The sequence below is a fragment of the Chelonia mydas genome, chromosome 10 (assembly GCF_015237465.2).
Source record: "Chelonia mydas isolate rCheMyd1 chromosome 10, rCheMyd1.pri.v2, whole genome shotgun sequence".
In the NCBI taxonomy this organism is placed as follows: Eukaryota; Metazoa; Chordata; order Testudines; family Cheloniidae; genus Chelonia; species Chelonia mydas.
Window position 1 is genome coordinate 80756985 of NC_051250.2, and position 72089 is coordinate 80829073.

Consider the following 72089-nt stretch of genomic DNA (forward strand, 5'->3'; position numbering starts at 1 on the left):
TCCCCGCACTGCACTGTTCTAATGTGTAGTGCAGCTTGCACTCCCTGGAGGGATTTTAGATTTGGGGCAGAAGCTAACCTCTTACACAGTGTGCATGCAGCCTACCTGGCTATCAGGGTTTTCACTATTCAAATGCAATGAGGAAGGAAATTCTATCTTGTGGTTAAAGCACAGGCCTAGAGCTCAGGAAACCTGAGCTGTGTTCCTGACTCTGCCACAAACTCCTTATGTGACCTTAGGCAAGTGATTTAATCTCCCTGTGCCTCAGTTCCCCATCTGAATGGAAGTAATAAATCCTTTGTCTATTTAGATTGTAAGCTCCTTGGGGCAGAGACTGGGTCTTCATGTCAGTACAATGCCTGGCACAATGGGGCCCGGGTCGTCTCTGGAACTTCTAGGTGCTATTAGAAGAGAAATAATTACTAATAAATGTAATGTGACACCCTGTGGGGATCAAACCTGGGACCTCTGGTCTAAATTTTTGTCTCTACAGCCTAGGCTGAAAGTCTTAGGTCTATCAGCTCCAGGCTGGATCAGACTAATAAACCTCTTTGCAGCCCAACCACTAGAGGGGGACAGAGAGTTATATTGAGTAAGTATGGTTACGTAAAATAATCCCCAGATGCACACTGATAAAGCCTTTACACTGCACCATGATGTACTGTCTCTCTCATCGGATCATCACAGTGTACATCAGCCTTTAGAAAACACTGCTTCCCCGAGATTGCTATCGTCTGAGAGCACAGTACTGAGAGAGATATAAATGTATAATGTAACTCTGATGCATTATTAACTGGCTACATTTTTTTAATGGAATGTTTCTTGACAAACAAACGCTTCTCTTGGTGACCTTCATCCGCTAGCGTGGAGAAAGTACAAATTCCTAATGCTACCCAACACTGGTAATAATGCCAGCTGACAAAGTGCTGGAAGGGCCCACTCAGGCATTTCCAACCACTGACAGGCAGTTCCGGCTGCTTGGATGCAGAGCTGCTAGGATCGTAACAGAGGACACCGTTTTTGTGTGCCTGAGGTCTGAGTTTTTCCTCACTCAGAAATGTAAATGCGGAAAATTGTGGCTGCACTTCTACAGGCTGGGTTGAGGCTAGCCAGGGGGTTGGCCAGGGTGTCTGTCCTGGACCCTGTTTATCTGGTCACCTGGCCTCCCAGGGTAACCCGTTGAGGCTGTCAGCTCTTCAAGAGCTTTGCTGTCCATGGATGTACCCATTAGCCAGCTCACAAAATGCAGGCAGAGGCATCCACGGGTCTGATCCAAAGAAGTCAATGGGAAGGCTCTCATTGACATCAGCAGACTTTGGATCAGACCCCATATATCTATGATGCTATCATCTTCTTATCCAAGTGCTGTATATTATCTTCTCCCCTGTCAGCTCTGCATATTCCTCATGCTCTTTTAGCAAGCTGTAGGATGGCTTACTGTGACCTTTCCTTTCTGTTCTTAGGGATGAGACCATGTGAAACTTTTTGCCGCAGTTGCAAGAATTTCTTTGGCCTGTCTCTTACCTGACACAGGCTGGGTTCCTGCTTTGCTTTTCAAATATATTTTTAAACCTCTGATTTTCCTTTATTGTGTTTGTGCACGTTTTTGTCTTAGCTTAGGATGCACAAAGCTTGAATATTTTGTTCTCAGAGTCAGCTGCATGATCAAGGTTTTTACAGACTACTAAATTATTAAAGGGAACTCAGTTACTCACTAAATATTATTGCTTCTGTGCTGTCAGGGAGAAGATCACAGTAATATTTTGTTAATTCAAACATCTTTCTCTTTCTCTAAGGCTGTTGATGACAGGCAAAAATCTTGCATAATCTACTGAGGTGCTCGGCATAGAGGGGGAGGTAATTAATTTTAGCAGTAGCAGAAAGTACATGTGGTGGCTGAAGACGCATCAGGAAAGAGAACCTGACTAAGTGTCTCTGATTGCCACTTCGTTGACATGTTTGAAGAATCATTGGGTAATCAGTTTTGGAGGTCACAGGTGAGATTTCTAAACGCTAAGGATGCCAGGATAGCTGCTGAGGTGTTCACTGCTGAAGATGCTCCTTGAGCAGCTGAAGTTCACAACTGCCATCTCTTGGAAAGTATAAATCGCTCAGATTCTAACCATCATGTTCTTAAAACAACAACAAAAACCCTCCCTATGTGTTAAACCTATCTAACTACTGTGCTTGTTCCATGGAGATTTTGTTGAAAGCTCCACTACAAACCAGCTTCTGATTCAGAAAATCCAAGGGCAGGTCTTGTAACAGACCTAGTTTAAACTCCTCATTTCTCGACCTTTCAGAAAGCATTATCTTTGCCAGCTTACCTCATCCCACTCTCACAAAGCATTATCATCTGCAGTAGTAGAGAAAGTCAGCCCTGAGCAGTAAGTTTGCTGAGAAACAAAGTCCTCCTGCTTTTCAAAGATTTGATACCTAAACCTGAACTCAATTTGAAATTCCCCCTCCCCCTCCCCCCCGTGTCCAAGAGCGCTCAAGGTTGGCCCTAACGATCAAATAAGGACACGTTTTTAACAAGGCTGCAACCATGCAAGGTAAGGCATCGTGACAGAGAGATACTAGAATGGCTTGTCTCTGCAGTGATTCAGTGTGTTCTAATGTACCTGCTTGGTGTCAGAGCTATTGTGGGCTTAAGTAGCAGAGAAACCTAGGGCCAGATCTTCACCCAGCAGAGGCCAAGTAACTGGGCTGCGCACTGGGGCCCTCCTGGAAAGCAAGGAAGCATGCCATGGAGCATGTTCAGAGCCTCTCTGCAGCCACTGCTCAGCCTTGTGGATGGGCCGGAGTAGGCTCCATGGTCTCTGTGGCGATGTGGAAGAAGGGATTAGGGTAGCTGGACCAGTCCCTAGCCACCCTGCTCTGCATACCTGCACACATGGGGACGCCAGGGAGCGGGGTGCTGTGCCTGGGGATTGCACCGTCTATGAAAATAAAACCCTTCTCTGGAAAGGGCAAGCACATGCCCCCTCCCAGCCCCACAGGAGCACAGTGCTTGTGCTGATCCAGAATTGCAGCAAGATCTGCTTCTCACCAGGATTGTAGCAGCTGAAAATAGATCAAATCAAAATCGTTCTCACTAGAGGGTTTAAAGTAACACTGATATACGCTTGCTGGCATGGCTTCCCAAGGTCAGCCCATGCTGCTATTCATTAGGAGAGGTTTCTATATCATCCACCAGGCAGCTCTTGAAAACAGTATCGTTTTATGTGAGATTCCATATAAACGTTGGATTTACAACGGTGTCCAGCCGCTTAACCGGCCAGTGACAAGATTGCTTGTGGTCTCAGGCAAATAGAGGTGTTGTTTTTGGGTGTTCCTCTGTGTGTGTGTGTGTGACTCATGACACTCCCACAGCAGTGCTGCAAAACAGGAACAGGTAGCTAGCAAGTTCAGCCTCAGCAATCACAATGTATTGGGGTGAGCAGCATTTAAAGATGTTCTGTTTGCACTGCGGGCATTGCGTCACTGCTTGTAAGGCAGGCGTTTTTGCATGAATGTAGCTGAAGTATGCCCTTGGAATTCCTGGTCCTGCCTTTGAAATGTGGGTGAAATTCAATCCAGCACAGGGCCAGCACAATGTGCTTCACTGCAATCTCACGCACCCCAGGCTCTTTCCAGCCTTGCAAAACCACCAGCAGAATTTACCAGCGCAGGCACCAAATCTACTTTACTGACCTGTCAAAAACCTTTACGCACCCCGTGATGCTCCCTGGAGTACCCAGGCTGTGAGGCACCTTGCTATCACCTGCCCTTAGCGAGCTGGAGCTTATCTGTCCCTGCCAGGGATCACCATTGCTGACCTTCCCAGCCACAGGTAACTCAAGCACCCCCCTTACAGCCCATGTGGGTTCTGCTATCCCTCTGCAGGTTAGTGATAGATGCACTGCAGCCCCAGAGCCCTCCGAGCATCCTCCTGCAGTGTCCAGCCCCCTGTCCACTGGACGCTCACAGAATGGCCAGCCCCACTTATTAGTGACACCTCCGAACGCAGCCCCGCTTAGCTCACAGCACTTAGATTTGAATATTGAGAAAGCAAGTATAAGTTTATCTAATGAAGGACAGAGATTCAAATGACAGTGAACAGAAATGTTGGGAACAAAGGGTTACCTATAAAATGAAATTGTAACACGAATTCTAGAGCTTGAACATAATCAGCAAGATGCCCTCATGTCTGGTAAGGTCCTGCTTAACCAAAGTCCTTCTGACCATGTTTTTCAGCCGGGAGGCTGAGACCCTTCTTTCATGAGATCACCCCAACTGGCAACTTGTCCTCCCAGATGTAGGATGCCATGGCGTCTCACTGCACCCCCAGCTATATCAGCTCAGACCTTTCAAATCTTCACCTGAAAACATGGTTGTCATCCCCGTCCCCACCCACCGCTGTTTATCTCTTCTGGTTCATTTTCTTTCTACAGTCCCCCACAAGCTCTTCCTTAGCATTCGACTCCATATGCTAAAGGACTTCTGTTGTAAGACACATGACACGCAATGGTCAGCGGGTGTCTCCCACCACCTGTCTAGAGAAGTCGGTCTCAAGGCACCTATCTCTGAGTGACCTGCTGTTAACTAAAAGGCCATAGGAACATAATTCCCCACAAATAGACATCGCTTCTTCCCTGGTCTCCACACATACAGTTCACTACGACTATGATGCCCAGTGTGACGCAGGCTTTCAGGAGACATCTTACATGGTGCCCCTTGGTGAACTAGAATGCAAACACCAGACCTGGGGATTCCTGTTGTTTGTATGCCCCCTGTGCCTGCTGCCATTTGGTGTCAAGAGGTCCTTGGGTCACAAGCCCCTCTTCTGCTCATGAGTGGGCAGCTAGAATTTTGCAAGGTTGGTTTATTCATTGGATGATGGAGTCTCACGTCTATGGTGACATATAAGGACTCAGCAAACTCTATAGGTGAGCACATACATGCGAGGTGAGACCAATGCAGGAACTGCAAACACAGTTATGTGTCAGACAGACGAGCTTGTTCACGACCATTGCAGACTCTTGTATCTTTGTTTTGCACTGGTCATGTTTTTCACATGAGGCATTCATGCGCCTTGCTTTAAAGTGGCTAACAGCACCATGACAAGACGGCCACCACCTTGCTCTGTCGTGGGCTGTTGCTGGGGTCAACCTGACATGCTTAGAAGTTTGACTGGAGTGTGTCTTTATGTCATTTGTACTGGCCACCGTGAGAACCGGTGTCTTGTTTTAGGTGACCATATGAACGAGATGCCCAGAACAATGCAACTGAGATTTTATGTGCTTGCTTTGAATGCCAGACATCGACCAACGATTAAGGTTTTCAGTGTTGGATTTTCCCCCATGAGCTGCGGATAAAAGTGTTACTAATAAGAATGTGCCAGTTGAAACAACGTTAGAGACACAAAGGTGTATGGTCAGCTCAAAGGGAAGACAGGGCCAACACTGGATTTCAGTTACACCCGTATAAATCTGCAGTAGCGCCACTGGGGCCAAGCTATCCCTGAGCTGGTGCAGGGAGAAAGTGGGAGTGGCTTTTCCTGGTCTTATTCATGGGCTGGGGCTGCCGGTTTGGCTTCTGGCATGGACAGCTAGAGCATTCCTCAGCCCTCGATTTGCATCCCTTATGAGCCATCACCAGGGTGCAGAATTGCCAGGGTGTAGGTCTTCTCTGATCACACCCCGCCTGGTCCCCAGCGTGCCCCTTCCCTCTTCCAGCTCTCTCCACAAACCCCTGGAATGCCCTCGTCCCCCAGGGCTGCCGTGGAGACTGCTCCGTGCCTGGCATACGGGGCCCTGCTCTGAGATATTCCCTAGGGGGGGACTTTAGGCTGCAGAACAGCCGCTTTGTGCTGGGCTCGCTGGCACAAGGGGGCCTAGGGCAGTGACGAATCTGGCCCGTTGCCTTTAGTGGCATTACTGCAGATTTACATGGCGCAGTGGAATCTGACCCGTTCGAGCTAAGGGTCTGTCTACACTGCAATCACCGTGCATTTAGTCGCACTAGCTCACGTACTAGAGCAGTGAAACCGGTAACATGAGCATGAGCTTTACAAGCCCACCCAGAACCCTGGGGAATGGCTTGGGGTAACTGCTCGGGTGGCCAGCCCAGGCTCGATCCTACGCTACTGTGGCTTTACCGCTCTCGTACCCAAACTAGCTTGTGGGGCTGCTCACCCCGCATGCCTGCAGTGTGGACAGACTCGAGTTGACCCCACAAAGACAAATAAATCGTGTAGTGAGATACTGCAGTGCCACTCGCACCGACTGGGATTGGCATGGCTGTGTGGCAAGCTGTATTATCACCCTAGTGGGTTTTTTCCCCAGTCATTACAAGCTAAACAGCTCAAAAAGTCTTCAAGGTGAAGCCTGATTTTCATGGCTCTGGGACTCAATGGAGTCCTCATTTTCATAAGTTACATTACCATATGCAGCCTTCTAGTCCTTTGCTCTGCTGCATATTGTCATCATTAAATAACCGCTTTTTGTGGTTACATCATAAAAATTCTTTAGATCTTGGAAGCAGACTGTGAATATTTGCATGTGTATATCTTTCATTTTCACCGAACAGGCTGGCTACCAGATGGGTGAACCAAATAAGCCTCCAACATTTCTATGAAAGTTAGACGTTTTCCTGTGTTGTTAACCGCAAAGGAAACTAGGTGGTTTTGAACCATACTGAGCCGCTGCCAGTTCCTAACCTTCGAATATTTTCATGGGGTTGGGGGGGGCAGAGAAGGGTTTTTTCCTCCTTCAAACCAGATGGTGGCATGGAATCAATCAAAGGCAGTTTCCAAAGTTTGTTTACTTAATGTTGAATATAATATGCTTTTATGGTCCCCTCACACAGCAGAAAGACAAGTGCTTCCAGCCAGGCTAATGAGTTCTAGGAACACTGTGCAATCAGAAGAGGAACACTGCTGTTGTTATTATTTATTTGTATCGGCGTAGCACTTAAGAGCCCAAGTCGTGGACCAGAACCAATTGTGCTAGGTGCTGTACAAACACACAGCAAAAAGCCAGTCTCTGCCCCGAAGAGCTTACTAGCTAAGTACAAGATGCAACATACATGATCAAGATTTAATTAAAATTGCCCCATCCCTTTTATAGGGCCTAACTTACTCTCACAAGCTACAAAGGACATTATTTCACAAAGAATGCTGTTGGCTTTTTTTAAGGCATTAATCTTACACCATAGTTATTTTTCTAAACATCCCAAATTATATCGGTAGTATAGCCAACAAATGGAGCCTGGTCTTTCAAACATGGGGGATCTCATTATAAAAATCTGTCCTCTATTAATTCATTAGAAGTTGATAAAAGAAACTTGGATCAAAACGGCTTTAAAATTTTCCTGATGACACCCAATAGTAAACGTCAGCCAGTGTGCCGGAAATGTAACCATAATTCTTTCTGCTAAATTCAACAACACAAGGCCTCCTCTCTGATATTAATTGACCTGTAAGTGGTTGCATGTGTTGTTTTCATGTGTTACTTGGGTCTGTTGTTTGAGCTTTACAGCTATTTGAAAAACAAGTCTTGTACTTGTTAACTGACAGTGAACTGGTATATTACATTGCTAAGGATCAAACATAATCGACAGATTTGCATATAGTCCTGCATGTCTCTGCACCAGTGTGACCAGTATGGGGCTGGATGTTATTAATAACCAGTATGACAAAAAAGTATAGTGACAGCAGTCGTGCTCGGTAGCAAGAAGAGGACAAAATAGTTTCCATTATAACTCCACATGTGCATCACTCTCTGAAACTTTCACTTGGGGGTTAATATAGGCATATTTGACTCTCCCCGAAGGTAATTTAATTTAAGTTTTGGGGGGAGGGAAGTTAAGGAAAATCCCCACAGTGACTTTTATGTTACTGGAAAGTTGAAACAAACCAAACCAAAATCGACTTTTCCTAGTCTAAAATAAATAATTAAATAAAAATCCAACCATTTTTTAAAAACTGCTTTACAGCCAAGATGCCTGATGCCTGGAGCTTGAAACTTGTCCAGGAGTTAATCCTCCATGAGCAACTGCCAGTGCCACTCCACTTGGTTTGAAAAATATTGGCTCTCTCTTACCAAAGAGATGGGAGGTTGAAGATTTCATTCTGAGCTGGTTCTGTAGAGGATTTTCCTAAGTGCACAGGTGCGCCTCCATACAGCAATCCATGGTGTGTGCTCCCACGGCTAGTGAAGTGCATGGGCCCGTTGCCTCAAGGAACTGACAAGCCTGGGCGAGATGCTGCGAGATACCGAGAATAATACTGAGCGTTTATGCAGCACCTTTCCGCCTTCGATTTCAAAGCACGTCTCAAAGGAAGCAAGCATTATCCCTGTTTTACAGCTGGGAAAAGGGAGGCACAGGGAGGTGAAGGGACTTGTCCACTGTCACACAGAAGGCCACTGGCAAAGCCAGGAATAGATCCCAGGTTTTCTGAGCCCCTGTCCACAAGGGTGCAATGGAGGGGAAAGAGGCAGGGGTCAGGTGGCCCAGCCCCCCTCCTTGGCCAGAGACAGAGAGGCAGCTGCTGGAAATGGTGACCCCAGGCACATGGCCCAACAGCATACAGGGCATGGGCTAGGGCCCCCAGGGCCCCAAGACCGGCTCCCCGAGGGCCCCAAGCCCGGCTGCAGCTGCTGTGGGACCTGCTAGTCCCAGCCCCACCTGGACAGCCAAGGCCCATGTTGCCCAGCTCCAGGAACAACAGCTCTGTAGCTTTGCCTCCACTGGGAGCTCCTCAGAGCCATGGGCAGGAGGAGATGATCTCACCCCCAGTTGGCCTCACCCAGGGGAGGGGAAGTCCCTGGGGCCATGATTCCTGGAGCTAGGTAGTTCAGGCCCAGGCTGCCCAGGCAGGGCACAGGCTGGCGGGTCCCACAGTGGCTGCAGCCAGGCTTGAGGCCCTGGGGAAGATCTTGGGTCCCACACCCCAGCACTTGGGCAAACTCCTTGCATGCTGCTGGGCGTGGATGTGCTCAGGAGCCATCACTTCCAGAGGGTGGCAGAACTGGAGTGGTGGTGTGGGGCTAGTTTCCCCCCACAATGGAAATATTTTGGGGGCCGATCTGTGTTTCCACCCCCACACATCGTTCCCTCCTAACTGCACACACACGCAGGAGTCAGAGAGAGCAGGACCTGGAACAGGCCAGGGAACATGTCGGAACACTCAACCTGGGCCCCTTCCTTAATCAAAGGCTAGTGAAGTGTAGCAGCTTGTGTTTTTTCGGGGAAGCAGCATGGGTACCAGGGCACATCCCAGCACCACGGACTGGAAGGAGGCCTCAGTGATGAATTGTCTAGGTTTTCTTTGAGGGTTCTGCAAAGGCTGATGCTTCAGCTCCATTTGGGTTCAAATGCCAGCTCCCAGGCTTCCTTGAACTTCCCATCCCCTCACAGGGCTCCTCCAAAGTCCACTGAATTCCTTGAAAAGACTCCCATTGAATTCATAGGTTTTGGATCATTTCCTTCATAGCTCTAGGTTCCCCAGAGCAGTCACAAGATCCAGGCCTTTGATGGGATCTCCTGCTTCTGGCTGGATTCTCACCTTGGCAATCCGAGGTCTGTCCCGTTTCCTGTTTGAACTCATGGAGGAGTCTGAGGGAGTTGTTTTGGTTTTTTCCCCACCCCAGAAGCAGCCTCATGGGTAATGATAATGGAAATTGGCCTCCGCTTGTGAGATAAGGGCCTCTGTGTTCTAGTTATCAAGGAACCATTCATGCAGTGATATCTGGGATTAAACCAAACTTTGTGCCTAAAGTCAGTTCTGCTTTCCACTGGAATCAGGGTCTTTCCTTCTCCACATTTTGTCCAAAACCTCAGCACTCCACTTGCTGGATCTCATGAGCATAATCAGCATCGCCTGGATAGAATGACAGCCTTCCCTACAGCCAGTGTTCTCATTACTCTCAACAGGTCAGTGCTTAATTTGTTCCAGGGCTGATCCTTGGCACCTCCGGGCTTGACAGCTCATACTCCCTGCAACTCTGGGCCTGGCAGTTCATAGCCCTGGCATCTCAGGGCCTGGCAGTTCATAGCCCTGGCATCTCGGGGCTTGCCACGTCAGTTATGCAAATAAAAAAAAAGTTGCTAGAGCCCCGGCACCTCTTTCGTTACAAATTAAGCCCTGCAACAGGTGCAACAAGATCTGTTAGCCTCTAAAACCAGCATGTCCTACTAGCACAGAATGCCTTTTTTCAGAAGCCTAAAGAAGTGAAGAAAAAATGATATGAATGCTCCTTCTACCAGATCAACAGCAGCGTCCTGTTGGCAAAGGAATGGTGTCCCTTGCGGGGATGTTGTGTCCCCCAGTACCTGATTTTCTGCCCACACTTTCACCAGACATGATAACATCTTTTCTGTGTTCATTCACAGGATACCACTGTGACACCCACAAGCTGTCCCTCTTACCCTTTTTCCTGCATGCTTTCAGCTTTCTGATGCGTAGGGTCCCAGATGGTGGATAGGGTATTGTATAAACCAGGATTGGGGTGCCTCTTGACCCCATAAGTAATAGATTTGTTTTCCTTTTATTTTAGCTTGAACTGTATAGATGCAAACGTTGTTGGCTGTATCTTATAACATTGATATTAGAAGAAAATAAGTGGGGAAAACACGTTTCGGTACAAGATTTTGTGATATTGGTTTTTTTCCCCTGTGACTTTTACCACAACTACGGAAGGCGCCATGTGATGTTGGGTTGGTTTGTCTACTTCTGTTCTTGCTGAACGATGGAGTCAGATTGTGTCATGTTGCGTGTTTCCAGTTACTTCTGATATGAATAGGAGGGGAGCTCATGTGATGATACGGCGTTACAGTCATTCTTTATTCTTCAATGGTGGAAGAACCACCCTCACAATTCACTGCGTAATTAGTCTATTGATATCTGAGACCGTGCATGGTGGAGCTCGACTTATGGAATCCTGTCTTTTGACCAACTTTTGTTGCTCTTTGGAGCTGGAGCCCACAAGTTTTTGGGAAGTGTGTTGTGTAGCCTTTGGAAATTTAACAGAGAGGCAATAATGTGCTTGCAGAGGAGGATAAACAGCTTCATGAGTTGCCAAAAAATGTCATTTGCTCTGTTAAAGTCTCCTCTGTACTTTGTCCAAGTAAAGTATATGACAATCCTGCTTAAATGATGTGTGATTTTCCTCCGAATTGGGCCCAAAGCTGGTAAATTGCTATGTTTAATTAAATACCTCGATTTACTAGCTTGTGGTGAAGCCAAGTATGGCTAACAGACCATTTCTATAAATTATGAGATGACGAGAACACCAACAATGAGTCATAAAATGCAATAGTACAAAAGGGCATTTTAATGTATTCATTGTAGTAGTGCAACAGAATCCAAATGTCCTGAAACATTGCATTCCACTTCCATGTGCAAACTCGAGAATTTTACAATGGATCAGTATAAAAGAAAAAGTCCCATGGTATAAAGGAAATTGTTGTTGTCTTTATTTTCCATGATGTTCCTGCATCTAAAGCCCAAGACAAATATATGCACAAACAGAAGAGTCATGCTATTTTGTATCCCTTTTGTTAACATTTGAAAAGCATTGCAGTCCGTTTGTGGTACTCTCTTTCCATTATTTAATCTCCCAATGTATCTTGCTGGAAGCTAATAGCTCTACAGTTTAAAATGCTCTTTACTTAGAGGAGGAAGCTGAAGAATAGTGTGTGTGAGTGTGGGGAAGCTTTAATGAAAAGCAAGATCCAGTCCCCAGAAATGGACAGAAAATGGAGGTGTGCAGACAGCAATAATGCAGCCGAGGCACGAAACATTTTGTAGGCAATAATTAACCTCTATGGAGACCCACTCTCAGGAGTAATTCGTTAACAAAGCAGAGCAGGGTGGCAGGAGCAGAACAGGAGACCCACAGAACATCTCGGGTGTCACTCACTGTTCTAGTACTCTAGCCTTTTAGGGGGGTTCTCTTCTGCAGCTGTTCAAGGCAGGAGGATGGGAGTCACCAATTGAAGCCAAAGAAAAGGCATGGGTTTAAAGTACCCCTCTTCTCTGATCTCTCCGCCCTGTATGACAGCCCTTTCCAAGATGATGATTTGATTCACAAGTCCTGGTGCCTTTTTCAAGCTGTTCGCTAAAAGAGAGAGAGAGAGACACACACACGGGTAAGTGCCCTGCAAGTTGTCTCTGAGCCCTCTGTCACCTTCAACAATAAAAGGCCATTTAAAGTCTAATCATTACATTGCTTGCATCCCTAACCTCAAAACACAGCCATTCTTGGACTAGCCATGTGCAACCCGCAGGGAGGGAAGGAGCTTCATGGAAGGACAGCCGCACTGTGTCGGGGGACTGCATCAAGAGGGAGGGGAGGGTTAAATGGAGCTGTTCTGAAGGTTTTTGTATCTTCTGGGGACCTTTTAGGAGCTCAGATTGCAGCTCTCTACAGACAGTGGGGCTGGACTGACTCTGGCTGGTGCAGAGATGCAAACTGAATGTGCCCCGTGGGGGTAGGGGAGTGCTGTTATACTCCAGGGCTTTCACCCCCAGAGGAGCAGCACTTCCACCACCTGGGGCTATCCTAGGAAGCGTTGTTCATTTCTGCCAGGGCTCTGCATGTGGCTTACCAGCAGAGGTAGCAGCGGGGAAGTATTTAATGGGTGCACCCCATCTGCACTGGCCATGCCTCCTCTATGAACAGTAGGTCAGTTCTGAGGCTCTGCTGGTGAGGAATTTACAGCGGCCCCCTAACAAACTTTCTGCTTTCAGCAGTCCTGTGTCCTTGTTTATCCCATCAAGAGCTGGCCTCATCCCAGAACAAAAAGGCTTTTTAAAAATAGAGTGGCTGAGCTTCGTGGTGTTAAAAATAGTAGCCACGTGCCATGGGGATAGTCTGTATTTGTATTGAGGTACCTTGGCAAGTACCAGTGCACCTCATGATTCACACAGCTGCATTAAGGCAGAGTTTAACCAAATGCAAATCAAATATCAGTCTGGAGAGAAACTCCCCTTTTCAGGTAGGCAGCATGAGCCCCGCCTCGGTGCAGAAACACAGCTCAGCATGTTGATTGGAGGACATTCAAAGCGAGTTTTGGAGTGGACTAAGTAGCAGTCTTTGGATATGGCTATTAACCAGGATGGGCAGGGATGGTGTCGCTAGCCTCTGCTTGCCAGAAGCTGGGAATGAGCGACAGGGGATGGATCACTTGATGATTACCTGCTCTGTTCATTCCCTTTGGGGCACCTGGCACTGGCCACGGTTGGAAGACAGGATACTGGGCTAGATGGACCTTTGGTCTGACCTGGTATGGTCATTCTTATGTCTACACTGCAATCAGGGTGTGTGATTGCAGCACACAGAGTCATAGAATGGTAGGACTGGAAGGGACCTGAAGAGGTCTTCTAGTCCAGTCCCCTGCACTCAAAGTAGGACTAAATATTATCTTGCACATATCGACATACCCAATCTACCTAGCTGCATCGGGTAGCCCATCTCACTAAGGACCCTTGTGTATATACACTCTGCCCTTGTTGCCTGGCTTCCCTGCTGTTGTTGTTCAAGATAGCTTTGATTTAGCTTGATCAAAGCAAGCTTGGGTATGTCTACATAAACTGCAATCTCACCTCCTGATTGCAGGAGAGCCTGTGTGATGTTGGGTTGGTACAGTGTACGTTTGTTCTTGCTAAACGATGGAGTAAGATTGTGTGGTATTGCATTTTTCCAATTGTTTCTGATAGGAGTAGGACAGGGGCTCATGTGATGATGGGCTGTAAAAGTAATTCTTTGTTCTTCTTCAATGGTGAAATAGCCACCCTCACAATTCACTGCAAAACTAGTCTATTTAACTGTAAGGGTAATTAACCAATGAATGACTTACCCAGGGTTGTGGTAGATTCTCCATCAAATGGTTGTATTTAAAGTCAAGACTGGACGTTTTTCTAGCAGATATGCTCGAGTTCAGTCACAGCAATTCGACATGAAGTAGTAATTAATTCAGGAAAGTCCAATAGCCTGTGTTATTCAGGAAGTCAGATCAGATCATCACAATGGTCCCTTCTGGCTTTAAAATCTGAATAATTGGGTCAGTTCAAATTAGCAGCTCTGGAAAAAACAAACTCTCACACATTGGATTTGGGACAGGAGGGAGAGAATACAGTAAGAAGGGACAGAAGTAACATTTCTACGAGAGAGCACAGTCTGGATCTCCCCTCTGTTAACAGTCTGCAGCAACTCTGAGAACAAAATGGCTGCTGTCATATGCAGACAAACCTAGTTCCTAGCATTTTAAAAGAGATGTACATAGAAAAGTTAGGCATCACGGTTTCAAGCTAAAGTTCCCCACACTAACAAAGTCAATTTGGGAAGTGGGAGTACATTCCTGCACCAGTATAATTGTTATTCTCAGTGGTTACTGCATTGCTGTGCTTGACGCAGGCAGATAATTCTTTTGTATGAAATGTGGAATATTTGCACTCTGTAGTGGCTTGAAATAGCACAGCAGAACAGAGAAATAATTATGATTCTTGGTTGGGTGGCTAGGATTTAATCTAAATCTGCACAAGTAGCTGCTCTTAAAGTCCCTCTTCTGACTTTATATTATAGCTTAGAGGAGACAAGTTTTTTTAGCAATATGTAATGACAAAGGTATAAATCTGTGGCAGCCTTGAAACATAAATAGGCATAACGTGGCTAACTCGGTAAGCTGGGTATGACCCACTAGAGGTCTTCAAAACTTTCTTCTCATCTGTAAAGTGGTTGCAGTCAGCTGTGACCAACTCTGGCAAAATAAAAAAACCCCCAATGCTTCTCCACATTACTCCCCATCAGCTGTGTCACGAAAACCCATTATCAGGGCTGCTGATGCCTGTGCCATTGTTACAGACGGGAGCATTTTGCTGAGTGTGGCTAGTGGTGAGCCTCGGACTTGTATAAATCTGAACGTATCCGTCTATCTAGACACTTGCATGGCTCTCATCCCCTAACATTTGATTGCCTTTGTCTTTGGAAAAGACAGGAGGTTATCCAGCCCATGAACTTTACAGGCAGCTATCAACAATGTACGTTTTTAATAGAACATAAGTTGTAGGAGATCTGAAATAGGATAGCCCCAAAGTTCCCCGAATACTTTGATTTACGTGCTGTAATAAATGGGAAAACTACTGCAACAAGATGTAGGATATGCAGTACACAAGTATTTAAGACGGAGCTGGCCAGGCTATAATTGATGGCTATGATTGCTAAGGCTAAGTGAGAAAAGTGTGATGGAATCCTTGACTATTATGATCGCGATAAGCAGAGCGTTTTTAATGTTGTAACAAACATCACCAATAAAGAGAACTGGGGGCTTTTGCGAAATAAGCAGATGGATGTTACAGGAATAAGAGCAGAAATAAATGTTGAGAATGTCTGAACAAACAATAAACAACTCTCCCAATATATTCCTGGTGGACAGAGGGTAAAAGAGAAAAAGGATCCACTGGGTAATGAAAGTGTCATTGAAGGGGACGCAGTAGCATATTTGTTAATCCGTTAAATTGCTTCTGTCTTTCCAAGCAGGGAAGAGGTGGCAGGACCACCGAAGCCAGGGATCCGATTTTGTTGGTATCCTGAAGGAGGAGTTTCATAGTTTGCAGATACCATGAAAACAGCTGTGAAAGGATTAAGTGGTGTCTTGTTTTTTTTAGAAGTGCTCTCAAGATTAGCCAGACCCTCAGAGACCAGACAATGGCCAGAAGATGAGACCAACAATCATATATTTTTTTAAAAGCCTTCGAGATATTTCAAATTATTTTATTACTTAGAGAAACATCTTCCTCAGACATTCCTGGCATTGAATCAGAAATAAAGAGACGGGGAGGGGGGAAGAAATGAACACTCTTTTTAGTTGTGGAGCTGAGCACTCATCAGTTGGGAAATGCCAGAATGTAGGTGGTTTGTGAAACCTTACTTTCTTTCCATAGGATCCATGCCAGGTTTGCGTAATGAGCGAGCTGTTTGCTTGATCTCTGTTTCCCTTGCACTCGTCATCAGAAGGTGTGTAGAGAACAAGGCAGGGGCTGCAGGCAGAGTAGGGATGAGCATGTGGTGAAGACCGAACAGGAAGGTTTAGCTCTCTCTCTGCATCTGCCACAGTCTTCTAGTGTGATGCTCTGGTGCTAAGTCACACATAAAATCAGTATAGTGAGGAGGAGAATTGGGCCCATTTGTTTGTTTCCATTCTGGTGGAAGACTAAATATGCAGCTTTGAAAAATCCTAATGAAACAAGTGTCATATAACCTAACTACATTATTAGGTCCTTGTTATCAGTCAGTAGCAATTTGACTGTGAATCGGGAATTAACACTGCATTATTAAATACAATCAATGATCATCCATGTAGCTGTTTATGTTAGCATCAAGCAGATGAAAACAAACAAGTCTGGGATTGAAGAGAGAGGGAAGGAAGGAATATAGAACACAGCTGGGGAGAACATGTGACCCAAACCTTAATCACACTGAAAATCAGCCCTACTTCAGGTTCAGTCAGTGTGCTTTAGCCGGCAGTGGGATATGTGAAGCATTTCCACATCAGCAGGCTTTTGATCCACCATGGAAGAGAAGAGACAGGAATTAGTTATTATAAGTATAAGGAGTAGACTTTTTTGAGGTTCCTGGATACAGAGACCCTGTAGTTCTCCTGGTTCTCTCACTCTTGTAGAAATATATATATCTATAAAATATAATAGACATGCACATACTGTAATATTGTGCCTTGGGAACAGTCCCCTCCAGCATTACAATGGGGAGAATCATGTTCAGCTGTTGTGCACAGGAAATTCGGTGCTGCTTGGAATGTGAAAGGAAATCTTTATAGCTTCAGCTCCACTAAGAGACAGGAACTGCCCTGCCTGTCAAAGTGGGAGGTATTGCCAGCCCCAAGAGCCAGAGTCCTTGGTAATTGGTGGGTGAGCGTTTTCTTTTGATCTATGGATCACTGACGTTTAGAGGGATGCAGATGTACTACACCCAATGCATGTGGCAACAGAAGGAGGTTTCATTAGCACTGTCCCAATGTATTCCTGTGATACCTTGACTGCAGTGGGGACATTCTAAGGAAATAGGCATAATAAAAATACACAGTAACTCTGTGACTTTGAAAGACCTACTTGATTGTAGTTTTATCATTTCAAAAGAGCACTCCTATTACTATTAGGTATTTAGGTAAACTTCATTGTCCCAGTTAAATTAAGGTCATCGCTTTGCAAGCTGATCCAAAAACTGTCCAGTGTCCAAGTCCACAAATTAGTTTGAAGTATGAAATTGGATTTGGACTGAAATGCGCACAGCTGGAAATGTTGGTATTTGCAAACAACAAGATGTTTGGGTGCTTGTGTGTCCGCTGGATATTTTGATACCTGTCCTGCGATTGGCCTGTAGTGGACATAAGCACTTTTTCTATTATTCCCAATATAAATGATGTTGACACCATCATTTAGCACATACCTAGTGTTTACATCTTCAGAACACTGTGGAACAACAAAGACCCTATTCATGAGAGAGCTGACCCTGTTATGGGTCCTTTCTTTCCTCATATCTTCTCTCTTCTTCAAATCTGAGATGTGTTTGAATTTTCAAAAGAACCCTGTTGGTGTCTAACCTAAGGCATTAGTGAACCTGGCACCTATGACTTTTATGGTTATGAATTCACTGATAATCAGCTTAAACCTCAGATTTCTTTAACTAAATTAGGGTGACCAGATCACAACAGTAAAATATTGGGACACATTGGGGTGCCATCAGCCCCGCCCCCACTCCACCCATGCTCCATCCCCACCTCAGGCCCCACCCCCTCTCCACCCTAGGTTCACCTCCACTCAGCCTCCCACCACTGCGTCCCTCCTCAAACCCCCCCTCCCCACACCCGTCTGCTGCTTGCCTCACTGCTTGCCTCCTCACCCCTCCACCCGCTCCTCACCGGACTATCAGGACAAATGGCATCCAGATCGTACATCAGTTGGGACGCAGGACAAAGGGACAAATATCGGGACAGTCCCGATTTTATTGGAACATCTGGTCACCCTAAACTAAATATGCCTTTTGTACTGGAGATTACGGTGTTCCCAGACATTGGCTGCAAAACTTTCCCAACAGGCTACAACACACATTGGGATGATTCAGCCTGGGTGAATATCATCAGTGCTAATTTCATACACTCTACCTCACCGTCAGAGTGAAGCAAGTAAAAACAAGAAACGCTAACAAGTTTGCTGCCTTTATATATAGTGTCCAGTTTAGACTAATGTTTATCTGCAAAAGGACATTACCAGTAAATAGTATTTTAACATGACTCTGTGTGTATACATGTGCTGCTAATTCTGGGGTGATATTCACCCCGGCAGAAGTTCATGCATCATTTGAATCTCAGTTAAGCCTTCTTTTCAATACCAAAGTGGGCCTTAAGTGGCACAAAAGCCTTTCATTAACCTGCTGCGAAGTGGTGAATTTCACTCTGTTTACTTGGTTTCATGCTCTTACTAGTTAATTTCATTACCAAGGTGTGCACTGTACAAAGCAAAAAGTAGTAACAGCTGATGAAAAATGCCCCAATAAGGAGAGCTGCATTGTGTGCTTACAAAAAATATACCACCCAGTTGGCTATTCACCTAAGCAATGCTCTACATAAATTCTTCTGTTTATAAATAATCTGTAAAATGCTGTGCAGTTATGGTAGGGATGACTTAATTGAATTATTTTTACATTGCTTTAAAAAGCCCATTATAAAGGCACATCCCTGACCCCAGACAGATGTTACCGCAGAACCCCAGCGCTGCTGGTAGGCTGCATGTGCTGTTACACGGGTGAAGCAGATAGCTGGAGCTTTACCAATTAAAGAGATAGAACCGCTCCTGGGTAGAGCTGGATGGTCAATGGAAAAGTCAATCCATCAATATTTGCTTGTATTTGATAATGAGTTCCCTTTGGCCTTTCTCGCGTCTCTTATTTCAAATATTTGAGGGATGGAGTTTAGTGATGAATCTGAGAGCTGAGTGTGTGAGTATTCAAGGTGGTGAATGTCAAACTAATCCAATCTGGTGTCCTCATCAGAAATGAACGGGATCTTGAACAGAGAGATGGGTTTGTGATGGGTTCCTCCTGGGGTGCCACCTGGAACTGGGGTACCACTGAGCCCCCAGACCCACCAGCCTGGGCTCCCACTCATACTGTACTGCTGTGACAAGCTACAAAGCTCTCCAGCATATATACAGGTAGGGACACATCCAGCTGCAGTTACAAGCAGGCTGTCTGACCAGCCCCTCAGGCACACACCCCCACTGCCCCCAAAATTATACCGTCTTGCTCTGCACACGGAACTATACAGAGTAAGCTCATAAAATTCGCCCCCTCCCTCAATGTGGAGCAGAATATGCAACAGCCTTATGCCCCTGCATTATGATTTACACACACTGGTTCAGATAAAGCAAAAACAAGTTTATTAACTACAAAAGATAGATTTTAAGTGATTATAAGTGTTAGCAAACAAATCAAAGCAGATTACCTTAGTAAATAAACAAAAAATGCAAACTAAGCTTAATATACTAAATAGATTGGATATGAATAGCAGATTCTCACCCTTAGAGATGATACAAGCAGGCTGCAGATTCTTAAGGGGCAACCTGCTCTTGCTTTACAGCTTGGAATCCCCAGGTGTTTCATTCACAGGCTAAAAATCCCTTTAGCCTGGGTGCAGCACTTCCCCCAGTTTAGTCTTTGTTCCTCAGGTGTTTTCAGGAGTCTTCTTGTGTGGGGAGCGAAGAACCCCAGATGATGTCACTCCCTGCCTTATATAGCTTTTGCCTATGCAGGAACCCTTTGTTCCCAAAGCTTCATTTCCAGATCGGTCTGTGGAAAAATACAGACATCCCAAAATGGAGTCTAGAGACATGTGGCCTCATCACATGTCATTGTAGAGTCACAGCAGCCATTACTCAGAGGCTGTCTGTAGCATTCTCAGGACAGCTCCCCTGGTGGGAGAGAAGCTTCTCCTAAGGCCTGTTGTTTTTTCCTAATGGCCCATTGCCCTGAATAGGTCCTTCCCAACCCACTATCTAGACTGAAAGCATCTTGTCCAGTGGGTGTTACCCAGGTGTAACACCATTTGAAATACAGGTACATAGTCAATATTCATAACTTCAGATACAAAAATGATACATGCATACAAATAGGATAATCATATTTGGCAAATCATAACCTTTCCGAAGACATCTCACATGACCTATCTTGCATAAAATACGTTATGGTTGTCATAATCTTATCATCATCATCATATCACTATGAAGAATATGAGGTGCAGTGTCACAGGGACACTCTCTCCTAACTTAACAGAACACAGTAGAGTAAGCCCGCGGCAATTTCTTGCCTTTCAGCTACCAGGTGAGGGCTTTTAGAAGATGCTGAGTATCACCAGCTCAATGGAAGTGGAGGGTACCCAGCACTTTGCACAATCCAGCCTCTCATCTTTATTTTTTAAATAATTCTAGAACTTGTGTTTGAATTTATGTTTGTGTGTGTGTGCGCGCGCATGTATATTATGATGAAGGAAAGGTTTTAATTAGGATATGTTCTCCTGGATCATAGAATACTACTTGGCTGTAAAAATGTTAGAATTCATCTGTGGGCAGCGTGTTTAGACAGAACTCTCTTCAGGCGGAGAAGCAAATGCATGTTTTGCCAGGAATGCAAAATATTCTCCATAACAGGAAACAATCTATCAACTATTGGCTTATCCTTACATCTTGTCTGATAAAGTTATTAACGTGTCTTTCCTGTAATTCAAATACCCTTTTCCACCATAAAAATAAATAGTTTGGTTGAATAATAATAAAACTACCAATAATTATAGAGACAGTTTTATTCTGTTGTACTGATCTGTATGGTAGATATCCGCTCTCTCATTCTGCTCTCTGAATATGCATGAGTGAAAACTGCATGCATTAGAAGAGAGAAATATCAGAGTCCATGCAGAAACAGAGTAGGGGAAATGTAGGATGGCTGAGCCCTGCTTTATTTTACACCTTCCTGTTAGTTGTTTTTCCTGCCGCAGTCCCACCCTTCTACTATATGTGCATGTAAATTTCACATAGTTACCTCAGTATAACTTACACAATGATTTGTCATCTCTGAATCTGGCCAGCTGTTTTTAAATGGCACTATAGAAAACATCAGGAGGGGAGGAGAGCTTATTAATGATGACGTGACCTCCTATTTAATAAAACAAGGGTGACGGTGGTTTGAACTTGGTTGACTAATATACCCTGACTGGCATATGAATATATATCATATTAATAATATGTATTATCTGCCCCATGTAAATATATTAGTATGCATTAAGCACCAATAACATTAAAGACAAATATTGTAACAGTGATATAAACTAAACTCGTCTATCCTATAACCCTCTTCACTTGTGCTAAGTATCTCAGAACTCCTTGAATTTGCTGAAGTAAGCATTTGGCATAAGCGGATAAGAAATTTGTCAAAATCAAAATACATTTGTTCCCTGTCTTAGTAGAAGCTAAGGAAGTACCTTCACGAACCAAGAAAAGGATGCATCCGATGAAGTGAGCTGTAGCTCACGAAAGCTTATGCTCAAATAAATTGGTTAGTCTCTAAGGTGCCACAAGTCCTCCTTTTCTTTTTGCGAATACAGACTAACACGGCTGTTACTCTGAAACTTCACGAACCAGTACCTGGAATGTTAGTATCCAAAACAGAGATAAGGAAGGAACAGAACAACAAGTTAGGGAACTGGGACAAACTGATGGGATTTTAGAGACCTGTAAAGAAATGTATACGTTGTAAGAGTCATATAAATAATACCAGCTGAAATGTGTAACTTGAGGAGCACCCCTTCTGCATAAGGTGAGTGAAACATTACTACCCGGGACAGCTCCTTGGAGACTGGTATCATGTGGAACCTTTTCCCTGTACCATATCAATAAACCTGACTGACATTGGTTATGTGGTCTCTTGAGTATATTTCATGTTGAACCAAAGTGCGGTCAAGCAATTGACTATACAGTTTATCAACAACTCTCATTAAGTTTAATAACTACATGCATCTACACTTTGCAATAGTGAACCAAGACTTACTAAGTCCTGAGTTTGTAATTAGCAAGCTGGGATGGTTTGGGTAGAGATCTTGCATTGCAAAAATCAGCACAGATAAATACAGAAGGAGGAAACAGCATAGCCAGTCTTGGGCTTATGGAATGGGAACTCCAAAATAGCCTATGGGAGTTAGGAAGCCAATTTTCAATGAGATTTGGGTGCTTAACTCTCAGGCACCTTTGAAGGTTCCAACCATGTGTAGGTAATGTGGGGTAGGAAACTCCACTCTTGCCCTTCCACTCCGACCCAATCGATAGCTTGATTCTTTTTATAGTTTGTATTATAAGAAAAATGTATTATTTTTTCCTCAGAATCAGCTGGTATATTTTGGATGGTGATAAACAGGATTTTATGTAGTTCTGTTAAATTTTCCTTCAGTGTGTTTGTATGTTTCTCTTCCTTTAGGGAGATTAGCATAGTATTTTCGAAATGGTAAGCATCACTTCATGTAACGAAATATGTTCACATTGCTTCTGGAAACTTCAGTTCTGGAACCTTTTGTCATAGTCGAATAGATTACCATCTCTACACAGACACACGAGCACTGATGCATGTCACACCTTACCGCTTGGCAGAGGCATCTCTTGCTTTACAGTAGGTTTACGACATACTCTGGAAGCCAAGGCTGCTTTTGCTGAAAATATTTTGAATCTTACATTAGTGATCTGTAAGAAGAGGAAAAAATGATTTGACCCTGGCAGTAATTTGTCTTAATTTTGGTACAGTAAATATCTGCTGTCACTGAGCTGATGCAGCTGCTAGCCAAGCTGCGAAGAAGAATGACTAGGAAACAATGAAACTGGCCCGCTCCTTGGAAAGTCCGAGACTTTGATTTGGAATCATAATTTGTATTTATAGCTAATGCAAAACTCACCTCTGCTGTTTCAAGACTGTGGAACCAATTAAGCCATTCTCTCGCTCCCCATTCCTAGCACAATTACCACGTACACACTGTAACTTGCGGCTATGAGTAAACGAAATTCAATTTTAAATTGAGTGTGCATAGTGATCTGTAACTTGGGAGCTGTTTCTTGCCTGCCTGCCCTCCCCAGCCTGGCAACCAGTTTCACTACCCAGCAGGGAATAGAATGATCACTCATTTACGGCTGCAGTCATCTCCCTGTTACAGCATTAGGAAGGAATGAGCACCAAAAGCCATTATAATTAAGATCTCTTTGGAACTGACAGTAGAAATGGATGGCATGTGGAGTTGGTGCCCGGTGGCTCAGCTGTTTCTTTTTCTAGCTGTCACTGGAAAATTACAGAGGCTGACAATCATATTTTGAACGCAGCAGCACTACGTGAAGGATATCCACCTTGTCCTAGGGAAAGAAGGGGAATGTGGGCTGGTGTGACAGGAACATTTTCTCACACATTCTGACTGGAGGAGAGCCCTGGTAATGGGCTCGGGCTCACCCATAATGTGAGGTTGTGCTCTTGTTTGGATTCTAAATCCCACATGTAACCTGCTTGGTAAAGGAGATGTCTCTGCAGTGCAACAAACGCCTGTCGCCAAAAGCAAATCCCATGATGACTGATGGTTCGCTGAAGATGTCAGGCCTATCTCATGTGGCTCAAATTAATATCCTTCTCCCAGGAGCTAGAGAAGGGCTAAGGAATGAAATCTCCATTAACCACAGGTACACCCCAGGAGTGGAACAAATGTGATATCATTCCCCAAAGTCTCCCAAGGGGGGAAATGCTTCCAGAAATGACAGCATAATTGTGTTGGCCAGTCTGTAGTCCCAGTGCTACAGTGTCCTTCCTGGAAGCACTCATTTCAGATCTGGTGCTTGGAGACACATTCTTGCAGATGGATGAAAAGTAGTGGCATGGTCATCAAAATGCCTGCCTTGTTAAAGGACCGTCAGGCATCCCGATGGCAGGGAGAAAGGCAGTCTCTCCACTGCAGCTGTCTATATAGTTAACATGCCAGAAGCTTTAGCTTCTCATATTACTTTACAGTACCTCAAGTTCTCTATTCATTGTACATTGTGAGAGGCATGGTCTGAGTGGATGCCTGGGAGCCATGAACTTCTGCATTCATATTCTGGTTCTAACACCGGTTCTTTCTATCACCTTGAGTAAGTGGTGTACCTTCCCTGGGGCTCTGGTCCCCATGACCTCCCCTTGGCCTGCAGGAACAAGCCGCTGGTGATGCAACTCACTGGTGGTGGTGCCTGGAGTGCATGTTCCCACTCAGAAGGGAGACTGTGACTGGCCTTTGTTCAGGGATACAAAGACTGGTGGGAAGAATCAAGTAATAAGAAACATAAGAACAGCTATACTGGGTCAGACCAATGGTCCATCCCGGCCCAGTATCCTGTCTTCCAGCAGTGGTCATGCTAGGTACTTCATGGGGAATGAACATAACAGGGCAATTATCAAGTGTTCCACCCCATGTCATCCAGTCCAAGCATCTGCAGTCAGGCTTAGCCATCTGGGCTAATAGCCATTGGTGGACCTATCCTTCATGAATGTATCTAATTCTTTTTTGAACCCAGTTATACTTTTGGCCTTCACAACATCCCCTGGCAATGAGTTCCACAAGTTGACTGCATTGTGTGAAGAAGTACTTCCTTTTGTTTGTTTTAAACCTGATGCCTATTAATTTTGTTGGGTGACCCCTGGTTCTTGTGTTATGTGAACACTTGGGTAAATAACACTTCCCTATTCACTTTTTCCCCACCAGTCATAATTGTATTGACCTCTCTCATATCTATCAAGTCTCTTTTGCACCTATGCCAGGGCACCATAATCTAGCTCTGGATCTCTATATATTCCTTCATCGTTTCGAGCCAGATTTTACCACCTTTACTCACTTTGGGTCAGACCTGATTCCACTAGCAACCCCAATGAAATAACAAGGTCAGAATTTGAATTGGAATCCTCAGGCTGGATCCTCAGCTGGTGTAAATCAGCGCTAACTGTGTTGACTTCAATGGCTCTCCGCTGATTTATACTAGGTCCATTGGCTGTGTTGACAGCTAATGAAAAACTGGCCTTTGAAATCTATGTGGTAAGGTGCTCATGGGGTACTGTTCTATGCAAGGTGAGGAACAGACCTCTATGTGTGGAGCTCCTTACCTGAGTTCTAGCAATTGCCATCTCTGCTAACAGTTTTAGACACATGCAGCATTAATGATGGGGAACACCTGAATTCAAACAACACTGACCTTTCAGGATGTGTGGAACCACAGCTAGATTGGGCCCATCTCTAGTAAGTACAGTTTTCAATGGTGAAAAGAGAAATAGGTGCTACTCTGATCATCAGAAGAGAGTGTGCTCCAGCCCAGGGGCCTACAGAATCAACCCCTCATTTTCTGCTGGGAAGAAAGTGGCCTTCTGACTCCGGGAAGCACAGGTACCGGTAACCAGTCCCACTTGCAAGACCAGTACAGCATGTTCCTGTCAGACATCATGACATTAAAGTGATGCATGTATTTTTGTGCATCATCCTTGTGATGATGGGAGAACATTAGGCATCTGCTTATCTGATTCATCTTTGAACTTTTGCAGTTGTCTGTTACTTTAAATGCTGACAACCTGTAATTGCTGATTGTCTACCTCTACAATGGCGATATGCCAGAAAGCCTGAAATACTCAGACTACCAGTAAAGGAGTGGTACCTAACCGTTTGCTGATAAGGCGGTATGTTAAGACCTGCAGGTCTTTGTACCTGAGAAATTTTGTTGCCCAATAATGATATATAGTTTCTGATAGCATAAGATGTTTCCCCATTATTTCACAATATTAAGAGTCTCCTCCTCTCCCCTGGATAACAAATACCAAGATGTGATTCTTTAATTGCGGAGTGAGTTACTGATTTCCTGCCTGTGTGAACATGTTGTTTAACTAGTTGTCCACATTCAGTGACTGGAGCTTGGCTTCTCTATCCGCTCTTACATCTAATATATTTCGTGGTTTGCAAGTGCTCTGCTAACAAGTGCTGCCTTCCCTTCTGTCACCAGCAGGACATGCGGCCTGGATCAAATGGAAACACGAATTGCCCTTCTCCTTTAGCACAAATGTGTTAGATGTGGTGTGTCTGACCTAACATGCTTTTTGGAGGTCAGTTGCTATACCCGTAGAGCAACATCTGAGAGGCGGTGTGATCTGGTGCATAGGGCAGTCAGGAGATCTGGGTTCTAGTTCTGGCTATGTACTGACTTGGTGTCTGATTTTGGGAAAGTCACTTCCTGTCTCTGTGCCTCTGTTTCCCCACCTACCCTCTATCTGGTTAGACAGTGAGCTCATTGGGGCCAGGGCTGACCATGCAGCGCCTAGCACAATAAGGCCCTGGTCTTGGCTGGAGCCCTTCAGGCACCGCAGCAATACAAGTAATGATGACAATTTAGTGGGAACCCTGCTCCGCACCTCGCTGCTAGCCGGTGTTATCTATGGGAAGGCTTTGGACCAGGTTCACCTGCAAAGTTGATGAGAGTAAATATTTCAGTAAGTCTATTTCAGTGGTCCTCACATTCACACTGATGTCACTGTGGTGTGATTCAGTGTTACTATAACAAGCTGTAATTAAATATAATTAAAGAAAGCTGGCTTGGTAGTTGCTAACTGGCTGTTCTGCAGCTCTGTCTGTTTCTTTCTGTAGGTATAATTGTTTCCTTCTCCTCCCTTAAGTATGCATATATCAAAATAAACGCCTAAGACCTGTTTTTCATAGCAGCTGGGAATTTGCACCTCTACTGACTTTTGCCTTCACTTCTCGTAGGCTACATGCGCACTACGAGCGAGGGATGTGATTCCCCTGCGTGTGTACACGCATTCGGGCTAGATCTCATTGGGTTGGCCTGACTGTAAATAACAAGGTCGCTGCACTAGCATGGGTATTGGCAGCATGTATGTACCATCCCGAAACCGGTGGATGTCTACTCCGCATGGCTAAGCCACACCTCCACCGCCGCTCCCTGTTCTGTCCTGGCCACGCTGCTGTTTATACTCACGTTAGCCCAACGGGAGCCAGCGTGAGCCTGTGTACGCAAGCAGGGGAATCCCATCCCTCGCTCAGAGTGTGGCGATAGCCTCCATCACCTGCCACTCTGTGCCAGTGCCTGGATCGCAAGGAGTGTGGCAGAACCGCACTTACCAAGAACAGTGCCTCCTGTGCACGGCTCTCTGATTTTGAACCAAACTTTTTATTAACACCCTTCATCCGTGAAAGGATTTTAGGGCCGCTTCCACAAACGTGCAAATGAGTTTGGTTTGAAAAGTGAGTGGATAGAGCAAAACTCCTCCATTTCTTACAGGCCCTCCCTAGAGGGGCGCGACATGTCAGCTTGCATGGGTGGCCAGGGCTACTGTCTACAGCAGCTTGCAAGAGGTTATCATAGACTGAAGTCTTGCACTGGGAGCTTAAGCAGGCATGACAAGACCAGGAGAGTAACAAAAGGACTGTGAGCCATACTCTGGATTTTTTTATTCTTTGGTATATATTAATCTCTAATATTGGACTGTGAAAGGGATTCCCATAGAAAAAGGAAACCCTTGTTATTCCCCTGCTGGTAAACTTTACATTTTTTGTGGTCACAAAGCTCCAGCCAAGTACAAGCTGCATTTCTGCTCAACTCCAATCTCTAATGTCCTGGCCAGCCACCTCCACCTGCTCCTTCCACATTCAGGACAGTGCCACTGGTGGTGAGGAAAGAAAAAAATGAAATCCCCGCCTGGCAAAACTTTCACTGGTGCGGTAGGTAAGTTGGGACGATCTTAGCAACTCCAGAATAGTTTTGCATTCCAGTATGTTTCTTAGTATATTGCCAAATGCCTTTGACAGGAACATAAGAATTATATTTAGAGAGAGGCCAGATGGTTCAGTGGAACTTCAGATAACAGCTGATGAACCAGAGCTTGTGGGCAGAGCAGGTAGAAGTTTGCTTATGTTGGTTTTTAGCCGTTGCAGCAACTGAGGTCATCCGTTTGCTATCTGCATTTTTCATGGGCAGCCAGCATTAAAGCTATTTTTTGAAATGTCTGATGTTGCGTCTCATTGCAGTGGGTCGCATCGGGTTACTTTTTGCCACATACTTCAGTGATATCATGTGTTATTTAAAGAAACAGCGCTTGGTACATTATACGTCCCCTGCATGTAACATAATATGCTAGAAAACACCCATCAGTTTGTTTTTATATGTCTGGTTTTTTTTAAAATAAAAATAAGAAAAAATAAATGCTCTACAAAGTATTCAACTGGAATTTATAGTGTATAGGAAAGGAACATATAAAATCTATCTATCTGTGATCCATTTTGACAACTGGTATTTTCCATTCTCATGGGCACACTGCTAATTACACTTCATGGGATGTTTGTAAAGCTTTCAAGCCCCCATTTATAACTGGGATGCAATGAATGGCACCTTCACAGGCTTATTCCTGTGCTTGATAGGTCAAAGAGTGCTTAGACCTGGAGAGCAGCCTCAAGATGGAACTCAGGAAGGCTCCTGAGTTAGTTGACATACTTGTCGGTGTCTTTTTATACCCATGTTCCAAATGCCCCATCAGAGCCATGTATTCCTCCCCTGCACAGAAAAGAATCACCTGAGCGATAGGTAGGTGTGCTGGCACATAACAAGGACATTGAAGTTGCTAAGGAACAAATGGGTGGGCTGGCATAGCTCGTGAGCCTGGATGCCTAACAACTAAACACTGGCTTCAGGTGAGGCCGTCTCACTGGGCTGTTGGCAGTTACAGGGCTGATGAACATTCATCTGTACACATGCTTATGTGTTTAGCGCAATAGATTTTCCACACATCTTAGAATTTTCAGCAAACTTTGGCCATGTCTTTGGACACATTTGGCGTCTCATCTAGGGTCATCCAAATATGCATCTCTGAAAACTTGTCTGATTAAATTAATAGGTCAGCTTTCAGTCCAATAGTGTTTGAACTCTGACCTTTTGTAGGCCTCAATCCTTCATTTCTGATCTCTTTGGATGGATCATACTTGCAGGATCAAGGCCTTAATTAGGATATGAGGCAGTGCCTGAGGATATTTTAGAGAGAAACTCCCAGAGTGTGAAAAATATTCAAGGGGAGATGGTCCTGTTCTTAATAACTGAAGTTCTCACAAGGAGTCAGTCCTTAGAATCTATTGTCCTGATGATGGATTTCCCCGTCGCTTCGATGAACGAGTGTTCAGCTGGTATTGACTTCAGTTCTGGATTTGTTTGGTTTTTTTGGCTTCTCACCTGGGAAGCAAAGTCCAGTCTTGGATTTGCAAACGCAGTTGCATGTCTTGCAAGTGTAGTCATTGTTGGGGGCAGACTTTGAGGCATTTGGCCTTATGACATGCTCTCTTCCGCAGAGACCTCACACACCATTCCTCAAAAGTGCACCTGGACTCGTGACACAGACCTCTCCATCGGGGTCCATCCAGTGCAACATGATTCCAGGTTTTAATGTCTACCTTGCATGCTTTGAGGTTGGCCTTCAAGGTGTGTATATCTGAGAATGGGTCGAGGCTTGAAGCTGACTGTAGAGCATCGCCTTCAGTATATGGGAAACCTCCATGCAGACCGTGTGTCTGACGCAATGAAGTAAAGCCCTGATGAGCATGCTCTCGATGCCAGGGATTTGGTACCTCTCAAGGACTTCTGTGTTGGGGATCCTGTCCTGCCACTTGGTGTTGCAGATGGGCTGTAGGCAGCGAATGTGGAAGCTCTCCAGCTGTCTGATGTGGTGTCAGTAGGGCATCCATGTCTTGCAGCCATAGAGGAATGGGGTAAGTACAACAGGGTGGTAGATTTTTATCTTTGTTTTGAGGCAGACTCCACGCTCCCTACAGAGCTTGTAGATGAGCCTGCCAAATGCCAAGGTGGTCTTTGCCAGGTGCTGGATGATCTCACCATCCAATATGGTGTTGCTGGAAAGCATGCTACCCAGATAGCAGAATTTCCTGACGAGTGGAGGGGTGTGTTGTCAATTGTGAAGATGGGATCATGGTACTCATGATACTGGTGTTCTGGTGCTCGCTGGTAAATGATCTCCATCTTTTTCAGGATGATTGTGAAACCGAAGCATATTGAGGCATAATAACTTAATAACTAAAGTTCTTAAAAGCAGTTAGTCCCTAGAATCTATTACCCCTCGGTATTAAATAATTTATGCCATATTAATTCAATACTGGTCTGGTTAAATTTTGTTGAGGTTTTAATTTAAATAGCAAGGGAGTACCATAATGTATCAACAACTTACACAGTAATTTGAATCACTAACTTTATATTGCTGTACTAAATACTTCCCTCACAATTAATTGAATCTCTTCCCTACAGAGTGGTAATTTGGAAGAAAGATTACCAGTTCTACTATATTGCATGTGCATTATCTAAATATGCAAAATCATTTTCTCAATAATTTTAATTTAATTCGAGTGATTAATCAATTACTTGGCTGCAATTATTTGCTTTTAGACATCTCAGATAGGAAAACAGAGCAGAGAGACAATTAGGAAAACAAGTGTTTTGTAAATTAACTGGCGCATCTTACAATGCACAGTACAGGACAAGAAGGTGTTTATTAATTTCAGCTAATAGCAACCAAGCTACCAAAAGACACTGATAATTAGGTCTGGCCAGAAAACAAAATTTCCATTTAATGAAAAATTTTGAGGTTTCAACATTTTTTTCCATTCTGATGCAGAACAAAACCGACATCTTTCAAAATGTTTTGTGAAAAAATGAGACAGAGAGAGAGGGCTGTCACCCCAGAATAGGTGCTAAGCTGGAGGTTTGGTCACTCGTGGGAAGCCCAGACTCAAATCCCTGCTCTACTTGATTCAAACCCAGTTCCTTGAATCTACAGTGTCACCTAGGTCTCAGAGATGTTCCCAAACAACCAGGTTATTGGTTCTCATTCTCTTTCTGGTTTTGATGGAAATTCCATCCTGAAACCTTCGTGACGAAAGTTTTGTCAAAATCGATATGCTTCCATGTATGATTCTGATGAATCAGCATTTTCTGAAAGTTCTCAACCAGGTCTACTGATACTAATCGGTGGGTGAACCTTGACATTTGGAGACATTGTTAAGATAAGCATCCAAAACTTTAGAAGCTTATGCAATGCATCTCTAGGCCTCTTATAACTGGCAAATGCATGAGATATTTTTTTTTCTTATGCAGTTTCCTGTGGCTCCTGGATTTGGCCTGATGTGGTGATGTGACCTACTTGATAGAGTACGGGGTTCTAATCCTGGCACTTGTATGTGGCCTTGGGCAACTCACCTAATAAAAAGGAGATGGTGATATTTATCATATTAATGGCTGTACAGTCTTTTTATCAATGGTTCTCTGTCAAACCATTGGGGGAGAGGGGGAAATTATCTAGTAGAGTCCCACAGAGAGCAGCCCTGGGTCCAGTAGTGGGCAACACAGAGCTGGGAGGGGATGTAAGCACTTTGGAGGCCAGGATTAGAATTCAAAATATCCTTGACACATTGGAGAATTGGTCTGAAATCAAAAAGATGAAATTCAGTAAGGACAAGTGCAAAGTCCTTCATTTAGGAAGCAAAAGTCAAATGCCCAACTACAAGATGGGAACTAAATGGCAGGGTGGCAATGCTGCTGAAAAGGATCTAGTGGTTCTAGTGGATCACGAACTGAATACTTGTGAAAAAGGCTAATATCAGTCTGGGGCGCATTAACAGGAGTTGTTGTATGTAAGAGACAGGAGGGAATTGTCCTGCTCTACTCAGCACTGGTGAGTCCTTAGCTGGAGAACTGCAAATTCTAGGCATCTTTGGGAAAGATGTGAACAAATTGGAGCAACTCCAGAGGAGCAGCCAAAATGATCAAGGTTAGAAAACATGACATATAAGGAAACTGGGCATGTTTAGTCTTGAGAAAAGAAGACTGCGGGAGGACCTGAGAACTGTCTGCAACTGTGTTAAGGGCTGTTACAAAGAGTATGGGGATCACTTGTTCTCCATGGCCACTGATGGTAGTAATCTGCAGCAAGGGAGATTTAGGTTAGATATTAGGACAAACATTCAGGTAATAAGGATGGTTAAGCACTGGAACAGGCTTCCAAGGGAGGTTGTGGAATCCCCATCAATGGAGGTTTTTAAGAACAGATTGGAGAAACACTTGCCAGGGCTGGTCTAGAAGAACTTGGTCCTGCCTCAGCACAGGGGACTGGACTTGATGACTCCTTGAGGTCACTTCCAGCCCTAAGTTTCTATGTTTCTATGATTGTTGCTAGTGACTGGGCCGTCAAATAACGCATCAACCTCCTGTCTCATTGCTTTGGTGCTTTTCTTTTGGGATTTATCTCTATTGGCCACAATTCTGCCATGCACTTCAGCACATGCTTAACTTGAACTGCATAGGTAGTCACATCCAGGGAGGAGTATAAAAATATTGCTCAGGCATGCAGGAGTGAAATCAGGAGGGCCAAATCACACCTGGAGTTGCAGCTAACAAGAGGTGTTAAGAGTAACAAGAAGGGTTTCTTCAGGTATGTTAGCAACAAGAAGAAAGTCAGAAAGTGTGGGCCCCTTACTGAATGAGGGAGGCAACCTAGCGACAGAGGATGTGGAAAAAGCTAATGTACTCAATGCATTTTTTGCCTCTGTCTTCACGAACAAGGTCAGCTCCCAGACTGCTGCACTGGGCAGCACTGCATGGGGAGGAGGTGACCAGCCCGATGTGGAGAAAGAAGTGGTTCCGGACTATTTAGAAAAGCTGGATGAGCACAAGTCCATGGGGCCGAATGCGCTGCATCCGAGAGTGCTAAAGGAGTTGGCAGATGTGATTGCAGAGCCATTGGCCATTATCTTTGAAAACTCATGGCGATCGGGGGAAGTCCCGGACGACTGGAAAAAGGCTAATGTAGTGCCCATCTTTAAAAAAGTGAAGACGGAGGATCCGGGAAACTACAGGCCAGTCAGCCTCGCCTCAGTCCCTGGAAAAATCATGGAGCAGGTCCTCAAGGAATCAATTCTGAAGCTCTTAGAGGAGAGGAGAGTGATCAGGAACAGTCAGCATGGATTCACCAAGGGCAAGTCATGCCTGACAAATCTAATTGCCTTCTATGACGAGATAACTGGCTCTGTGGATGAGGGGAAAGCAGTGTACGTGTTATTCCTTGACTTTAGCAAAGCTTTTGACGCGGTCTCGCACAGTATTCTTGCCAGCAAGTTAAAGAAGTATGGGCTGGATGAATGGATTATAAGGTGGATAGAAAGCTGGCTAGATCATTGGGCTCAACGGATAGTGATCAATGGCTCCATGTCTAGTTGGCAGCCGGTATCAAGCGGAGTGCCCGGTTTTGTTCAATATCTTCATTAATGATCTGGAGGATGGCGTGGATTGCACCCTCAGCAAGTCTGCAGATGACACTAAACTGGGAGGAGAGGTAGATATGCTGGAGGGTAGGGATAGGATACAGAGGGACCTAGACAAATTCGAGAATTGGGCCAAAAGAAATTTGATGAGTTTCAACAAGGACAAGTGCAGAGTCCTGCACTTAGGACGGAAGAATCCCATGCACCGTTACAGACTAGGGATCGAATGGCTCGGCAGCAGTTCTGCAGAAAAGGACCTAGGGGTTACAGTGGATGAGAAGCTGGATATGAGTCAACAGTGTGTGCCCTTGTTGCCAAGAAGGCCAATGGGACATTGCCAGCAGATCAAGGGACGTGATCGTTCCCCTCTAGTCGACATTGGTGAGGCCTCATCTGGAGTACTGTGTCCAGTTTTGGGCCCCACAGTACAAGAAGGATTTGAAAAAATTGGAAAGCGTCCAGCGGAGGGCAACAAAAATGATTAGGGGACTGGAACACATGACTTATGAGGAGAGGCTGAGGGAACTGGGATTGTTTAGTCTGCAGAAAAGAAGAATGAGGGGTGTTTTGATAGCTGCTTTCAACTACCTGAAAGGGGGTTCCAAAGAGGATGGATCTAGACCGTTCTCAGTGGTAGCAGATGACAGAACAAGGAGCAATGGTCTCAAGTTGCAGTGGGGGAGGTTTAGGTTGGGTATTAGGAAAAACTTTTTCACTAGGAGGCTGGTGAAGCACTGGAATGCGTTACCTAGGGAGGTGGTGGAATCTCCTTCCTTTGAGGTTTTTAAGGTCAGGCTTGACAAAGCCCTGGCTGGGATGATTTAGTTGGGGATTGGTCCTGCTTTGAGCCGGGGGTTGGACTAGATGACCTCCTGAGGTCCCTTTCAACCCTGATATTCTATGATTGTATGATTGAATTTATCTGGACTACTCCATATACTCCAAGTTCATAGATTCTTCAATTCCAAGGCCAGAAGGGACCATTTTGATTATTTAGTCCGACCTTCTATATAACACAGGCCACAGAACTTCCCCAAAATAATTCCTTTTGAACTAGAGATACCTTTTAGAAAAACATCCAGTCTTGACTTAAAAATTGTCAGCGATGGACAATATACCACACCTCTTGATAAATTGTTCTGATGGTTAAATACTCTCACTGTTAAAAACGTACACCTTATTTCCAGTCTGAATTTGTCTAGCTTCAACTTCCAGCCACTGGATCACATTCTACCTTTCTCTGCTAGATTGAAGAGCCCACTATCAAACACTTGATTAAAAACTGTAACCATGTCCCCCCCTTAACCTTCTCTATGTTAAGCTACATAGGTTGGTCTCTTCGAGTCTATCACTACAAGGCATGTTTTTGAATCCTTTAATCATTCTCATTGCTCTTGTCTGAACCCTCTCCAGTTTATCAGCATCTTTCTTGAATTGTGGACTCCAGAACTGGACACAGTATCCCAGCAGCTGTCACACCACTGCCAAATACAGAAGTGAAAGAGCCTCTCTAATCCTACTCGAGATTCCCTTGTTTATGCATCCCCCGATTGCATTAGCCCTTTTGGCCACAGGATCACTCTGGGAGCTCATGTTCAGCTGAAACCGCCCCAACCCCCAAATCTTTTTCAGAGTCCCTGCTTCCCAGGATAGTGTCCCCCATCCTGTAAGTATGGCCTACGTTCTTTTTCCTAGATGTATACATTTACATATTAAAACACACATTGTTTGTTTGCACCCAGTTTGCCAAGTGATCCAGATTGCTTTGGATCAATGTCCTGTCCTCTTCATTATTTACCAGTCCCTCAATTTATGTGTCATCTGCAAACTTGATCTGTGATGGTTTTATGTTTTCTTCCAGGTCATTTGATAAGTGTTATATAGTGTAAGGCCAAGAACCAATCCCTGCAAGACCTCACCAGAAACACACCTGCTCAAAGATTATTCCCCATTTACAATTACATTTTGAGACCTAGTTTTTAATCCATTTAATGTGTGCCATTTTATATCTTTAGAGTTTTTTAATCAAACTGTCATGTGGTACCATGTCAAATGTCTTACCGAAATCTATTGCATCAACACTATTATCTCTATCAACCAAACTTGTAATCTCATTAAAACAAAAGATACTAAGTTAGTTTGACAGGATCTATTTTCCATAATCCTATGTTGATGGGCGTTAAATTAAGGATGTACTGCTGTGTTTTGCTGAACTGAGACCACAGTCCGGCTGGGAATCCTGGCAAAGTGACGTTCTCCAGCTATCGCTGTAACTAACCTACTACAACTGTACTTAAAACCCCTCAAACTTTATCTATGTATCCCTTGAACAATTTGTCTCTTGGGACGTTCAGCTATTTTATAGCTCTGAAATGGTTTTGATGCTGACCCTAGTTCCAGCGATGTCAATGTGGCTTTCATTGTTTCCCTAACGTCTCTCTATTATTCCAGGAAAAGGTTCATGTCAAGAGAAGTTCATGGACAGGAAGTTATGACCAGACGCTTCTTCTGCTTCCAAGGACTGTCAGATTTCTCTTTCCCATTTCACAGTTCACTTTTTCTTTCTCCTCTGCATGTGGGTTTTGTGGGATAGATACAGAGAGAACTTAGATGATCCTCCAAGATGAGAATGCTACATGTTGTGTTTGCTCCTTCATCTTGTTGTTTGCTAATTTAGAACCAGATCCAAAGCCCACTGAAAGCAGTAGACCCCCCCACCCCCGATTCCAATGGAATTCTGATCAGGGTCTGAAGTAGCCTTGATGTTTACCAATGCTCACTGCACAAACCTCTCAGTTCTTGTAAATCAGGGTAGCTTTATCGAAGTCAATGGAGCTATGTCAATTTACCCCAGCTCAGAATCTAGCCCACTGTTTCCATTATTGCTGTCCTTGCAGTTGTTGGTCCAAAGTGATTTTAAGTGGCCTCACTTGCCCTGTGCTTGGGTAATGGATGGTTCAGCAGATATTTTCCAGATCCGCGTTGTTAAAAAAAAAAAAATCTGCCAGACGTTTAACTTTGATCTTGATTCAGATTTTCCATGTGTGTAACTCCACAGTCCTCAAAGGAGTCGCTCCTGATTTACACCACTTCATGCTACATGGAAGCACCAGCTCTCGAGGAAGGGTGACATTGTCTGAAAATAATTGCAATTCCATTGTTTCTTTTGGTCTTTGCAGAGTGATTTAACTCCTGCTAGGCACATATCTTGTTGCCTCGTGCCATACTTTGCCTCTTGAGGATACGTCCCTAAAAAGACACCTCCAGGGATGTGCCTTCAAATGTGGGGCTCATGGTGGAGGGTACTTGTTTCTCCTGGTAGCGTATTTCTCTAATTCAGGTGTGCCTGGTGAATGAGAAGAACTGGTGGGCTCCAGGGTAGTGTTCTTTCATTGTTTAAGAATAACACTAAGCACAGATAGGGACTGTCAGGCCAGGACAATGAGCTTTGAAGATGAGACTTTGCTGGCTTTAGAATACGCACACTAAAAAATAAGTTGAAATGTGTGTAAACTGCAAATGACACATGTCATATTGGGCTGGAGCTGTGTTTTGGGGAAGCATCTTTGTGTGAAGGTCTGTGACCCACAGGCCTGTATACATTCTATAAACCCACCTTCCCATTCAAATCATTTTTGTACCCTTTGTTAAAATATAACCTTATTGGGACCACTTCTTTGAAAACATTGCCCTGTATTTTAGATCTGGTGGGTCCCCCTCCCACTTTGTCAAGTTTCTGTAACCAACCTTCCCATGGTCTCAGATCCCTGTGGCCGTGACAAGTAGGTGACATACAGTTGTGTAAAGCATACCTCATGCTAGGCACTCCACAGGTGTAGAATATTATTTATTTACCCCCATACCTGTCTTCTCCACATCTGGCAATACAGGACTTTTGCCAGACTTGTGGCCGAGATCTGATAACACACATTGACTAATTAATCCTCACCCCACCCCTGTCAAGTAGGTAGGATTGTCCCCTGTCACGGATGGTGAAGATGACTTACCTGGGGCCAGTCAGTCCAGGTGCAGAGGCCGGTTTGCAACTCATAACCACCTCTTCCCAGACCCCATGCTCATTCCTCCAGGCCACACTGCCCAGCTCTGTTGCATGGCCCTTGAGCCTTTACTTGTGTTAGCTGGTAGTGCTGTGTATGTGTAATGCCGACAGACCCTGGTCGTTGGCGGGCAGGATCGAACCGGGACCTCTGGAGCTTAGTGCATGAACCTCTACTGCATGAGCTAAAAGCCAGCTGGCTATTAAGTAAGGCTGCAGAGCAGACTCCTTTAACACTCTCTCTAAGTGGTCTCGGTGCCACTAGAGGGGACAGAACACCACCCCCAGAAGGTGTGTGTGTTACATACTTTCCCTAGCTGAGGAAGTGTGTCCCAAGCTTCAGAGTTGAAATCCTGGATGAGCCCCCACTTGTAACACCGACAGACCCCGGTCATTGGTGGGCAGGATTGGGCTCTTAGCTAAGGCTGTAGAGCAGACTCATTTAACTTTCTAAGTGGTCTTTTAGCCACTGTATGGGACAGAACACCACACTCAGAAGGTGTGTGGGTTACACATGCAGGTGGTGTTTACCAAATAATGCAGCAGGGACGTAGCTGAGGCTGGCATTTCAAAGTGCAAGAGGATAACTGCTTTCTTTTCTTTGGGGACGTTATGAGGATTGGAAAGGGGGGTGCGGGGTGAGACGCTTTCCAGGCACTCTGTGTTCTAAGGTTGTAGCGTGGCTGAAACAAAAGCAGCAGACATCCCCCTTTCATATCCGGGCTGGAGCACTGAGCAAAGACAGATGTTTCTCCCATCTTGCAGCTCGTCAGCATGAGGCAGCTGTTTCTTTCAGCCAGTAGTCGTGTCAGCGGTAGGAGGAAACAGACGCACATTTAGGTCATGGTGAGCACCAGTAGAATGGCACAAGATTTATGGCTAAGCCTTCCATTTGGAATGCCTTTGAGGTCAAGATTTCTTAATAACATATGGGTCCCTACAGGCAATTCCTTAAGCTGAGTTCTAAGCCCTGTGCATGTTTCTTGGTGACCGCCTGGTGCCGTGACAGGGACCTGGAGCGGTCCTGAGAACATCCCAGTGCTGGGGAGGCAGAAGAAAGTGTGAAGCGTTTGGAAAACCCACAGTGAGGGAAAACCAACGGGGTTCCTTCCACACATACACACGCGCGCACACAGCTTCTATAGTATTCAACTCACCTCTGAAATCAGGACAATGCAGCGTCCCCTCATCCCTTGGCTGTGTCACACACGGCTGAAACCAGCAACACCAACATTCAGGATGCACTTCTTCCTACAGGCATCACGCCAACACAAACACAGCCGTGTGTGCAAATCCCCTCTTTCTTTTCACAGCGGACTCACTTCTTGTCATTTTCCCGTAAGGATTCGCTGCCTTTAATGACTCATGTGGGATTCTTCACTTGCCCATCACAACTGCAGAGAGCACTTGTGTAAGGTTTTAAATCTGATTCACTTTGGCCGCTAAGACTGAAGGGAGATAATTGGCTCTTCTAAAGTTACAGTTAGATTTGTAGCCGCTCTGCAGAGTGCTGGTGATAGGCAGAGCAATGCATGCCACTGGCTATATAAGCAGTGACGCCTTCTGCAAATCATGTTGGAACAGGCAGCTCCTTTGTACATGATCTTAGCGATGACAAGTGTCACTAACATGAGCTTGCCTCCAGATAGCAGGCAGGGTTTTAGCTGTTGCTGTCATGTGGCCAAACCCCACACAGTGAAAGCAGGCTCATGCTGCAAACACTGCCTAGTCTCCAGAAGCCTAGTCAGGCCTAGCATGGCACCCCATGCAAGCCGGCTGTTGCAGGGGAAGGCTGGGTCTCAATTTCTCTTTTGGAAGGTGCGGTTTGTCAATGTTTGGGTGAAGATGTGACATAATGACCTGAAATCTGTGCTGCTTTGCACCCCTTGCATTATCTGGAGCAGGGTTATATAGCATCTTCTCTGTACCAGCAAAGGGTTCGGTCCAATATCCTAGGGCAGAAAGGTCTTTCTTAAAACATACAATTTGGAAGGAAAACTTTTGGATTCCACATTTTAGATCCCAAGAGCACATTCTTCCCCTTGTTCCCAAAGGACACAGGAGTTGAAGCAAATAGAATTTAGGATTTATAGAACCATACACAGAATCTCAAAGAGCTTTACTGATAGCATCATAATATTAGATGCCAATGGACAGACATTATGCACTGCATATTAGCTCACACACAGAGATTAGACCCTCATGAATATTTTTAATTTGCTTTTGGCTATGACACTGGAGTTATCCCAACGTTTGGTTTTTGTCCCCTTATTAAAGTGCCTTGGGACTGTTGATGCTCCTTTTGAGTCAGTATTAACTCCTTTTTCATTTCAGGGTGGTTGTTTTTTTAATGATTTTGCTGATGATGACCAGAAATGAACAAATTTGTTTTGCTCTGTTTTGAAAAAGCAAAATGGCTGATTGTTGATTGAACCAATCATATAGCAGTTAGTGTGTGAAAGTGATGAGTGCCCCCCAGTGTTTAGTTTACCCCAGAATGTCAGCTTTATCTCCGAATGCTATGTGTTTGTCATTCCTTAGGGCCTGATTCTTGCCTCCACTCGGTGGGCTTTCCACAAGTATAACTCCACTGAAGCGGATGGATTAGACCAGAACGAAACTGGTGTAAGGGAGTGGGAGTCAGCCCCTAACTGTTAAAGTGTAATGTTTTGTGGACTTTGGCCCAGATTCTGCTCAGCATTAATGTCACTGGAGTTGCTCCATATTTACCACAGTGTAAGCAACATCAGACTCTGGCCCGCTGTTTGAAGAATGGTCAGGCAAATGGACGGTTCTCTTTGTTTCGTAAAATGATTGACCAGTTCATCTACCACCCAATAATTCTCTCACTATAGCTGGTTAGTGCAGCAATTGGGATAAGATGCCTTTGGTGCCGTGCTGAACTCTGCCCTTTACGCAGCCTCTTGATGTAAATCTGAAATGATTACTGTATTTAGTCAGCTGGCAGCTTGTCAAAAGTGTTAAGGAAATCCTGCTTGTCCTGGCAGGGCAGTAGCAGTTACCCATCAAATCCAATGTGTCTAATAGATGCCCAGGGGAAACAGAATAACTTTTTTTTGTGTGGATCGTATATGGCTGGTGCATTGGCATATTTCCTGCAGTCAGATACAAGCGTAATACCTGGAGCCCTTTCCTGATATAATGGGACCTTGAGAAACATCTGAGCTGTAATATTAAACCGATAATTCCTACCTGGGGTGACTTTGGAACATTGGCAGCCGTCTCCTCCTTTCTGTAGAAATGGTTGTGTGGGACTTACCACGGTATTTGGTACAAAGGCTGTGTATAGTGGGTTCTAGTGATGCACAGAATGAAAAATCATTAAAGCCAAGCAACGTCATGTTTCTCCAGGAGCCCTTCGGGCCATACAAACAATCCCGACTCTTAAAAAAGAAAAAAAGAAAAAAAAAGTCTGATATTTAAATCAGAAGCCAGCTGGGCCATTGCAGTGTGTTTGAAGGTATCGTCACTCCAGCTTTGCCTGGTAAGGATATATGTACTTAGAGAAAGAACTGTCAGCCGCATCCTTCATTCATTATGGGTCTGGTATATTTTCCAACACCCTCCTCCCCAAATTCATCTGCTTAACTAATAAAAATCTCAACCGAACAAGTGATCTTGGGAGATGACAAATGTATTTCCTGAAGTTCTACTGAATTTTTCATTATTACAATGAAAAAGCTAACCCCATATATCAGTGAGCTCAGAACAGGAACAGCACAGCCCAGCATCAGCCTGTGAAGTTAGCCGGGTTACCGAGTTAATGTTTTAAAATCCACGTTAAGTAAATGGTCAAAGTAGCCCTGTAAAGCAAGGGTGGCTTCACTCATAGTCATGGGGTCCAAGTGCTTTGTTCTTTGTCCTGCTACTTCAAATATTGATGTTATTCCTTTCTTTAAAGGGGAAACGGGCTTTAAAAATGCCCCTAATAATTGGGTTAATGATTTCACATGGACTCTGTCACAGGGTGGCTGGCCCCTTTAAGAGGAAGCGGGGTCCAGTGCACATGTAACTGGTTATCTGCTGTCCAGTTGGGCTTAAGGGGAGGCACCTGGGCCTTATTAAAGAGGAAGCTAGAGCAGAGACTGTAGAAAAGCTGCAGTGGGCAGGAGACCCCTGACTGGGAGAAGGGTTTGGGGCTGGAAGCTAGAGCCCAAAGGCTGAAGAAGGCTGAGCTCCAGCTAAGAGAGGCTGGGAGTGTCAGCATTGTGGCGAGCACACTGGGACAGAAGGACTCCAGGTGTGGTGGTAGATGCCAGAGCTGAGTATGAGGTTTTGTGGTGTGGTGATGGACTTTATTTTGGGACTTTGACATTTGTTTTGACCTGTTTCTGTTAATAAACCAGCCCCAGACAGGGGTTGGGTTAACCACGAGAAAAACTCTAGGGAGTTCCCCAAGGAGGGGAAACTGCAGCAGGGTGCTGCAAAGGGCTCGGGAGGCAGCTGTCTGTTTACATACCAAAATAAGTCAACAGGATTTGGGTGTCTAAATTCCTTTAGGCTCCATTGATAATCCCATCCAATATCTATAATCTTCCTGTATTACAATGGCAGGCAGCTTGGCATGTTATTCACTCGGCACCTTAGCACTTCACCAGTTATATTTATTTGTTTACTTGGTTTTCATTTCCTCTCTTGTTTTCTCAGCTTTGTTCCATTAATCTTCTTGCTGGTACCAGTTTTTGGGTGCTTTGCTATATAATGTGTTCTGCGACGCTATGGATTTGCTTTTTATTTCTTTTCTCTCCTATGTTTCATTGGTTTTATAATGAGAATCCAAACTGCCTAAATATATAAAGGACGCACAAGTGTTCTCTGCTCGGGAGGCATTACGGACACTGAGCCCTCATTTTTCAGACTTTTGGAGGAGACATTATCCCTGAATAGCTTTTGGCAATGTGGTACAATCCTATTCATTTTAATGGAATGTTTGAGGGGGTTAGAGTCACTAATGCCACAGTTAGGAAGTGTATGGCTGGAAGACAACTGGCTCCTTATTTAGTTACTCTTCTGCAAAAGCCTCTGTATTCAGTTCCCCTCTTTAGCGTTTGCTAACCATCCAGCAGAACCAGATGAGAGTTGTTTAGCCAGCTCATTAAGTTCACGTTTTTTTAGGTGCTAAAGAGGGCAGGTGAAAGGTAATCAATGCACAGTAACTTGGATCAGTCATTCGTTTGTTTCTGTAGAGTCTGTGTTTTGCAAGGCTCTTTTTTATTGCTTTGTAATTGAGGAGTCAAACTTGAAAATAATTGAAACTGAAAATAACCTACGCAATGATTCAGGAACTAGGGAGCTATTGAGCATTTCTTGTAAACTACAATGACCTGATTACCAACCAGATCTCTAGCTGCCCTTTGTGGTGGAATCCTTTGAAGTATTTTTTTTTAGAGGTGGGTCCAAAGTAAAACCGCAGTCACTCCTGCACGGTGAACAAATTGGGATCAAGAGCCAAACTGTGGAGGCTCAGGCTCACATCTAATTTTAATTGTGCTGTATATGGTCTGGTACCGAAAATGGTCATGACTTTCCTTTGCCATAGATCCCTTTGCTAATCCTGGTGTTAATAGGAGTGTGATAAGGTATATAAACCCCATGCTGGCAGTGAAAGGTTAATGGAAGCCTGAGGGGTCCGTTAGCTTACTTGGGGGCACCTGGAGGGGGTGTGAAGGACAAGTTGTTATTGGGGGAGCTGGCTCTCCTTCATAAAGGGTGGAGCTCAGAACAGTGGCCTGGGAGACCAGGAGAGAGTAGGCCTTGGGATCCTCCCCTGAGAAGGGACAGGGACAGGGGAGGTGCTGAAAAGCTCCAGGAGTGGACAGTGTTCCTATGATGGGCCTTGACAAAGGGGCAAGACTGCAGGCAGGCAGCCCCGTGCGTTGGGCTTCCAGAAGAACAGCATGGGGCTGGGGAGGCACCAGAAAGATGAAAAGCTTAAGCCTGGATAGGCTGTGTGGTTTAAGTGGTGTTTGGCTCTGCTTGGGGTTTTTGTGTTCTGCTGTGGGGGACACCTGGGAGAAGTCTGGAAACCCCTCTACTCTGAAAGAAGAGAGGGATGGAAGAGGAGTCCTGGAGGGACAGATGGTTAGTGTCATATGGGGCACTTAGTGTGGGACATGGATGGATGGACCATATTGTGACCTGGCCAGAGAGCCATTTCACCAAACTACAGGAGCCCTGAGGATGAGAGGAGGCCTTTGTGTGGCCACACTGGGTCTCACCATAAGGGGGCGCTCTAGGACAGTGAGCCTGTCTCAAACAGCCTGGTGCAAACAGCTTCGGCATGAGTAACTGTGACACACAAGCAATGCAAATGCCATCTGAGCAAGAAGACTTTTACTGTCTTCCCTTTGCCCCCAGAAATGGGACTTCTTATTTGGTCTCTTGGGGAAACCTCTTCTAGGGTATGCAGGATGTCATGAAGCAAAGAAGTTTCTTGCACTGATTAACAAACTTGTATTATGGGTATACTCAGATCTGCGCGTCTCCACAACAGCTCTGTCCCTGGGCAGAACTCTCCGGCAAGCAATGTAAAGTACTCTTGGGGAGATGTCTGCACAGAAGAGTGTGGCTCAGAGCCCTCGGGAATGTACCTCGGCTCTCTTATAACTTTAGTAGCCAACAGGTGGAGCGTTACTTTCACATTTAAGTATCACTGGTCTTTCCGCTAACGAGTCCTGCCAGCCTCTGCTGAGCCTCTCAAATGGTAATTTTTCAGCGTACAGTAACAGCACACACAAAATTCTCAAACAATCTGCCAGCTGCATGTTTCAGACTTCCCAGTCAAGTGCCAGACTCCTAGACGGTTGAGATGATTTCACTGTAGGTGCCTCACTGACAGATGATCGTACCGGCTTTAAAAGAGCTCCAGAAATGGAAAGGGGAGAGTGGAATCTTTCACACTTAGCTTAGCGGCCCAGCAGTGAGCAAAAGCCATTGCCATCTGCTGGGTGCCTAGTGACCTGTGAGCTGAGTTGTCAGTGTCTGTTTAGTTCCCGGCAGACAGGTGCTTCTTGGCAGCTTGTTGGCAGTTGCAGTAAAGGCCAAGGAGCAAATGGACATGGAGACGGAATCTGACCCCCGGAGCTGGACCATTCATATCAGGGTTGGAGACACGTTGTTGCAGCAGTTTTGCGGATGAAGAGGACTGTGGGTCTAAGTCTGTTGATCTGGTATGTTTTCACAAGCTCTAAGTTAAAGAAAAATACATGTCCAATAAACAGTAATACCTCAGAGGAGAATATTTTGGGCCGGAGTTCTTCGCTAGTCTAATAGATGAAAACAAATCCCCCAATCTGCTTGCACGCATGGCTTGGTCTGGCTGCATACGTTCTTGTGCATGCACGATGGGGGTTTTGCATATGCACGCATCCATGTATTTGCATGAAAAATAGCAGGTGAGTGTGTGCAAATGGATGCATTAACTGGAGGCTGAAGAACAGGCCTTCTAACTGCCAGTTCTTATTCCACTGGGATAATTCCAGTATGGCTTCATCATTTGCACAAGAGCTAGTACCATAACGTATGCTCCTTTACCAAGGTTTATATCATCCTGTATTAAGTTACTAAATCTCACATTCCTAGATGTTTGGTTTAGTTGTGCTATGCATGCAGGCCGAGGGGTGTGTGTGCATCAAAACCCATTTCCCAGGAAACGTGGTTAGACTCTTACAGTCCAGATTAAACTTTACCCTGTTTTTAAGAGCATTTACAAAATATTCAGAGGCTCTAATCCACTGACTCCACGGTGTGCTTTCCCTGGGAGAGCTGACAGCAGGTATTCTTAACCTGAGTGTGGTATCTGAAATATCAGCAGAAATAAATCTGCATAATCCTGAGGAATGACCAGGCACAATAAGTAACCCTGAAATTCCAACGAGATTAAAATAAAGTCTAGCATTACACCACTTGGAAGAGCCTAGATTTACTTGGAAACTGCATGGCATTACTTTACAGTCTGCTAATTGCTGCTTTGTATAAATATAGTGTTCTTTAATACTGACGTGAGTCACAGGTTGACACATTTAGATCACCGATAGCAAAGTCATTAATGCGTCACCATGGTAAACCTGTTCTCCCTTAGTGCTGCAAAGGGGATTCTCCTGCGCCGATTGCTTTTACAAAAGCCCTGAGTGTAGGCTGTTGATCTGTAGCCGCTGAATGGATACAGCTTCCCAGAAATGTGCTTACATCTGTCAAAATTATAAGCAGCTGGCAGCTATTCACAAAGGTCATATGTGCAGCTAGTGTGAAAATAGGAACCTGGGACAAGAAATGCTATTTAGCATCCTATCAGTTTTGGGCTTGCGATTAAAGGGTGTGTGTGTGTGTGTGTGTGGGTGTGTGTTTTACACATACCTTGTGGTGATGAAACTTTTCCAGAGCTTATTAAAACTTAGTCACATCAAAGGATGGTAAAAGTCTGCCTGGGTTTAGACCTGAGAGAGCTTAACAGTTATTTTGTACTAATTCACTCCTAATTTCTCATTTCTGGTAGCTCTGACTCAAAGCTCCCCTGTCTCTAGCAGTGGGGAAGGTAATGGGTTCCTTTGAAAGCAAATATTCAGCAAGGCTACCATGTCAGAAAAATGGGCAACTATCATTTTGAAAGAATATCGTACATATTACTAGCCTAATTCCTGTGATTATTCCATTTAGCGAGGCAACATGCTCTCTGACTAACTGAGCTAGTGACGCTGGTAATTTGGGTTGCACAGTGAAAACCCTGTACTGCTGCAGCTGGGCTGAGGCTGGCGGGCTAAAAAGCTTGCACTGTATTGAATCAGTGCGACACAGTGAGAACAGGTTTTGCATCTCCTGCATGGTTCTCGCGGGGATAATGTTGGAGCAAAACAGATCCAGCGAGTACATTTCAGCCCATATCCCAGCACACTTTAATCATCTGTGGCCGGGAATAAATGGCATGTCAGCTGAGTTTTTACTGACCGTTACGTTCTTTTTGCAGTAGTTGTTCTACATGTGTCTGAGCCTCCTCTCACTTGCACCAGAATAAACCAGGAGTAATTTCACTCCAGTCAATAGCATGCCAGCAGATCGAGGGACGTGATCGTTCCCCTCTAGTCGACACTGGTGAGGCCTCATCTGGAGTACTGTGTCCAGTTTTGGGCCCCACACTACAAGAAGGATGTGGACAAATTGGAGAGAGTCCAGCGAAGGGCAACAAAAATGATTAGGGGTCTGGAACACATGACTTATGAGGAGAGGCTGAGGGAACTGGGATTGTTTAGTCTGCAGAAGAGAAGAATGAGGGGGGATTTGAGAGCTGCTTTCAACTACCTGAGAGGTGGTTCCAGAGAGGATGGTTCTAGACTATTCTCAGTGGTAGCAGATGACAGGACAAGGAGTAATGGTCTTAAGTTGCAGTGGGGGAGATTTAGGTTGGATATTAGGAAAAACTTTTTCACTAGGAGGGTGGTGAAACACTGGAATGCGTTACCTAGGGAGGTGGTGGAATCCCCTTCCTTAGAAGTTTTTAAGGTCAGGCTTGACAAAGCCCTGGCTGGGATGATTTAGTTGGGATTGGTCCTGCTCTGGGCAGGGGGTTGGACTAGATGACCTCCAGAGGTCCCTTCCAACTCTGATATTCTATGATTCTATGACACCAGTGCAGAGCCCAGGAAAGTGAGCAGGGGGTCCGGCCTAGTACCCTTCTGTGCGACTGACATCTGAGCTGTTGGGGAGACAGGAGGAGAGAAGACTCACTGACTGCCAGCATTAAGCATTTCCTTGTGGACATGCCCAGTACCAGAGATTTATGTGGCTACTCTTTCACTGAGGTTTAGGTGAAACGTAGTCAGTGCCCTGCTAGCCTGAGTTGGGGCATCTCTCCCCTTTGCTTCCATGGGAGACGAGACCTTTGGATTCATCTTCTAAAATCTAAAGAGCACAAACAATATTCCATCTTCCTGGACGCTAGTCAGTGTTCGGAACTTTATCATCAAATGGAAAGCATTGCAAGGGGATTGGAAGTCAGGGATTCCCTGCAGGAAAGTACATCCCAGGCCCCCCTATAGGGGATTTAATAAGTCGATGGTTGTGGTTAAAAGGAACAGATAAGCAGTTTACTAACCCACAGGAACATCCGAGTCTCCTTGTCTGCATTAGGCCAGTCCAGTCATTGCCTGACCCGCCCAGGCTTTCACTTGACCTAGTGTTCATTCCTTCAAACTGGGAGAGTGCAGTTTCATCTGGTGCTGTTATCAGTCTGCAGTGACAGGGATGAATGAAACAAAGAGAGAATTAGCCCAACTTTTAAAGTGTGTAAATTCATATCTGATCCAGGAAGCTTTTTCACCGGCATAAATCTAAGGCTGATATTTTCAAAACGGGGAGCATCAAGTGAGACTCCTGAAAAGCACCTAAATGAAAGTGGCTTTTTTTACAAAGGTGCTGAGTCCCTGCAATTCCCACTGACTTTCAGGGAGTTGAGGGGAGCTCAGCACCTTGAAATATCAGGATACTTTTATTTAGGGGCCTAAATATGGATTAAAGAGCCTAATTTTAGGTACCCAGCTAAGAACACATGGGCCTAAATTTGTACCATTTCTCTATTATTTTATTATTATTCTGCTTTTTGTAATTTATGATGATATATTAACCTTGCTTATTTCTGTTCTTATAGTTCTTTGTTATTAAATGATTCTCCCTATTTCTGGTTCAAGAAAATCTGTCCTCTCCCCCTTCCCACCCAGTAAAGGGTTCTTTATTGACCTTACTTAAAAGCACCCTCATTTGTACATGTGTAAATTGGGAGGTGGGGAAGGTTGAATGTTTACATAGACGGCTGCAGGCCTGCTTGCAGGCCATGAATGTATGCAAAAAATCTTCCGTTTGCATGCATAAAATCAGGAAGCACAAGCCCAAAAGGAGGCCTGTCGTGTACTTCCATACCAGATTTGGACTGGGCACAGAACTTGCCTATACGTACCATGTGCTGGGTTGCCAACCTTCCAGGATTGGCCTGGAGTCTCCAGGAATTAAACATTAATCTTTAAAGATTATGTCATGTGATGAAATCTCCAGGAATACATCCAACCAAAACTGGCAACCCGATGTGTTCATCATAAGATCCTTTCCCCCCAAATATGGACTATAATGGACTATAAGGTGGATAGAAAGCTGGCTAGATTGTCGGGCTCAACGGGTAGTGATCAATGGCTCCATGTCTAGTTGGCAGCCGGTATCAAGTGGAGTGCCCCAGGGTTTGGTCCTGGGGCCGGTTTTGTTCAATATCTTCATAAATGATCTGGAGGATGGTGTGGATTGCACCCTCAGCTAGTTTGCAGATGACACTAAACTGGGAGGAGTGGTAGATACGCTGGAGGGTAGGGATAGGATACAGAGGGACCTAGACAAATTGGAGGATTGGGCCAAAAGAAATCTGATGAGGTTCAACAAGGACAAGTGCAGAGTCCTGCACTTAGGACGGAAGAATCCCATGCACCGCTACAGACTAGGGACCGAATGGCTCGGCAGCAGTTCTGCAGAAAAGGACCTAGGGGTTACAGTGAACGAGAAGCTGGATATGAGTCAACAGTGTGCCCTTGTTGCCAAGAAGGCCAATGGCATTTTGGGATGTATACGTAGGTGCATTGCCTGCAGATCGAGGGACGTGATCGTTCCCCTCTAGTCGACATTGGTGAGGCCTCATCTGGAGTACTGTGTCCAGTTTTGGGCCCCACACTACAAGAAGGATGTGGACAAATTGGAAAACATCCAGCGGAGGGCAACAAAAATGATTAGGGGACTGGAACACATGACTTATGAGGAGAGGCTGAGGGAACTGGGATTGTTTAGTCTGCGGAAGAGAAGAATGAGGGGGGATTTGATAGCTGCTTTCAACTACCTGAAAGGGGGTTCCAAAGAGGATGGATCTAGACTGTTCTCAGTGGTAGCAGATGACAGGACAAGGAGTAATGGTCTCAAGTTGCAGTGGGGAGGTCTAGGCTGGATATTAGGAAAAACTTTTTCACTAGGAGGGTGGTGAAACACTGGAATGTGTTACCTAGTGAGGTAGTGGAATCTCCTTCCCTAGAAGTTTTTAAGGTCAGGCTTGACAAAGCCCTGGCTGGGATGATTTAATAGGGGATCGGTCCTGCTTTGAGCAGGGGATTGGACTAGATGACCTCCTGAGGTCCCTTCCAACCCTGATCTTCTATGATTCTATGGCACTGCTTAGTTTAACGAGGTATTTTCCACACAGTGCCACTTAGTGGCTGAACAGTGTAATACAGTTTAACGTTCCATTACATTTTCTCCTTTCAGGTCTACAGTCCTACCATTTACAATATTTACGCTATCACACTGTCTTTTAAGTTCAGTACTTATCAATCTGTTCAGTGTCTCGGCCTTTGCTGGTTTTCTAATTACACAACCCGAATGCATGACAACTTGGTCATCTGGCTGCCCATTAGTGGAAACAACTGGCTGTGGTTGGCTTGGGGTCTGAGTCGTCGTCTTCATGTTCTGCATCTGCCATCTGTAGAATTTGCTCTGTTGATTGTTCTTGAGTTCTCTGGTGAAAGCATGTTCTTTCATGAGCCACATTCCTTTGAGGTATAAAGTATGCGTCAAACATAGCCAGAACTCTTTCATAGTCATCTTTGTGACCGTCTTCAGTAAAGTCAACGGACTGGAAGATATGCTCTGCCTGCTTCTCCATAGCATAAATTAAAGGAGATACCTGTATATCTCCAGTTTATTCGTGGAGCATGCAGCCCCCCCCCCCCCCCCCAGAGCTCTGCTCTGCATCAGTGTGTCCCTGGGCACACCTGGCACACCCCGTGTGCACGCCTATGCAAGGCTTGCACCCCAGCATTAACTTCCTGACAATCATGTCTCAGGGTGAAAGAGGGATGTGTTAATGTTACTCTGCTATTCCTTTACTGTGGCTGAATTGGCATTTGAGGAGGTTTGTACCAGCTGTGTGTGTATGCGTGGGGAGAGCAGTTGAATTTCAGTGGTGGTTATGTGACAAAAGTGATTATTTTAAGCTCTCACCCTGGAGAGTTCTGAGCTGCCCGGTGAGGACCTCATTTGATTTGCATGAAAAATGAGGTTTTTAAGGACCAGGAAAGCATGTCTGGTTTGTGTGAGCGAGGGCTAAGTTCAGCTTTGCCCTCTGGGAAAATGGTCAGAATATTGCTTCACAAGCGTAACTTTCATGTTAATGCTGTTCTGCTTCCTCCGGCCCCCCGTTTCTCCCTCCCCCCGACCCCGAGTATAACTCACAAGACATGGAATAAATTCCACTAGGCTCGCTGAGGAGTGTACGACACTGTAGGCAACAGGTTAAAATTGCTTAGCAATTGTACGTTGCATAGTTTCTTTTGACTGTATTTATTCAGTTGGAGATTGTACTTAATAGTAAAATCTGTAGTTGGTGAATGGGTGCTAAGTAACACTTATCTCATGAGGGAAACCAGACAGAGTGTAACATTATCCCTTCCACATGGAAAACATCTTTTTTTAAATCACTCCTAGCCTTTGTTTTAGAAATTTCTGAGTAAACTTCCTCTTGAAACACAAAAGTTCTTGCAGCTGTTAAAGCGGCGAATGAGGATTGCTAGTGTTTGACCAATCGATACACTTGTGAAATTGAAGAACTTTTGCATCTATTTGAAAAACCATGAAATGGGAGTTGATTTTGGAAAGATATTTAAAGTGCGCATGTACAAATCATGAAAATCTGTGAATCTGATACAAAAATGAGACTTTTAGGATATGATAGAATATAAAAATGGCTGGGGTAATTTGTTTTGCATGAGCTCAAGCAGCTGGAGAGTGGGTTAGATACAATCCACCAAAAAATAAATACAACCAGAGGAAATGCTTTAGAAACTGTGAGGCCTGCATCACTCATTGAGAAAAGAGGTTAATTAAATGATTACGCAGTTTCCTGTTTGTATGTGAAATGTTACCACTGGTTTCCTTGCGCAATAAAGCTGTGTCAGGGGGAGATTTAAGGAACAGTTCTGTACTAATTTATCATGTCTTTGGCTTTCTCTTTGAAACCACAATACATGGAACCACTTAAGTATGGGCTTAAATCTATCCCTATTCAGCAAAACACGTAAGCACCTACTTAAGCCCCATTAAAGCCAATGAGGCTTAAGCATATGCTTCAGTGCTTTGCTGAATAAGGACGGTTTGCTGACTTGCGGCCAGAGAGAGAGAGAAACTATATGTTTGAAAAAGCTCAGGACCCCGATTCTTCCCTTCACACTCCCTCTGCAGGATACAAGCAGCTCACTTTGATTTAAGTCGGCCTTACTCATCTACTGTGGGAGAGAGAGTCCTGCCTAAACTGTTTAATATACAGTAGCATAGGGAACATTGTCCTTTTATTGCATCTGCTCAGTACCACAAGAAACCTCTCTAACCCAGTGCACGAGCCCCATTCTGCAACCATGGAGAGAGATGCTTATGCTAGTTCAAACTGGATTCTCCAGGGATCAAAAGACAAAGAAAGGGCTTGTGGAGGAGTAGCTTGGTTTTGAATTGGCTCAGGGCCTTTGGGCCAGTCCAGCAAATGGAAAGGATCCCTAGTGCATGGAGGGTCCCAATCCTTTGGGTAGGGTTGGGAGGACTGGGCCTACTGAGATCCCATGGGACTGGGTGCTTGTTCAGAGCGGAAGCTGTGATGACCTGCTAACCACAAGGAATCTCCTAGGGTGCGGGGATAAGGACTGCTCCTGCCAGAATCCAGGTTAGCGCTGGGATTAATTCTGGTAAACTTATTAGCACACATAGAGGTTCTTTTATAGTTTTCAGTATGTTTTCTCTGGAATGCTTTTACCTGAAAAATAAAGTGGGCTTGCATAGGAAGTGTTGTGTGGTGTACCTTGTAACTGCAGCAATTGCACCTGTTAACCGTCTGTGAAGAGAAAGCCAGCAGGTGGCCTTGGGCACCTTGTCTGCGCTGGGAAGACCCAGTGCAGGCAGGGACCCGTGCAGCCTGGGAACAGGCTGTCAGAAAGGAGAGAGATGCGGGTCTCCACCCAGGAAGATGACAACTGGGGAGCCAGAAGCCTGAGCATGGGTGCTCTTTTTGGATTACTGAAGGGAAATACAGGTGCATTCACCCTGAATTGTGACACGTAAAATCAAACCTGAAGCCCCATCAGGCTTCCTGGTCATGGGGCCTGTGATGTGGTGTGCAGTCATTCTTGGGATGAGGGAGGTTGTCAGGGACAAGGAGTAAGTCCAAAGGGAGAGGGAGAGCCTGCCCTGGAGTAAGGCGTTTGTCAAGAGGCTAGGAGGGGTGAAGTAGCCCCGGGGAGAAGAGTAAGCTCCTGTGGTAAACCCAGAACCAGAGAAGAGAAGACAGAGAGGCTTGGTAAGAAGTCGTCCAGGGAAACAGCAACAGGGACGGGCTCTGAGCACCCCTGGATTGCTGGTGATGGGGAGCCTGGGCTGGAACCCGGTGTAGCCAGTATATTGGGTTCCCCCGCCAGCCACTGGTATAGTGGCACAGAGCCCACGGAGGAGCTGAACACCCCTGGCAATAGTCTTTGGGCAGTGGTCCTGCTGGACTTTGTAACCCCAGAGGGGGTAGACTGCACAGTGACCTGGCTAGAGGGCCGAGTTACCAGAACAGAGGCTATTGCAGAGCGAGCAACGAGCAGCCAGGGGGCACCCGATGCAGCGAGAGCAACCTTGCCCGACCGAGGCGCAAGGCGGCGTGCCAGGGGGGAGTGGCAACCCCGTTACAGGGCTGTCCCAGGGCCGGTGTGCTGCTTACTGCTGGTGTTCCAGCATGGCCTGGCGGGGGAGGAAGCATGAGCCATTGTGTCAACAGAGCTCTGTGGTGAGAGGAACTGGAGCCCCCCCAGGGAATCGGGGCAGCTCCCCCTTCATGGCAGCCCTGCTCAGGTACTTTGCATGTTCTTCCCTCTTCCTCTTTAGCAGGAGCCTTCGACCCCACCTCCCTCTGCTCCCCCACCCCCACCTCCCAAACGCATGCCAAGGGCTGTGCCTTGTGCTTGTTTCTGCTAGTGCAACCCCTGAGCAGCAGCACTGGCTGCTGTGGGCTGCCTAGAGATTTACCCTGCTGTCAACGAGCTCCGAGTTGGGCCCCAAGTCCTTTGCTGTTGTCTCCCCTCACACAGCTGGCATGGCTCAGGAAGTAGGGGCAGGTGGGAAGGGAGGAGAGGCAGCTGCATGTAGAGTTCTAGGCCTCGCGCGCAGGGGGGCTCCAGCAAATGTGTTCAGAGGAGGCCCCAGATTTGCTTGACCCGACCTTGCTGCACCCCTTCCCTGCAGCCCACACCTCCCTTCAAGGACCATGGTCCCTGCCCGAGTCCCTGAGCCCAGGGCTTGAGAGCTGTGAGTGATTGGTGGGCAGTGACAGGGTCTGAAAGGTCACGTTAGGTAAAACGCTGGTGTTTTCTGCATTGCCAGCCCACAGACGGTTAGGCAGACACACCATGGATAGGGCTGCCTTCTCCAGAGGGTCTAGGGTTATCAGTGCAGTGATTAAAGGAGAGTCTCGTCCTAACCCTCACCCTGCGAAACAGCACCCTGAGGTCGACGTTTTTCTGCAGCTCATTGGAACAGTGCATGTTGGAGCCTGGTGTCGACACCCACCTGTACAAACCCCGAGAGTCGCCTGGGCTTGGCACTCTTGCTTACTGGAGCAGGCTTGCATTGGCTTCAGTGGGAGCTGGGTTCAGTCAGGGCAGAAGGAAAACTGGTGTGTCCGGGCAGAATGTGTCCCTCACCTCCCCGTCTCTGACAGCCTACACGCCGCACTGACGTGAGATTTTGATGCAAATCATTCATTCCAACTGCATGGGTATTGTTGTTTTTTTCCTTAATGCAATTTGCTGCTGTTATTACGTTTCAGAACAGACTCAGAGTTAACAAACGCCGTGAGAAAGGCTGTACGTATGTTTCTTTCTATTGACAGAAACCCATGGAAATCTATCCAAATAGATGAAATGATAATTCCCTTGCTTTGACATCCCACTCTGTTTTCACATTAAATGCATTCATTAGTAAGCATTCAATAAAACCCTCTTGAAGTCTCAGCTATGTCTGTGCTCAGGCTTGCCTACCTATCAAGAGCCAGGCCTAACTTCCTGCATGCATTCATCAGAGTCTGCTTACCCCCGCTTTCTACTGGGACTATTACTTATTTTACCAAAGTGTCTGCAAAATAAAAAAGCTGTCTTTAGAAAGAGATAAATTGGGGCAATTTATATATCTTTATTGCTGGGGCTCCACTCACTGTTTGAAGGGCAAAATAAAGTGATCCCGAGAATTTTCAAATGTTGCTTCAGTGCATTGCTTATCTACATTCCAATCGCAAAATAGGTTTCAATTATGTTGAGCACTGCAAGCAGTAGCCGTGGAACGTAGGCTTCCGGTTTCTCCATTCAGTGGTGAATCAGATTCGTCTGGACTGCCAACTAATCTTTATGCCAGAGACAATAATATGCTGTGAACTCTTTTGATTTTATACAGTAAAGTCTCCATTCCGTTTTTCTTTCATAATGTTTCTGCAGTTTAGATTTCCTGTTGAACATGGAAATCAATCAGTAAGCTAATTAACTTGATGTATGCTGTGGGGTGTGTGTGTCACATGTATCGCTCACATACATACCATACAGGTAATCCTGGATGTGTGCACAGCTACTCTTTTATAGGCACACACTCATTTTCACTAACAGTTCCTAGGGGTAAATAGACTGGACTTGGCCTCGGCCTCCTGTTTAAAGCCACATACACTGAATTTTACCCACCATTGACAAGTGACTCTGAGCTCCTCTTTCCTCTGAAGCTCATCAGTTTCACCTCTTCTGTCAGATGTCACAACGCCCAATGTGCCTTTCCTCTGAAAATATTGTATTTAAAACATATATTCTCCTACGGGATTCTGTCTCTCTTGCCATGGCATCTACAGGGCTATTTGTTGCTCTTCCATGTAAAAATACAACATGCCTTACACCTGCACGCCAGGTTCATTGTTGTACCAGGCAGTTGAAGTGCCCAGGAAGTGTTGTGTGTGTTACAGAGATATGTAGCTGTCTATAGTACTCATGTATAGCAAAAGCTTTGGAAGAGAGTCCCCTGCTGTACGCCTTACCTTGCCATACCTCCCAACGCAATGGGTATCAACCCTTTGGAGGTGTCAGTGAGTCACCGACAGGGCTTCTGTGCTTAGATCCCTTTGCTACAGCCACTCGGCTTTGCGGTGTATGTCACTGTTGCCCCCAAGCCATGGTTCTTATCCTGCACCCATCACCCGTGATGAGCACACCCGTTTGCTTCAGGAATCCTGCTTACCATATCTGTTACTGCTACAATGCACGGCATCATAAGAACGGTCAGACTGGGCCAGACCAAAAGTCCATCTAGCCCAGTGTCCTGTCTTCTGACAGTGGCCAGTGCCAGGTGCCCCAGAGGGAGTGAATAGAACAGGGAATCATCAAGTGGCCCATCCCCTGTCGCCCATTCCCACCAGGAGCACTTTTGCTACCTATGGACTTCCACTTTTCCTACTAAGTGGGTACCATCACTTCTTTCTGTGGCACACAAAGGAAAGTAGCCCATGGCCCTTGGTACACGTGTCTCCAGTTGCGTTAGTAAAACCTAGAACCGTTAAACAGGAGGTGGTTTTGGTAAATCACGTTAATCTTGAGGTCTGTAGTCTCTGTCATAGAACACAAAGCACATGTCATCCTGCTTCAGGAAACATACTCTACTCCTGACACTCAACTATCAGTTCCTGGGCTTTGTTGTTGTGTCTCGCCTCCATCTGGGGAATGTGAGATAGCGTCCTACATCAAGGAAGATATTCATAGTCCAAATGATGTTATCAAATGGCAGGCTATGAAAGTGAAGGCCTGACTCTTATCAATGTGTACAAACCTCCATCTGCCAGCTGGCCAACTCCTGTCTTTCCCATCTCCTCAGGTCCTTTACTGCAACAATTTTAATTCACCCCTCTCCCCCTGGCGATACCCTGATGTGGGTGGAGTAAGGCTAGAGGAGTGGGCATCGATGGTCGATCTGCAGCTTCTACATGATCTTAAGCAGCCACCTACTTTCCATAGCAAAAGATGGACCTCTGGTTTTAGTCCTGACCTTGCCTTTTCTGCCACTGGACAATACCTTGTCATGGTCATAGAGTGTAAAGTGCTTGATATGTTTCCTTGAACCCAGCATCAGTCATTCCTGATCACAATGGGCATGGCAAATTCCAACTACAAGTGGTCTCCAGAAGCCTTGGTGGAATTTGTGGCTTGACTGTGCAATCTGGGTAATATTCTTCTTGTGTGTATGTAATTTTATTAAATAAACTGTGCAGAAGGATTCTAATTTACTCCTGCCAGCCAAAATGATAATTTTCCCCACTCCTGTTTTACTAAATTGCTACCTTTATTTTTGCAATGTGTATATAATTACCAAATGTTACTAGATTCTACCCAAAGTCTCTCTCCTTGTAATAGCGCTGACTTCTACTCAAGTCTGTCAGAGATTGACTTGATATAAAAAGTGTTGTGATTGATAAAATTAAACTCTGAAGCAAGGCTTGAATCCTACCTTTTCTTTTTTTCTTTTTTCTTTTTTTTGGCACGAGGGAAAAAACAATATCAGTCATCAAAAAATTCACCAAACGATTCACTGGAGAATGGAGGGAACTTGTGGTTTTTTTTTTTTTTTTGCTTGAAGAACTTAATAAGACACCCACAGCAACTCCAAGCTATATTGTTATATTCAATTACTTATGAGGCCTAGAGTTTCTCCACTTTAATTGCTCTAAGCGGGGAAGCTTTAGTCACAGTGTAATGTACCCAAGCATGTATGGGGTTTAATGAATCATACTAACGCTGCACTCTAAGCAATTAGGTAAATCTAGCTGTTAGTTAGTGAGGCATAAAATAAATTTAATCTCTCTTCTAAAAAATCAATTATAGTGCTGTAAAGTATAATTCAATTTGGGTCATGCTACATAAATTTTCTGTTTTTAGTGTGTTTTTAGACTGGCAGTGGTTAGATTTTTTGCAAGCTGTATGTGCGTGAGTTCACTGGGGGGTATATGGCCATTTAAAGAGCGCATCGGTATTTTCTGTGTTTCCGCCTTCTGCAGAAGGCTCATTTACATTACTGGAGCCATTCAGTTCTGAATATGCAAGTTGGGGCAACTCGGAAAAACAGAGCCAGGCTCTGAACGAGCCAATAAAGTTGTAAAAGAGTCAGCGCGGGGTAAAAGGTGGGATGTCTCATTAATTTAGGTGACTGTGTGGTTAGAATCCACCCTCCCTATCACAGGCTGTTCTTCATCAACCAAGCTCTGTATTCCTGCCGTGTTTTCGTCTTGTTCTCTCATTAACTAAGCAGGGCGAGGTCGGCTCAGGGTTGAACGGGAGACCATCATGGAGCATCCTAGCTGCTGCTGGGAGCGGAGTCAGACAGTAATTGCACTTTTCCCTCTGGGCCAGAACTGAACCAATGCCCCAGCGCTGTGTTGCTGGAGATGCCTTTTTTGTATGATGTGAAACTTGCCCTGACCAGTTCAGGGCCTTAAAGAGACCAGCAGCTCTTCTCACAAGGATGTTAGTCTACGTTCCTAGTCAAATTTCATCTGCCCCCGCAACTTCCCCGGCTCCCAGAGTATCTGAGAGCATTGCCAACTTTCATGGATTTAGCCTCACATCACTCCTTGGAGGCAGGGCGGTATTATCAGCCCTATTGGACAGATGAAGAACCGAGGCCCAGATCTAGGCATGGCTGCACTTAGCACCACAATGCCTAACTGTTTTAGGAGCCTACATGTCATTTTCTAAAGGGATTTAGCCACATTGACAGTCAATAGGATTTTGGCTCCTAAGTCCTAAATCCCCTTTTAAAATAACATTTAGGATCCTAAATCAGTTAGGCTCTGCCTCGCTAAGTGCAGCAATGCCTACACACCTTTAAAAATCTGGGTCAGAGAGACTTGCCCAAGGTCACAGGAAGTCTGTGGACAGAGCCAGGCCTCTCACATCCTACGCTAGCACCCTGACTCCTGGAACATCCTTCTACTCCTACACTCTGCCCACTTAATTCCCCCAGCAGTTTTAAGCAGATGCCACTTTTTGTCCCATACTATTGTGGGTTGTAACTGTGAGCTTTTTGTTTCAAATCAGAGGTGGCTGCATTTCAGTGGTGAGTGAAATGGTCTCTGGTATACTTTAAGGGCCCTATCCCATGAGTTGCTGGGTACACACAATTTCCTTTGGCTGCACTCCGCCACGTCCAGTAGGCACTCAGCTCCTGGAGCCTCTTCAGTAAGATCAGGCCTTAAATTACTAAAGTGCGTTGGGATCCTTTGGGATGAAAGATGTTTCATAAACGTAAGATGATGATGATGTAGTGTGAGGTTGTTTATAAAGGGGAAATGAACAGGAGACAATTAGAGCCCAAACTTCTTCTCTCTCCCACCAATAGAAATCAGGAATGACTCCACTGAAATAAATGGAGTTGCACTGGATTTACACTGGTGTATGTGAGAGGAGCATCAAGCTCACTGCGTTTGGATCAAGAGTCTAGCTGTATTCTTACAGAGCCTTGACAATACAGCATACTGATAAGTTGTGGGTTTTTTGTGATCTCCTTCCTCTGAAGCATCAGAGAAAGTCATGGCTGGAGGTGGGACATTAGATGGGGTGAGCCGGGGCTCTGAGGTAGTGTTGGCTGGTTCTTGCTCACATATTCATGTCTAATGGATCAGGTCAAATTGGCAGTGACAGGAGTGGAGGGCGGGTGTCACCTTCCTCTGTAGCATGTGGGTACAGATTACATGCTGGGATTATTGGGTATCTCTCACTTCATCATTTCCCTGACACTGCAGAGATTTCTGGCACTGGTGCACCTTGGTCCCTCCTATTCTTTGCCGGTGGTTCGTAATAGTCTAGTGTTCTGGGGGTCTCATTTACTTTGGTCTCCTTCCAGTTGTTGGGTTCAGTGTGCAGGTGCTGGGTAGGGTTGGCGGCCTGTGATGTACAGGATGTCAGAGTGTATGATCTGGTGGGCCCTTCTGGCCTTGAACCTAAAACTGCTTAGGTGCAAAACTTTAAAAGTACGAACACTTTTGCACAAGCAAAACACTGGCTGTGCATGCTGAAACCAGTGAATTGTGTGCTCCTATAACCCTGGCATGAACAATTTGGAGACACATACTTTTAAACATTTGGACCTCTAGATATCTCATCTGCAAATTCTATTTTGCCAGTGTAATTATTAGGCAAAATTATCTAGCATCACCATTCATTATAATCTCTTAGCAACAGCACAACATATTAAATGTTGGCTACATTCAAGCTGTCTCTTTCCAATTTCTAAGGTTCCAGGGGGTGCTTTCTAAAGTAATGTTTAGGCTTTGCAAGCCGAGACCTCACTTACTTTAAAGGAATAATATAAACAGACTAGCCAGCTACATAATTATTTTGAGTCCCATCAGTACATTCACAGTTTTCAGAAATTTCTGTTTGGCACCCATAAAAAACTCTCTTTTGCACTAAAGAATAAGACTTTTTAAAACAAATAACATCCTTGGTTTGGTATAATAGACTGTTCTTTTCATGTATGATCCTGCAAAATAGTCAGTGGTAGTGCTCAAATGCATAATGTTTGAAAGATTAGGGCCTATGCAAAAGGGAAGTCCCACGGCAGGCAACTCTATAATATTCTTTGTGTATTAATTTCAATAAAGATGTTTTTCACAAGGGACTAGATGCTTTCTGCAATAATTAGGAAAATGATTAGTAGCCTTCCAAAATGTAGGAATGGAAAGGCACATTGGATTAACATTTAATAAGCATTGCATGGTACAGAACCATCCATCTACTCACTTCCTGGAGCCCCAGGGTCATAAGAAATCAAACTGGATCATGTGAAACATTTTACGCACTGTGCTTCTCATAACAAAATAGGCGTGTAATTATCAGACCATCTTGCAGAGCTGAAGCATAACTTTCCCAGACATATAACTGGTAACATTAATTACTAAAAGAATTTGCATATGCATCATTTATGCTTTTTCACTTAAAATATTGCTCTGAAGTTTTATTTATTCTTATTGCACTACAGCTCCAGAGCCAAATTACAAAATGAATGCTTGAGAGATACCATGGACAGCACCCATTTGTTTCACGGTGCTTGCTTACTACTCTTATAATTGACCTTTAGAAATAAAGTGAGTCCATAGTAGAAAGTACATTGTAACTATATGTGCATTCTGGAATAAATGCCACCTTATTTATCTCTTCTCTCAATCACATTTTAAGCCTCTTGCTGGGGGAAGAAAATATGTCTTAATTTACCTTTACCTCTAGTCAGGACATCATTTTGCACAATATGAAGAAACAGTTTCTTGTTTGTATCCATATTGTTTAGTTTTGATTTATTCTTTTCAGTGGCGTTTCAAGGGTTTGAGACATGAATGACAACTTAAGGAGAGAACAAATGTAAGGTTAGCATGAAACATAATTAACTTGGGTTAATGTGTTTAGATCCATCAAAAATGGCAAGTCCAATAATCGGTTTGAAAAACCCACCAACATAATATTTTATCCCATTGATCATTTTAGTGCAAGCATGTTGCCCTGAACTTGAAAAAGGACAAAAAAAATTTTAAGAAGACCAATTGTATACACTACATACATCATTAATTTTTAATATATTAAATAAAGAAATGCACATCCTGGAAAAGCTTTTAGGAAAGGGCTCTGCCAGGCTGATGTAAACAAAAAACCAGCGCCAAGGAATGTATAATGCATTTGAAGACATCAAAATGTGTTTTTCCACCATTGAGATCACAGAGAGATAATGTGATGTTCCCTTTTCGAAGTTATGGGGTTGTGTTATTGAATGAGGTGTGAGCCTGACCATGTTCTAGTGAGCTATGCAGGGGGAGATTAAATGTCTTGTTAAGCAGCTGGTAGCATGAGCCTTTTTGAGACACGTCACGATAAGAATGATTCCTGAGTGTGATGCAAGTCCTAGGTTTTCTTTGCTGCAAAAGGAAAGATCAAGGGTTGTGTTTAACAAAATAAGTTCTCCTTTATGTCTGTAGATCCAGCCGTTCCTCCGAGCTGTAATTGTGAAGAGAGGACATCATTAAGGAATAACAAATGGCCTTGTAAGGGTACTGTCCAGATCTCAGTGCTATGAAACCTAATTAGAACATGAAGATAATGATGGAGTGCTCAAATGAATTTGCATGGAATACTAGCCCATAGAAGGCATGAAAGTAATTTATTATGCTTATTAGTAGAAAGCTTTTGTCAGACCAACAGAATCTTGACAAGAACTTTAGCCCCAGTGCCCCCGCAGCTGCAGCTCAGCGCGGCACCTCTGGAGGATCACTGCCTGTAGAAGCCTGGTCTGAATTCTACCAGGTTCTTCATTCGGAATAATAAAGGATCCCGTGTAAGAGGCACATATACCCCTCTGTCTTGGTCCAAAATGGATTAGGCCAGAAAACAGTGAGGGGCCATCAAACCCTACTCTACTTAATGAAGTATATACTAATATGGAAATAGCCTCTGTGAGAGCATATTGCAAGGTGGCATTTTATTCTGTTGGTTCACCCTAGAGATCTCAGGGGGACTGACTGGCTCAGGAGGCTGGTAACAGAATACAGAGCCTGTCTCCTGCTCATTGTCAGTTGAAATCCAGCCCAGGCGGGTAGAGATGAAAAGCTGTTCCCGAAGGGCTGCAGTGTTGACTTGCGTGAAGAGCACTGTGTGACCCCGGTTCAGTTCACAATGGCTCCACCACCACAACTCGGAAAGGCTCTATTCGGGAAGTGGCCCATTGTGGTAGGTGCGGTGCAGTCACAATCGGACACCAGCTCCCTGCCCTAAGGCGCTTACAGCGGGAGACGGTCAGAGAGAGGGTTACAGTCATCAAAGATACAGTTTCCTTCATCCCCTGGATCCCCGTACTTCCTTCCTGACTAATCTGGAATTTAGTAACATAGGAATTGCCAGATTGGATCAGACCCGGGGTCCAACTAGTTCAGTTTCCTGTTTCCAACAAGGTACCAGCTGCTTCAGAGAGAGAGGCTAGAGACTGTGCAGTAGGCAGCTGCTTCTTCCTCAGCCCCATTAGAGGCTGTCTCCTTCCCTCATGTGAGAAGGGTTGTATCTTTTCCAAAACTCTTGCCTTTTGTTTTATTACCTCCCCCCCAGGTAATCTAGCTATCCATACAAGTACCAGCCCTTTTTCAGAGCCTGCTAAACTCTTGGCTTGAACTATATCATGTGGCAGTGAGTTCTGTGGGCTGACTGTGTTGTATGAAAAAGCATTTCCTTTAAATTTGCTGCCTTTAAATGTCACTGAACATGCCCTTGTTCCCATCTTGTGTGAAAGGATGGATGGAGGCACCTGATCTGCCTTCCCTCTACCATTCAGCACTTTACTTACCTTCATCATGCCCCTTCTTATTTGTCTGCTCTCTAAGGCAAACAGTCCCCGTCTTCGCAGTCTCCCTCAGTTGGGAAGTTTTGCCCATACATCCCAAGTGAGCTTGGAGACTGAGGAACAGTCAAACGAAATCAATCCAGACTGTCATTTTTCCCCATTTTTGTTTAAATTTCCTGACATGGAGAGGATCATTAATAGTGTTTGCCTAATTAACACATTTCCTGAATGACGGCAAACATGTAAACAGGTTTCACTGAGCAAGCTCTGTCTGATTAAAACTCTAGCCTGGACTAATTAGATAGAAATTTCTTCATTAGTTTTCCCATTTTCCATGAGCAATCTCTCTCTCTCTCTCCTCTAATAATCAGGAAGAATTGTTTGCCGGAGTTGGGGAGCTTTCGTAGACATTTCCCCCCGCCCCGACACGATTGCATTTTTCAGAGGCTGCAATTACTTTTTGGACGAACGCTGGCCAAATGAAATCCTTTCTGAGGGATGGGGAATGGCAGCCGTGTTTGTTGATGCGTGCCTGTGAGTTAACCAGCCATGAATACGATACAGCTGCTGAAGGGGAGAAGGTGTAAGACCGTGCTTAGAACTCTTACAAATCTGAAATGGAAGGACTAATTTCCAATTTAAAAACACACCCCGTTGTTATTAACATTTTTATTATCCTTCCAGCCTCATTCATAATTATAAACTCCTGCAGCCCTCTGGGAGAGAAAAAGCTTCCAGTGAAGTCAGTGGGAGTTTTGCCTGAGTAAAGACTGCAGGATTGGGCTGGAGAGAAAATTGTGATGAAAAAATAAAGCTTAGGTCACAGGGTCCAACTCCCTGCAAGTGTGGGATTATTCCCTGCAGTAGACTTGTGAGTGTCTTGTGCAGTCTAATTTTTGCTTCTGAAGCCTGGAAATGGACGTTTGCCTTTTTTGGTGACTGGATCCAATCCGGCGTTTGAGTTGAACACTCACAGCACTCAAAAAAGTTCCAAATCGGCCCGTTTCTACATAGAAATCTGAACATGCTGAGCCTTGATTCTGCTCTCACTGATGTAGAAATGGAGCAATCCATCTGGCTTCCAGACGATTACACTTAAGCTAAGCTGGAGTCAATGAAAGCAGATCCACACCCATTGTTTCATGGCAAAGAATTGCTCAGAAATATGGAAGGGTATTAAAATACATATCATCTGAGCAGATGCTACAGCGCCTATTGAGAGGCTCCCTGTAGAAGAGGGGAGAGAAATAATTGACAGTTCTGGTACAGACAATGCACTCCATATTTGGGACAGGAGGAATTTGTGTCTTAGACACATGGGGTAAGCTGGGTGTATTTCATCTTCTGTAATGGTGTTGAGAGAAATCTTATACGTACAATATGGTGAAATCTTATAAGGTCTTATTGCATAGCCCAACATGTTGACTTGCAGTGATACAGAGAAAACCCTGGCCAGAAGTGTTGGATAATAGCTCTGATTTTCTGTGGCAACTGCTCAGAAAGAAACCCATGAAACTACCCTATTAAACATTCTGGTTCTATCCACAGGACATCATGAAAGGTCAGGGGTCTATTCTTTCTTATGCTGTTAGTATTTTGGACTGAGCCTCACTTTGTGTTGTAGAGGTTTGGTCTACAGCATGTTTGCCTTAATGAACTATAACAGCACAGAAGGTAATTATGTTTTTGTCTAGACCTGTCTAAGACTATCAACAGCACCTCATTACTTTACAGATTGTTAGTGCTGTTGGCAGAAGTTGAAGATCCTGCTGGAAAAAAAAAAGCAAAGTATTTTGCAACAGAGAATAAATTTGGTTGATGATAAATAGGGGCTTGTGGCTAATTAGACCTTCTTTTGTCCAGAGGCAGATATGTAACAGTAAACAGTCACTGAGATAAAAGGAAAAGAGGGGAAACAGCAGAGAAATCACATGAGGTTTCTTTTAAAGATCACTAGAAGCTTTAGGGAAATAAGGAAACAAAAACTGCCGCTGTGGTATCAACATGTATGCAGTTTGAATGAGGACTTATGGTCAACGATTCATCACCCTGCTGTTGAGTGTTTATATGTGTGTATTAGTTATATGGAATTTATTTTTAAAACTGTTAGTAGCAAATTGCTTAGGGAGGATGCGACTCTCTCACTGGGATTTCCTACCAGTGCATTTTTGTTGTACACCCAGCCTCGTTCATATTCATAGCATGCTAGGGCAAATTCCTCTAGCCTTCATGCATGGGAAATGCTCCTACTGAAGTCGCTGAGGGTTTTGTCTGAGCAAGGACTGCAGGGTTTGGCTACAGTCATGAACGGACCCAGGATGGAAGTGGCGAGCTGATGCTCCCAAACATCTCTGTAAAAGGCAATTGCAATTGTTTAGGTTTACTCTTGCAACTCTTATGCAACAAATAGACTTTAGTGACATGGGTAGGCCCAATGGGATTGCTTGTGTGAGTAAGGACTATTTGTAAGAGTTAGAGTGGCAGGCTGAGATTCTAAAGGGCTTCCTGTATTGATAAAACCAGAGGGGACGAACCCTGAAGTTCTCACTCAGGCAAAGATCCCCTTCATTTAATGAGAGTTTGCTTGAATAATGGCTGAGTATGAGCCTTAGCATATGGCCATGAGAAAGAGCCACAGAATATGGCCTGAGACTTGAGCTAAACCACGCCTGCTTGCAGGTAAAGAATGCATTTCAATCACTATTATCGAAGTATTGCAAAGGAGCCACACATGAAGCATTGAGGTGCCAGGGACATAAGGTTATCGCTGCTTTGGCCTCCTTAATTCATGCTGCTGTTCAGGAATATGGGCCAAACCTTGAAGGGTGCAACTTCTGCCTGAGCAAGTGATGTATGAGTACAGGCCGTGGGAGCTGGTCCTGTGTGCACAGATCGCGCTGGGCAGTGTGCACATGCAAACTCTCCAAAGCATTTGTCCTCTGGTGGGTGAAATACTTCGTAAATGGTATTTAACAAAAATCCTTTTCAAGCACAAAGGCCAGCCTCTCTGCCTTGCCCCGGCCCCTTTGCTCTGTGCTGGTGGCACATACAGGCTGGAAGCGAGAGACAGCTGGACCGGGCAGCAGGACGACAACTCCGTTTTATGACAGCTTTTGAGGTTTCAGCATCTATTTAGAACAAAATCAAAACCTCCCGAACATTTACATGAAACAGAATAGTGTTGAAACCTCCATTTCTGGATGGAAAAGGTCAAGTTCCAATTTCTGTCTCTCTCTCTCTCTCTCTGTGGTCAGGAGTGACTAGAGAGCCCTGGGCCTCAGAAACCCTTCTTGTTGAAAACTCTATCCCAGTCAATACGTCCCTGCAAAACCTTTTGGCTTTGGCAAAACAACATAGTTCAACAAAAAAGAGTTTCATCAAAAAATGTTCCAACTAGCTCTAGAGACAACCCCAGTCCATGGGAGATTTTCTTGGGGAGTGTAGATTTGGTTTAGCTGGCCCCTACATCTGCTCCAATGGCCCCTCAACCCACAGCATAGGGGGCAGGTAGGAAACCTGGCTACAATGCTGCTGAGCTATAGTGATGTCCTGGGACCACAGCTGGCCGGGGTAGAATTGACCCCAGGCTCCGGCAACCACAACTAACTCCTTTGTGACTCCTCTCCCGTGACCAGCATACAACACGTATTGGGCACAGGTGCAAACTGACCTACACAGTTTGTTGCAAATATCATTATGCGGTAGAACCTTGATTATCATTATTATTTGGTGGAACCTTGGTTACCTGAGCGCTGTGTGTGTGTGTTTGTGTGAATATAATAGTCACTTCTGTCTTGGAAGAGTATGTCATCAGAAGATGGTGGGTCTCTAATCCCAGACCCTTATCAAAAATAATGGTATTGCCTAATGTCTTTCTAACCTTGTAATAATAACGTTCAGCCCTCCAGAGGTGACATATCACTTTGGCGACATCTGAGGACCAAGTCAACACATAATAATTTAGATGTCAGCGCTGATGTTATGAAAGCTAGGATGCATGTTGTAAACCATTGGCTAACAATCATACACTTGTGAGCCATGTGGCAGCAGACTCAGAGATTGCCAGAAGCTATTTCAATCCATGTCCGGCTGTGAGACAGGCCATGCCATGTGGGATCTGGGAGAGGATGTAAGATCTCTTCTGAAGGCCTTACAGTTAATCACAGTGCCTCTTGCAAGGCCCATGACTTGTACTTTGCAGTGGATTCATCCTTATGTCACTCCATGGCCTCTTCCTAAAGTTATCCATCTTTGGGCCTTTGAAGTTTTAATATCTCTAAATCTACTACAGAAGAAGCTTTTTAAATAAATGTCACCCTAGGGAATCTTCAGCTACATGTGTTATGGAGGCACATCTGCCATGCTTCTTATCTACACATATGGCACATTGGCCAGGGTGAGAGTCCTGGATCCAAAGATAGCCTTATCTGTGTTCCCCTTCTTTTCACTTCTGTTATTCTAAGGCTGACAGTATGTTGGTATATCCATGTCTCTCTGACAAGGAGACTGATTAGATGACCTAACAGGTCTTCATTGCTATCTTTGACTGTGGAAGTCCCCCATGAGAAGGATATAAAGACCCACCATAATGGACATTGAAATCTAGACTTGATGAAACTCTAGTAAGTATATGACAGAAGAGAACCCTGTATTGGCAGGAAGGACTAGAAGAATTAATAGGTGTCTTCCATCTCTGAGTTGAATTATTCTGCATCCGCCATGTGCTAAGTATATACCCAGAGCAAACAAACAAAATCAGTCATTGCTAACTTGGAAGGGTACCAGGGATCACGGACTGAAATGGCAGACGTGGCATTGGTTGGAGAATTTTAAAAGTCAAATTTGTTGTGTTACTATTATCCGTATATTTCCACAGACTTTCTTGGACATTGTTTTGGGTTCACAGGCAGTGATGGGCTCCTTATCCCCACACCAGAAGGAAAGGAGATCGTTTTAGTACCAGATCAGTGTGAGGGGCTGTGGCATCACAGAATTTGCCTGATTTCAATGGATAGTATTGAAGAAAGCTTGTGTGTGTGGCTGCTTGTGCTACTGTTCCACAGTGTTGTCTAGGATCACAGCACATCTGTTACATTTCCCTAATTAATGGCAGGATGTACTGATGGCAAAGTAGAAATGTTTGTCTCTTTTTCTCTAAATGAATTGTTCACTTTATTCTAAACTTTGGAATCCTAAACTAAGATACCTCAGCTACCTCGATGAAGTGAGCTGTAGCTCACGAAAGCTTATGCTCAAATAAATTGGTTAGTCTCTAAGGTGCCACTAATACTCTTTTTCTTTTTGTGAATACAGACTAACACGGCTGCTACTCTGAAACTCGATAATGGAGTTATTAGAGGAGGACTCTGAATTCAGGCTAAGTACTTCTGAATGTCACAGAGCTTGGAGCTCCCCAGGGAATTTGGATAATACTGTTCCCTAACCTATCTCTGAATCAACTTCAGAAAGTATTGGCCTTAAAGTTTCCAGAGGCATCAGGTCCGATGAGAACTGGCTGTCATTGGTGTTGCCCTCTGCTCTGCCTTCTTTTTAGGACTGGTACTTCTGGCAGTTATTAAGACCTGCAGAAGAAAGATCTGGCCACAGCTTCTCTATCCTATCTAGCCTCTATCTCTATCAGAGCACCTTATGGCTGCTAATGTGTTTATCCTCGCACACCTGAGTGAGGTAGGGAGGCGTCCTGATCCTCATTCGGCAGCGGAGGCACAGAGAGGTGAAGTGACTTGCTGTCATGCTGGGCATTTGCAGAAAAGCTGGGAAGAACCTAGCTCTCCTGAGGGCCGGCCCAGTGTCTTTTCCCCAGGAGCTCCCTGCCTCTTGTCTCTGTCTGCAACAGCATTCTCACTATGGGTCAGTGCCCCATTGTGCTGGGCATGGTATAATCACGTAGGAAGAAACAGACCCTGCCCCATAGAGAAAGGGGGATGGAGGGGAAGGGTACAGTTTCAGCCCAACAATGTGCAAAACTTAGTGGCTTCCCATCAGCTTGACGGCTTTATAATTGGGTCTATACATGCCCCTTCCCTTGACTGCTCCTCTGTCTGGCAGCTTTCGTGTAGCTATCACAGCAGAAGCAGGGCTGGAGAGGACGGTATATGAAGGAGGAGAGGGGTAGAGGTGTTAGAGATCAGTTCAGGGAGGGAGGGTCCATGTTTTGGGAGAAAGAATGGAGCCGTGCTTGGGGAAAGCAGGAAACGGGCCTCCGAGGCTGGAGTCACCAACTGAGCAGAAGGGAGGGAAATGGCAGTGCATTGAGACAAGAGGATATAGCCCAGGTCTTCAGTGGGTGTAAACTGGTGTAGCTCAGTTCACTTCTTGAAGTGATGTTGATTTACATAAGCTGAAGATCTGGGCCAGTGGTTCCCAACATCATGGCATCCTGCTACATGTGCTTATGTGAGCAGCCCCACTGACTGGGCCATCTGTTTGGGTCATCTCACATCTCTATACCAGACTATCAGGCCACTCCGATTGCAGAACAAATCTATTTTAGACGTGTTTTTTTCCTATTCTACCTGCTGTAACTCCAGCTGCCACGGACCCTACTGTACAGCCCTCACAGGGGGAAAAATCTTTTACAAATAACTTCACAGGCCTCTATAATAGATTTTCCCCCCATACTTTTAAGGCCAGGTCTCTTGTGGTCTGTCAGGTCTAGGAACAAATGCTGGATATCCTCCTGGAAATGGAGATTCGCGGCTCTCCAGTGGTATGAAGACCTCATTTCTACCCCTCTGGAGCTGATGGGCATGAGACCTTAAACCTGCTAGTGGACTAGGCCTGAACATTGCCTCTCCTGGGTCTCAGCCCACTGGCATTTTGGGGTGAAAACCCATATCTGAGGAGCAAAGAGGAAATATTTTGGTGGCAGGTTATTTTTATAAAATATGGTGGCTCTTTGAAAGCTTCCCAGATGCCCAGGATGTTAGAAGTGGCCCTAACAGAGATGGATTGAGATGGGCAAAGTGTAGGTGAGGTGGGGAAAAGTGCATGATGAACGACTCATATGAAAGTAGTCATGACGTAGGGGAGTGAATGTCTGTAGCTATACACAATATCTACTCATTCCCCCATATACCTGTGCTCCAGCCCTTGTTCAGTATTGCTGCTAAGTAAACAGGACTGTAATTATGTTAGGAAAGCCAAGCACGGCTGGGTGGATCTGCAGACGGGAACGTGCCTTCTCTTCAGAAATTTTGCTTGATTTGTTTGTCAGTTCACTATGCTGGTGACAAACTGTTGCTTTATGTGCTGGAGATTTCCAAACACATAGGGAGGTGCTGCCCCTGCCCTGAAGCTCTCGCTACCTAAACAGGCAAAGGGTGACATGCATACATTTGCAGATGCTGATCTCTGAGGCTAGGAACTTGGCAAATGATCAGTATATTCATGTGTCCATTGGAAGGGTAGAGAATGGTCTCCTTGCCAGGATGTGTGAGTACTGCGGGAGGAAACAGCCCCCTTTGTATGTGTCCTGTGGAAAGGCTGCAAACAAACATGTAGGTTGGGGCCATGCACCCTTGGGGACTGGTGGAGAAGAGAACCTTGCAATATTCTGTAATGACCTCTCGTGCTCCCCACGCCATCTGGCCTCTGCAGGAAGCCAACACCAGGCTTCCCGTCCAGAGGGAAAGACTTTGCAATGCATGACCTGGGCACGTGGTTGAAGCACAAGCGGAGAAGGGAGGGATTGCTGGAGAAAGAGGCCCCCTCTTTGAAAACAAAAGGCGAAATTCTCAAACTTGGGCCCTGAACAAATAGTCTGACATTCTGTGGAGCTTCTGAGTGCTCAGGGCCTCTGACAATCTGGCCACTTATACCTATTTATGTGCCTACCATCAGGCATGCGAGTTTGACAGTTATAGCCCTATCCCCAGAGTTGATCTGAAGCGGATGTCTTGCAGTCAGTCCACGCCAAAGAATCATAGAATCATAGAATATCAGGGTTAGAAGGGACCTCAGGAGGTCATCTAGTCCAACCCCCTGCTCAAAGCAGGACCAATCCCAACTAAATCATCCCAGCCAGGGCTTTGTCAAGCCTGACCTTAAAAATATCTAAGGAAGGAGATTCCACCACCTCCCTAGGTAACGCATTCCAGTGTTTCAGCACCCTCCTAGTGAAAAAGTTTTTCCTAATATCCAACCTAAACCTCCCCCACTGCAACTTGAGACCATTACTCCTTGTTCTGTCATCAGCTACCACTGAGAACAGTCTAGATCCATCCTCTTTGGAACCCCCTTTCAGGTAGTTGAAAGCAGCTATCAAATCCCCCCTCATTCTTCTCTTCCGCAGACTAAACAATCCCAGTTCCCTCAGCCTCTCCTCATAAGTCACGTGTTCCAGTCCCCTAATCATTTTTGTTGGCCTCCACTGGACATTTTCCAATTTTTCCACATCCTTCTTGTAGTGTGGGGCCCAAAACTGGACACAGTACTCCAGATGAGGCCTCACCAATGTCGACTAGAGGGGAACGATCACGTCCCTCAATCTGCTGGCAATGCCCCTACGTATACATCCCAAAATGCCATTGGCCTTCTTGGCAACAAGGGCACACTGTTGACTCATATCCAGCTTCTCGTCCACTGTAACCCCTAGGTCCTTTTCTGCAGAACTGCTGCCGAGCCATTCGGTCCCTAGTCTGTAGCGGTGCATGGGATTCTTCCGTCCTAAGTGCAGGACTCTGCACTTGTCCTTGTTGAACCTCATCAGATTTCTTTTGGCCCAATCCTCTAATTTGTCTAGGTCCCTCTGTGTCCTTTCCCTACCCTCCAGCATATCTACCTCTCCTCCCAGTTTAGTGTCATCTGCAAATTTGCTGAGGGTGCCATCCACACCATCCTCCAGATCATTAATGAAGATATTGAACAAAACTGGCCCGAGGACCGACCCTTGGAGCACTCCACTTGATACCGGCTGCCAACTAGACATGGAGCCATTGATCACTACCCGTTGAGCCCGACAATCTAGCCAACTTTCTATCCACCTTATAGTCCATTCATCCAGCCCATACTTCTTTAACTTGCTGGCAAGAATACAGTGCGAGACCGTGTCAAAAGCTTTGCTAAAGTCAAGGAACAACACGTCCACCGCTTTCCCCTCATCCACAGAGCCAGTTATCTCGTCATAGAAGGCAATTAGATTTGTCAG